Source organism: Nerophis lumbriciformis, linkage group LG04 (genome assembly GCF_033978685.3).
Source record: "Nerophis lumbriciformis linkage group LG04, RoL_Nlum_v2.1, whole genome shotgun sequence".
NCBI classification, from domain to species: Eukaryota; Metazoa; Chordata; class Actinopteri; order Syngnathiformes; family Syngnathidae; genus Nerophis; species Nerophis lumbriciformis.
The window spans coordinates 32,666,572-32,730,000 of NC_084551.2; the positions used below are offsets into that span (position 1 = coordinate 32,666,572).

The 63,429-nt window shown below is 40.2% G+C and overlaps 2 protein-coding genes across 10 annotated transcripts; one reads left to right on the forward strand and one right to left on the reverse strand.

Annotated features, from left to right (window-relative positions):
• Positions 1-9,373: 9,373 nt before the first annotated feature.
• LOC133599831 (uncharacterized) lies at positions 9,374-30,403 on the reverse strand. Of its 9 annotated transcripts, none has more exons than XM_061952730.2 (9): positions 30,273-30,339; positions 28,644-28,729; positions 19,440-19,494; positions 19,099-19,134; positions 17,773-17,805; positions 15,885-15,959; positions 15,714-15,782; positions 15,521-15,560; positions 9,374-12,373 (listed from the first exon to the last, which is right to left on the reverse strand). In XM_061952730.2, the coding sequence occupies exons 2-9, from the start codon at positions 28,677-28,679 to the stop codon at positions 12,328-12,330; spliced, it is 390 nt and encodes a 129-aa protein (XP_061808714.1). In that variant the 5' UTR covers positions 28,680-28,729; positions 30,273-30,339; the 3' UTR covers positions 9,374-12,327. The 9 variants fall into 9 exon arrangements, with proteins under 9 accessions (XP_061808714.1, XP_061808698.1, XP_061808743.1 ...); XM_061952714.1 differs by having other exon boundaries at positions 19,440-19,497; positions 30,273-30,335; XM_061952759.1 differs by lacking the exon at positions 28,644-28,729 and adding an exon at positions 26,894-26,958 and having other exon boundaries at positions 30,273-30,328.
• Positions 29,201-60,083, forward strand: LOC133599821 (IgGFc-binding protein). The gene is made up of 41 exons (XM_061952695.1): positions 29,201-29,375; positions 31,800-32,945; positions 33,023-33,357; positions 33,443-34,031; positions 34,338-34,933; positions 35,003-35,549; positions 36,579-37,120; positions 37,183-37,717; positions 37,837-38,033; positions 39,057-39,195; positions 39,463-40,040; positions 40,128-40,692; positions 40,909-41,480; positions 41,564-42,125; positions 42,195-42,394; positions 42,472-42,888; positions 42,979-43,540; positions 43,623-43,822; positions 43,912-44,331; positions 44,416-44,974; positions 45,044-45,243; positions 45,330-45,746; positions 45,830-46,391; positions 46,472-46,671; positions 49,759-50,178; positions 50,271-50,832; positions 50,922-51,121; positions 52,180-52,596; positions 52,666-53,227; positions 53,297-53,496; positions 53,580-53,715; positions 53,813-54,132; positions 54,200-54,782; positions 54,852-55,435; positions 55,511-56,078; positions 56,403-56,980; positions 57,081-57,624; positions 57,699-57,898; positions 59,215-59,592; positions 59,657-59,928; positions 60,004-60,083. Exons 1-41 carry the CDS (start codon positions 29,330-29,332, stop codon positions 60,011-60,013), a joined length of 17,220 nt encoding a protein of 5,739 aa, XP_061808679.1. The 5' UTR covers positions 29,201-29,329; the 3' UTR covers positions 60,014-60,083.
• Positions 60,084-63,429: the final 3,346 nt, after the last annotated feature.

Here is a 63,429-nt window from a genome sequence, read left to right on the forward strand (position 1 = left end):
TCATAGTTTTACTTTCTATTTGATCCACCGAGCAAATAACTAAAAATAGCCTCAAATTAGGTAACAAAAAAAAACCATTGGCATTAACGGCTGTGGCTGTAGGCACCCTGATGTGGATAACGCCACAAGATGGCAGTAGCTGCATTTGAAGTATGAGTTGTCAGCATTTATCTACCTCTGCATGTACTTGAAATCAGTGATTCTCAAACTGGGGTACACTGACCCCATCTAGTGGTATCACTTGATTAAAGTACAGTGTTTTATTTCCCTATATTCAAACACAGTGCTACTGTGTGAAATGTTACAGAGTCAAAAATATTCAACTTAGTTAAGTTAAAGTTAACAGTTAAAGTACCAATAATTGTCTCACACACACACTTGGTGTGGTGAAATTTGTCCTCTGCATTTGACCCATCCCCTTGTTCACCCCTTGGGAGGTGAGGGGAGCAGTGGGCAGCAGCAGTGGGCAGCAGCAGTGCCGCGCCCGGGAATGATTTTTGGTAGGAATGTCCGATAATGGCTTTTTGCCGATATTTGATATTCCGATATTGTCCAACTCTTAATTACTGATACCGATATCAACCGATATATACAGTGGTGGAATTAACACATTATTATGCCTAATTTGGACAACCGGGTATGGTGATGATAAGGTCCTTTTTTTAAAAAATTAATAAAACAAAATAAGATAAATAAATTAAAAACATTTTCTTGAATAAAAAAGAAAGTAAAACAATATAAAAACAGTTGCATAGAAACTAGTAATTAATGAAAATGTGTAAAATTAACTGTTAAAGGTTAGTACTATTAGTGGACCAGCAGCACGCACAATCATGTGTGCTTACGGACTGTATCCCTTGCAGACTGTATTGATATATATTGATATATAATGTAGGAACCAGAATATTAATAACAGAAAGAAACAACCCTTTTGTGTGAATGGGGAAAAGAGGTTTTTTGGGTTGGTGTACTAATTGTAAGTGAATCTTGTGTTTTTTATGTTGATTTAATAAAAAAACCAAAAAAAAAACATACCGATAATAAAATAAACGATACCGATAATGCATTTTAAAGCATTTATCGGCCGGCCGATATTATCGGACATCTCTAATTTTTGGTGATTTAACCCCCAATTCCAACCCTTGATGCTGAGTGCCAAGCAGGGAGGTAATGGGTCCCATTTTTATAGTCTTTGGTATGACTCGGCCGGTGTTTGAACTCACAACCTACCGATCTCAGGGCGGACACTCTAACCACAAGGCCACTGAGCAGGTTACTTGTTACTTAAAACATATGCCTTGTTTTAATGAATCCTTAGGCCTACTGTAATTTAAAGTTGGTCATTATGGTGGTACTTGGAGAAAGGTGTTTATTGAGGTGGTACTTGGTGAAAAAAGTTTGAGAACCACTGCTTTAAATTATTGAAAGTTATAAATTGGAGGAGGGCAGCACGGTGGAAGAAGGGTTAGTGTGTCTACCTCACAATACGAAGGTCCTGAGTAGTCCTGGGTTCAATCCCGGGCTTGGGATCTTTCTGTGTGGAGTTTGCATGTTCTCCCCGTGACTGCGTGGGTTCCCTCCGGGTACTCCGGCCTCCTCCGACCTCCAAAGACATGCACCTGGGGATAAGTTGATTGGCAACGCTAAATTGGCCCGAGTGTGTGAATGTGAGTGTGAATGTTGTCTGTCTATCTGTGTTGGCCCTGTGATGAGGTGGCGACTTGTCCAGGGTGTACCCCGCCTTCTGCCCGATTGTAGCTGAGATAGGCTCCAGCGCCCCCCGCGACCCCGAAGGGAATAAGCGGTAGAAAATGGATAAATTGGAGGAAGTTATTTATAACGGCGATATGGCTGAAAACTGTAAAAATGATATGAGTGTTTTATGTCAGTCGATGTCAATAACTACATTATTTATGACCTATCGAAAATAAGAACCAGGAGAAAAATAAATATAAAATGTAAAAAGGTTTATATGAAATGTAACCTTCCTCGGATTATAATCCCCTCAGCACAGAGGCAGAAATGAAATGAAATGTCAAAAGAACCATGGAAAACACTCAAACCATCAATGTAAACACAATTCTAAAATCACATTGAACACTTAACAAAAACCTCTTAAAATGAAGATGCAAAAATAAGGAATATGTAAGAAATGCTTAATTAAAGTGTAACAAAATAGTGCAAAGTGTGAAAATGTAAACATAGAGAGACCTAGAGAGAAATATTTCTGCACGTTGAGTGCCGGGGAGTTACGGCTGTGTGTAGTGGTTTTACTGGTCCTGCTGGGGACGAGCACCTGACATATTATACCGACCACATTGGTCTGACTACGGTCCTATTTAGAAAATCCAAAAAATTGCCACACTGTCAAGGTTTTCCCGTTTAATTGACAATGTATTCGCCCTGTGCAGCACTCTTCTTTTAGGTTCTTTTCTCACTACATGCAAAGATAAACCATCAATCCATCTTCTTCCGCTTATCCGAGGTCGTGTCGCGGGGGCAGCAGCCTAAGCAGGAAAGCCCAGTCTTCCCTCTCCCCAGTCACTTCGTCCAGCTCTTCCCGGGGGATCCCGAGGAGATATAGTCTTCCCAGCGTGTCCTGGGTCCTCCCCTTGGCCTCCTACCGGTTGGACGTGCCCTAAACACCTCCCTAAGGAGGCGTTCAGGTGGCATCCTGACCAGATGCCCGAACCACCTCATCTGGCTCCTCTCGATGTGGAGGAGCAGCAGCTTTACTTTGAGCTCCTCCCGGATGACAGAGCATCTCACCCTATCTCTAAGGGAGAGCCCCGCCATCCTATCGGTCATAACCCAAAGCTCATGACCTTGGGTGAGGATGCAAAATGGTGCAACCGAACGTGATAGTTGATACTGTTACCTGATTGGCTGTTAGCGTGTGACTCCCACTGATCAGCGATCACTTCCTGCATTGCTCAATTACCAGAGTGCAAGTGCATTTGTTCATGCAACCAACGTTTCTTTGCAACTTACGGTTTCTTCTGATAAATACTGAGAAGAAGAAAAAACACATTTTATCGAACGCATTTTTAATTAATATCGGTTACGTGTCTGTTGAGATTTACATATGTTGATATTGTTTTATCTCCCGGCCCTAAAAAAACAAAACATAAAATTACGAGATAAAACGCCAACATGTATCATCATTGCAGAATACTCGAGAAATATGATTTACACTCTTGGGAAAACGTGATAAAGTATGTTGATTAATTATTGTAAACACAATTCTTAATGACCTACACTACTGCTAGCTTCTCTCTTAAAGGGGAACTTCACTTTTTTGGAATTTTGTCTATTGTTCACAATCTTTATGAGAGACAAGAAGACAAAAGGTTTTTGTTTTTTTGCATTCTTTGATTGATTGATTGAGACTTTTATTAGTAGATTGCAGAGTGCAGTACATATTCCTTACAATTGACCACTAAATGGTAACACCCGAATAAGTTTTTCAACTTGTTTAAGTCGGGGTCCACGTAACATGTACAAATCAGCTTGTGCTAGGTGGCTAGCAATGCATCTCATGGGAGCAATCAATTCCACCTCTAAATCACTTTAACATCCATCCATCCATTTTCTACCGCTTGTCCCTTTTGAGGTCGCGGGGGGTGCTGGAGCCTATCTCAGCTGCATTCGGGCGGAAGGCGTGGTACACCCTGGACAAGTCGCCACCTCATCGCAGGGCCAACACAGATAGACAGACAACATTCACACTCACATTCACACACTAGGGACCATTTAGTGTTGCCAATCAACCTATCCCCAGGTGCATGTCTTTGGAGGTGGGAGGAAGCTGGAGTACCAAGTGGGAACCTACGCAGTCATGGGGAGAACATGCAAACTCCACACAGAAAATGTACATTCTGTAACCTGTATAATAACCAAACTGGAACGACCTTGTTATTGTGAGAGCGAACACTGAGGAACTATTTTCTATCGTAGCAACACATCGACATGCTTCGGTATTTGCCGTAAAAGCTAACTACAGCAAAAGATAAGCCAGCTTCTACGTCAGCACAAAACGCGTTTGACAACACTAAATGATAAGATACCAATCTGTACTGACTGAAAAACATGAACAATCATATTACAGTATCTGTAAAGTATTATTCCACATTTCATGTTTGGTTTGTACACAGCGAGCTTGACAGCATATGCTGTCTGTTATGATGCACGCATGACGTGCTGCGCGCATTTTTATTAGGGATGTCCGATAATGGCTTTTTGCCGATATCCGATATTCCGATATTGACCAAACCCTTAATTACCGATACCGATATCAACCGATATATACAGTCGTGGAATTAACACATTATTATGCCTAATTTGGACAACCAGGTATGGTGAAGATAAGGTATTTTTAAAAAAATAAAAAAATAAGATAAATAAATTTAAAAAAAATTCTTGAATAAAAAAGAAAGTAAAACAATGTAAAAACAGTTACATAGAAACTAGTAATTAATGAAAATTAGTAAAATTAACTGTCAAAGGTTAGTACTATTAGTGGACCAGCAGCACGCACAATCATGTGTGCTTACGGACTGTATCCCTTGCAGACTGTATTGATATATATTGATGTATAATGTAGGAATCAGAACATTAATAACACAAAGAAACAACCCTTTTGTGTGAATAGGTGTGAATGAGTGTAAATGGGGGAGGAAGGTTTTTTTTGGGTTGGTGTATTAATTGTAAATGTATCTTGTGGTTTTTATGTTGATTTAGTACAACAACAAAAAAAAGTATTTTTTAAATTTAAAAAAACCCAATACCGATAATAAAAAAAAACAATACCGATAATTTCCGATATTACATTTTAAAGCATTTATCGGCCGATAATATCGGCAGGCCGATATTATCGGACATCTCTCATTTTTTTGCATTCTAAATATCAAATCAACGTGAATAAAAGTCAGCTCACAGCGAAGCCAATTGAAGGTTCTCTATTCCGCCCATAAACGTCAATAAATAACAATCCAAAAAGCGCCAACAATACTCTATTTACATTTTGTTACTTGAATATTAACCAAGTATAAGTGATATTTCTAATATAAGTGCTAACGCAGACAAACTATTAATAGAGAATATGTGATCACCAGTATATGCTGCTATGTTTACATCATCGAGTGGTCTGCGGTTTCCTCGCTTCTTGGTCGTGGACGTTTAATCTATATCATAAATCATGCATCTCACCTGGATAGAAGATGGCTGAGGACGCATTCGGACAAGTTGGTGCACTTAGACATCCAATTTAGACTTAGAAATAGCAAGAACGACAAGAAAAGAGCGCTTAGCTCCACCCGCCTTTTCTTTGCGAGTCATTCTTCATCTAAACGGTAATATAACAATATTCTAGCAGCCAGCATCCCAATGATAGCAGACATTGTACAGTAAGTGGTTTTATTATGTTTATTGGCTCTCATGAAGTCTAAAGTGAGTAATAATCTGTTACTGCATTACATTACATTAATTTTATGAAACCTTAATGGAGGTGTTTGGTTGTTTCTATGGGTTCATAGCCGGAATAGAGTGACTCACATAGGTTCCTCCATTGTAGGCGGACTTGTGATTGCATTTATTTAATAATTAGTATGCATTAAAAATCCATTTGTTGTCATGTCTTCCATAATGATTGTGAATGATAGGCAAAATTCCAAAAAAGTACACCTCCCCTTTAACAAACTCCATCTTTACATGAATGGAAATCAATAAAACTGAACATACTTAAAGGAAACATATTTTCCTGACTGTGGAACAGAGTCAAAGAAAATGTAATTCTTCCCCAACTTCTACATTTTAAGTTCTTGTATAGGTAATAATGTTATTGTAACCGAAAGTCTACATACATATGGAACCGAATGGCCTCAATAAGGGACCATTAGTATTAACTGTCATTTAGCAGGGGACACCCTACAACTGTATGCATTTATTTTAGTGTGCCTTTTTTGACCCTCCCCTACAATGTTATTCTTTTTCTCTGCTTATAGTAAATAAAAACAGCACACATCTATAATATTGACATACAATGTGTGTTGTTTGGGAATAGTTGATAATAATTATGTGCAGTAAAACGTTGAACTCAACTCACATTAATGTGTGTTCTTGAATGTGTGTTCCACGTCTTCCATGTCGAGCAGTTTTGATTTGGGTTTACAAGATAAATGATAAATAAATAAACAACTACAATCAATATTTTGGGCATTGTTTCATCCAAACGCATACATTTGTCCAAATGCGGCAAAGGAGACGTATTGTGGGTTCCTGGACGTCATCCTCATCACTAAAAGAACAATCTAAGGAAGAGAATCTCTCTGCCATCTTCCATTAGTTTTGTTTTTTTAAATCACCCGCTTGAATATTCCCTCTTTTTTTCTCCGACTCCCTCGTCTTCATGTGATATGTGCATGGCTGTTGTGATATCTCTTCCTTGTTCGATGACACGCCCTATCTTGCCTCTGATTGGCCTGTCCCTACTGTTTTGCCCTAACCTTAACCAATCGTGACTCGTCATACTAAACCAACCAATTATCATCCCTTTTTTTCAGACCCTGCCCCTTGCATCTGCGCAGTCCATTTCTCTTTCTTTTCTCTTCTCCCGCTCTCTTCTTTTGTAGCGTGTAGCTTTGTAGCTAAGCTCCCCGCTACATGGGTCTAAAAATAGCTAACCTACGGAAATCGCTACTCATTTAAAAAGTAGCGAAGCTACTGGTAAATGTAGGTTAAGCTATGTAGCGAGCTACTGCCCAACACTGTCAATACTACAATAGTATTGGCCACTAGAGGAGACCAAAACAATCAGAGCATGGTGTTCAGTATCGTGGCGACTGATTGGCTGAGCCTCAGGCAGCATTACTATATTGGATTGAAAGAGTGTAAAGGTGACTAAATTGGGTTATTTCCTGTCTAGAGGGCTCTCATAATGTTGGAAAATGTATTTAGAAAGTAGTAAACAGGTTTCATATATAGCAGCTATAAAATATATATAACAATTAATAATACCTACAAACCCCGTTTCCATATGAGTTGGGAAATTGTGTTGGATGTAAATATAAACGGAATACAATGATTTGCAAATCCTTTTCAACCCATATTCAATTGAATGCACTACAAAGACAAGATATTTGATGTTCAAACTCATAAACTTTAATTTTTTTTTGCAAATAATAATTAACTTAGAATTTCATGGCTGCAACACATGCCAAAGTAGTTGGGAAAGGGCATGTTCACCACTGTGTTACATGGCCTTTCCTTTTAACAACACTCAGTAAACGTTTGGGAACTGAGGAGACACATTTTTTAAGCTTCTCCGGTGGAATTCTTTCCCATTCTTGCTTGATGTACAACTTAAGTTGTTCAACAGTCCGGCGGTCTCTGTTGTGGTATTTTAGGCGTCATAATGCGCCACACATTTTCAATGGGAGACAGGTCTGGACTACAGGCAGGCCAGTGTAGTACCCGCACTCTTTTACTATGAAGCCACGTTGATGTAACACGTGGCTTGGCATTGTCTTGCTGAAATAAGCAGGGGCGTCCATGGTAACGTTGCTTGGATGGCCACATATGTTGCTCCAAAACCTGTATGTACCTATCAGCATTAATGGCGCCTTCACAGATGTGTAAGTTGCCCATGTCTTGGGCACTAATACACCCCCATTTTAAAAAGGGGAACTGCACTTTTTTGGGAATTTTGCCTATCGTTCACAATTTTTTATGCATTCTAACTCGGAAATAAACAGAAATAAAAGTCAGCTTACAGTGGAGCCAATGGCAGTCCTCTATTCCGCCCATAAAACCCAATAAAAAACATCCAAAAAGCGCCAACAGTATTACATTTACATGTCATGATTTAAATATTTAAACTATTTATAGCGGCGCTGTGGTCACAAGCTCGTGTGCCAATATTGACATGATCGACCGATTTTCCAAGTTTTAATCTGATTTTTTGTGTAGAATGACGTCTGGCACACCAGATAGTTCCACATGTCTGGGAACCTGGCTGACAGTTAATACTTCAGATCACTCGACAAATCTTATTTTGGTAAAGGATAGGGATAGATTCTATTGCATAGTTTGCATCTTTTGCTTGTATTTGCTTTTAGTGGTAAGATCTAGGCCCCTTGCGTACTCAGATAGGTCACATTCTGTTAGCTACAGAGTAGCCATGTTGGTTTAGTGGCTCATGACTTCGTTCACATTTGTTGATAAATCACATGTCTGAATACAACCTATCCGCAGACAAATTGGTGATGGAAATTCACAGTTGGCTTTAATCTCACATATTTACAGGCAACATTTTAACTATTGTCTCTTTTTAGATAAAGTAAATCTGTAAAAGCTACACAGTTGTTTACTATGAACTCAGCACTGCGGCTGTTGCTATTACAGCATTGGTTCTGGTGCTGCCGTCTTATGCAATCAACTTATTATTGAAAGACTACTTGGTCTTTTTATTTTTTGTTCCTTCAGATCACGCAACTTTGCGAAAGGCTGGCCTGTCCGTTGCAGCGGTTATCTTCCTGATTGGCATCTTCATCCTCGGCTGTAAGATAATTTGACGACTAAGTTTGTGATTAACGTTCACATTTTTCTCGTCAACTCTTGCACTCAATCTGCTCCGTGTAGGTGATAAAGTCTGTCGGCTGCCCAAGTGCTGCAAGAGGTCATCAAAGTAAGAACTACAATTTGTTTTACAGACTCTTCTGATTGTGCTAAATTACTGCTGACCGGGTGATTTTTGGAGTAAAATAGAGTTCAAGTATGCATGAAAGCTATCTGCTTATATGACGCACGGGTGGAGTAATTCATATCACAGCACTGAATGACGTATGACGCATAATCCATCACTTGAAGCAACTGCATGAACAGAATGCTGACGAGCATGTTTTCTGTGACTAAATGATCCAAATCGTGACAGTCTAATTGCTACAAAAAAGGGGTTTGTTTTGCTTTCATACTTAGTGATTGATTGCATTTTGTTAAGATAATGTTTAATATTTAGTGATTGATTGCATATTGTTAAAATAATGTTGATGTGTCTACATTCCAGGTCATACTGACAGGAGCAAAGAAGAGATACTGTCATAAAAATGCTGGAAAGGATGTGTTGAAAAATGACAAATAGAACTGAATTTGTCTATTCAGAACCAGACAGAAAAGTGTAATACTGGCAATAAAGTGACATTTATTCACTTTTTGTCATGTTATTTCATTTTAGGATGGAAAATTAGAACCTGGTCATTTTATTGTGTTTAGGAAAATCGAAGTGGTTCTACGCTAATGAAAAAAGTACCCGAGTGACGGACATGTTACTTTTACCATGGCAATAAACATGAGGCAAAAAAGAAAAAGGGGGAAAACATTTTTAAAAACATTTAATGGCATAATCAATTCCATACAGTACATTTTCCAACTGATTTGAGCTCTTTGCTTCCAAATCTGCTATGAAATGTTTGTTTTTGTTGTTGGTTTGGTCTACTAGTTACTAAAAATGTTGGCACAAATGAACTGATACCAAAGTACAAATACTTAAAAATTTAAACAAGTATTTTACAATCTTTTTGCTAAACTGACAAACACTAAGTAAGCAGTAGAAGGCATCACAATTTCATAGACACAAGCATACACAGTATAAAATAAAGGTCATAATGTAAATATATTGCTTTGTGAATTTGTACAGACATTTAAAGCTACAATATGTTGAGAAAGTGTTAAGACAGTTTACTTAAAAAACTAGCTTGGCTAAGATATGTTAGATATATGCACAAGCTGGTTTTTACCTGCCACAAATATTGAATACAAAGTAACTATGCACGTGTGCAGGTATAAATGTGAAATGGTTTATATTGCAATTGGTTGTATTGACTTTTTGTTAAATGTGGAATAACACTGGTCAAAAGTTTAGACATTTTCTCATTCAAAAGCATGAGAACCCGTCTTCAAACCTTTGAACAGTACGTGTGGGGAATACTCAAGCATGCTCACTTTTGCTTGAAAAAAAAAACAGAGACTTACTGTAATCGTGAAAATGTATTGGCTTATACGGTGTTTTGTTGCAGTATTTGATCATTGTATTTCACATAGATCTACTTTTAGCCTCATCTACACCTAATACCTTAGTGACTACTGTAAATGCTCCAATTATTGCCTAGAAAAGCAAATGACGGTATTTCATTATCGCCTGGTCAAAAACATTGCCATTAACAGCTGTGGCTGTAGGTAACCTTCGGATGTAGCCTGTGATAACTCCACAAGATGACAGTAACAGCATCTGTAGTATAAGTGATCAGAATTCAACAGTGATCAGCACTATTAATGCTGGCTGAACAGTTACTGGTATAACAACATTGGTTCTGTTGGACTACATAGCCTTGTCACATCAGACCACTCACAGTGAACCAATGAAGCTGCTCACATTAAATCAAATGTACTCACACAATCATTCAGTCCGCCATTTATCAAGTTATGGACTTACCGTCGTAATGAAGAAGAAAAGACACAATACACACAGCACAGCCAAAGATGATAAACCCGTCACTCGAAAAAGGAACGGAAATCTACCATCACTAACAGGGCTCGAAAGGCCAAACCACCGATGAACACGACTTTCGCAACAAAGGAGGACAACGATGAGTAGGCTCCGGTAGGCTACTGTATGCCGTCTTACAGGCAATGTCCTTTGTTAAATTTGAAAATTAACACAAGCACTTGTGTAAATATTTAATGTTTTAATGTGTACACATGCGGCTTATAGACTTGTCAGCCAATACTTGTACAACATAAAATTTAGGTGGGTGCGCAATATAGCTGTGAAATTATGGTACTTGTTAATAAATGACCATGTAGTAAAAAACAGCCATGTTTTCCCTTTTGACTTTCTCATGCACTACAAATCATACCGTCTGGGGATTACTTAATTTAATGGCAATTGAGTAGCATTCAGGATGAAAAAGGCCTCAGAGAGTTAAGCGTGTATAAAACACGTTTGGATTGATATTCTCTTTCTGCTTTTTTCCCCTCAGACCTCTCAATCACCTTCAGTCCTAAATAAAAATAGCAAACATGTAATTGTTTCTTTTTATTTTAACCCTTTGAATTGCCATTAATTATGTCAGCTTTTTTTTTTAAGATTTTGCATAAAATGAGCTATCCTCAACACAGTTAAAGGGTTAATGTGGGAACTAACACCCACCCTCTTACAGTTTGTCAATAACCAGCAGACTATAATTCAAGCATTTACAGAAATACAACAATGTTCTAATCTTGTTAGTATTTGCTGCATGAGAGGCGAGCTCTTTTTTGTGTCCATTGAAGTCCATTCTCTGTGTTATTGATATAATTCAAAGGAACCGCTCATTACACTCTGTTTGACAACTTAAAAGTGTTACAAAAAACACCTTCCCCGTCACCTTCTGTATGGGAACAAACACGCATATGAAATGAAAGCTTTTACTCTTCCGGCAAAGATTGATTTGGCCTAAGACGACGGCAGGGAAACATCACGCTCTGTACAGCGAGAACCCAGCTATTGTTGGTATTTTCCCCAATCATCCATTAGATTTGATTTCATTTTACCACATTTTCAAACCACCACCACCGTGGGCCATTAGCCTGCCTCCTCAGAAGTCACACAGCTATTTACAACATGCACCACTTTGAAAGGAGAACTTTCCAAAACAAAGAGGAAAAAAAAAGAGGAAAGTAAACATCCACATTCATGGTGGTCGATTAATTTGCCACATTGCAAGCGGGTGTTTACCCTGACAGTTGTTGGAGTGGCTGAGAAGGAGAAGAAGACTTGGGTGGTTGGCACTTTTTATCATCTAATCCACAGCCTGCTGTCAGCCGAAATGGCTCGGGAAGAGAAAATATCAGACAGCGAACAGGAGACTCAAGTGTGGACCTCTTGTCGGTGTCTTACTTTGGATTAGCATGTTTAGTCTCAGTCAACGACCACTTTACACGAATAGGTTTGCTTCACGTATACCAAACAAAACATTGTTGTTTATGCTGATAAAACGAGAGTATTTCCAACAGTGCAAACAAAAGACGCATTGAGCCTTATTTGCTTAGATTCCGTAAATAGAATCCAATTAGAAGGTTTGAATACGTTCCAAATGTCCTAAATTGTGTTACAAACAGTAGAGACGGAGGCAAGAATGGAATATATTATGGGATTGCTTATGGATTGATAGTTTCTTTTGTATGAGCAATAAACAGAGCTGTTGAAGGAGTCTAATCCTCTGATGAGATCATAGAACCTTGTGAGACGCTCTTTCTTGCATGCATGTTCCAGAGTTGCTGCTTTGCCAGGAACTAGACTGCCCCTTTCTGGTCCTGCTCTGTAGGTACAGAATAGACCCTAAAGCAGAAAGAAGGACGGGGCAAAACAGACAGATTAGTTGAGACAGAGCAAACGCAAACATGTCATTTTCTAGTTATTTTTAGGCCGTTTCTCCATTTAGTGACACAAGGACACATCTGTGTGTCGGAATTTGGGAAACACATGTCTGTCTCAAACGACGGGGCTGTGACAGGTGCACAGAGGCTGCATCGTCTCTAAACACAGCTCACCCCGGGTGAGACTTAAAAACCTGGCAAGCCACTGTTGATCCAACAAGCCAAAGGTTGCTGTGTGATTAAGCGTCTTTTCAGCAGAGCAATCAGCAGCAAACACAAACACACAAGCGCGCACACACACACACACACACTGCAGACCAGGAGGCAGGCAATAATCCTGCAGAGAAATGTAACCCTTCAAACTTGACTTGGGACACGGCTCAGTAAATGTTCTAAGATCCCCCCGTCTACTCAGAAATGTGTAACCCCGTCGACACAACTTGCGAATCATGGATTACACCAGCCACCAGAGCTTCATTCAATTGAATAAGCAAAGTTTGGGTGTAAAAAGCCCTATCTTACAATTATGACTACCTCGTACTTGTCCTACTAAACATGTACAGTAAAGCAATTATTGGTTTAAGTGTGTTGCCCTGCCCTTGTCACTACCCCCCCCTTTACCTATTTGGCTGTGTCTAAATTCATGCACTTGCTTAGCATTTTGAGTGCACAAGTGGGTTCACGTAGACAAGTACGCCAAAACGTAGTGCGCCGACATTGCCCAGATGTTGCACTCAACACACCTCAAATAGTGAGTGTACAGCGATGGATCCTACCCACAGACGTACTGTATAGACCCCAGTGACGCCTGTGCCCGCCCACTGCTTTGCTACGTCAACACGGGCGCCATTTTGGGGCAGTCAAACCCCCCCCCCCATCAACAAGTACAAGTCAATGTGAGAGCAATGTGTTTTATGATGAAATTGCACTAACTTTCACATTCATGTGGCTGTCAAGAATCAAAATATTCATAGATTTGTAGTTAATGATGCAGCATATGTATAGTAGTAAGCAGAGCTGCCCCCCGCTAAATTGGGGCCCTAATTTTTCCACACTTATATCTAGGAAACAATTGTTTTACTTTTTTTTTAACCAGATCTAAGTACTATGTGATTCATTTTGTATTAAAATGTATTAATGAAAATGAAATTAATAATTTTTGTGCGAAATAAAGTTGATATTATTGAAACATGAATTTGCAATTCTTACTGACATCTCCAACCGAGATTCGAACCCCGTACAACTGTTTACAAGACCAGCACCAACACTGACGCAGCAGGAAGAGGCTAGGAATATGATGGCGGTAACATTTCATGAGAAGCTCTCTGTAATTCATTAATTTTCAATTTACATGCGCTTCTTCCCCCACGGATTGCAAGGCTCGACACACAATGTGCGATCTGCGTATTGGGAGTGGCAGCAGCCCTGGTAGCAATCGTGGAGGGGAAATAGGGAAAACATATTTTAAATGAAATGATAACATTGTAGAATACAGTTTTCTTTTAAGTTGAAATTGAGAACCATCACATGATGTAGTTCATGTCAAAAATATGAAGAACTATTCAGTTACATAGGTTATGTACCGTATTGCTGCTGTAGTCTTGACAAATGACTGCCGCAAGATGGCGTATGAACTGGCCAATCCGTGAGTCTCTATTGTATATGTCTATGATCCAAATCACCTTCAATCATCACCATCTTGGCTATGTGGCGTAAGGGAAAGAGAGGGACTAATTTGAGTGGTTTGAATTCAAAATTTTAAAAAAGAGAAAAAAAGAAGAGGAAGCAGCTCAATACTACGATGGTCATGTAATGGATTTGGTACAGAACTACACAATTTAAAATGTCAGGCCTCAGGAACTAAGAAGCCAGTGTATATAATAAACATAATGTAAGTACAGACATATTCGATTTGAGACACAGCATTGGTAATTTACTTTTTGTATTTTTAGTGTAATTCTACAAAATGTGCGATTAAATAAAATTATTAATACAAAAAAACTGGTAAAAAATAATAATACTTTTAATATTGATTACATTGTTGCGAATGTAATATTTTTTTAGGATGTAGAAGTGGCAGGTAAAGCAAGCTGTATATCCAGCAAAAACACAGGCAAAAAACAGAAGAGGCTAAGAAATGGGACAGTTTTAAAGTAGCATTAGTTACTTTCACACAAAAAAATCCCAAATTATTTTTAGGCGTACTGCTGCTCCCTTTCTGTTTATTTAAATACTGCATGTCCACTATTTAAATTACTGTATCTGGGTTTTTCAAGTCGCATTGTTTGAAGAGTCCGTTAATAACAGCCTACTTTTAGATCAAAATATGGTGCACTAAAATGTGCAGATAGTGTGAAATAGGCAAACTGCAATTATTTTGAAAGGACTTCAGTTTGTTGTGTGATTTGGGGCATTCCCAGTTAAATGAGCAGACACAATCAGACGCATTATTCAGTCAACTGATACAATTTCATTCTGACATCTGCAAGTGACCTGACCAATGTTTCAAGATTATCAGCATAAAAATGTTTGTCACTTTATCGAAACAACAAATAAAACACTTCAGGCTGTGGTGTGGTGACTGCTGATAGGAAACATTATCATTAGAACACGGTCGATGTATTTGGAAAAACAAAACGTGTTTAAGGTCCATCATGAGGTTAGCTGTAGAACAAGTTAGATCTTGTCCGATTTGGTCACGTGAGACCAGTGGTGCTAACCGTTTAAGATGGGGAAGATGCAGGGTGTGCTCCAGGGTGACGCATGAAGACCTCAGGCTGAGATAGTAATTGCTTAGCAAGTCCAAGCAGGCTTGGAAAGGTGAAAGCTGGTTTCAATTTGCCACCTAGGTGTTTTTTTCTGGTTTCGAGGCTGCTGTGTTGGGTAATGTGGGCCAAATGGGCAAAGGCAGCAGGGTGACTGTTAGCCACCAGACTGGTTCGGTCACCTGCAGGCTAACTTCACATAAAAGTGGGTCAGCCATTGTGTCTGACACACACTAAAATAGTCTGCATAGCAGAGCCATTCAACAGCTACAATAAAAAAATATATATATATAACAAATAGAAAATAAAAATGCAAGCTTGACAGTGAAGAAATGCGACCTTACCCTTGCTGTTTGTGCATGCGGCGTCTGACTAATATTACAGCTGCAAGACAGAAAGGGAACATGTCACATACATAGCATACATTTATTCAGTTCTTCACAATATTACATGGCACGCAGGGATTTCAGCCACACATTGAAGAGCTTGTCACCAGTGGACTTGAAACACCCGCTTCCTCTCAAGTACAACACTTACCAACTATAGCTGCAACAGAGAGAGCCAACATGCTCACAGCTACAACGATGACGATCAGAGTGAACTGATCTAAAAGACAAAAACACCAGGAAGCTGTGTCAGCTCATATGACGTCTGATGCTCAAATACATATTTGCCCGGAGAGTTATATTCTTCTGCTGATTTAATCACCTGTTGGGTCTTCTTCCCCTTTGGTTTTGTCAACAAATGTGCCAGAACCTCCTCTGTCATGGAACTCTATAATCTCTGCAGGACAAGATGACAACACAAAATGAAAAAATAAAAACGCCAATAAACAAACACCCCAAAAAATTTATTGAATTTATTTTAAATCAGCCCCTTAAGTCATCCAGCAGATGTAACATTATAAAATGGCTATTTACATTTCTGACAGATATGTTGACACACACTCATTCTCTCCTTCACATAGTCATTTGTGCGTAACTGTGCCAGTTTGTCCGTACCTTCCAAACATACTAAATAAAGCCATGAAAACAGCGGCCGCAAACAATTTCAGGTTTGATAAATCACATTGTGAGCGCTAAATGAGCATATGTGCATCTCTCAATATTGTGGCTGTTCTGGATAACAGCATATACTGTACATGAAGGCAAACATGCTAAATGGATCGCTTTTGTTACATTGTTCATTTAAAGTATGTAATCCTCAACGAACAAGCTTAGTAGATCAGCTTTATGTGCGCTATCAAGTTTGCATGTTTTAGTAGACGTAAATCCTTTGATTTTTCTAAAACTTGTTGACAGAAAGTGGTAACACTTGTTAATTCAGGCAATATCTATAAAACGCCACCAGGTGACAGTGTCCTCTGTCATGTGTTTTCAGTATATATTACATTTTTATTATGTATAACAAATGATAAAAATATTTATTCCAGCACATACATATATATTACATTTGTTTAATATTCATATTATAAATATCATTTGTATTATTTATTTTTATGTATTTTATTTTTCTAAAAAGTTTTGGACCGAAAGTCGTAACACTTATTAATTCCAGCATACCTATAAAACGCCACCAGGTGACCGTATTGCTTCATCCTGTTCATCCTCTGTCATGCGTCTTTAAAAGATGAGTAATTTTGCTTTGTTTTATTTTCATTATTTTGTGGGTATATTGTGGCACTTTAAAATGTTAACCAAGACATTGTATGTACAGTTACCAAAGGCTTCATGATGGCAACAGTTTGAATTTAGATTAAGTTAATTCCCGTTAATTCCTCATATGCAACATTAAAAAAAAAATCTACAGCGATTTAGAACAACTTGGCAATTGTGTTTGACATTAGTGGTTGCACTGTATGCTCATTTTTGTTTTGAAGATTGTGTTCCTGTTTGGACTAGTCTATATAGGTAGGTTACTATTTAGGGAGGGTCCAACTAATATCTAGCACCATACTCATGACCATAATATCTTATTTACAAAATAAACATAATAGTGTTATTACTTTTGCAATAACAGGGAGAAGGTTTCTCAAGCTTAAGTTATTTCAAAAGGAAATGGAGAAAAATGTGTGCCATAGCAAGATAGTGGCAGCTTTGTGAGTGCATACAAGGAAATTGTATTTTTTTTCCAAAGAGTCTTCTGTACGAATCAAGTGGCATCAGGCCCGGGTGTGAACAGATCTGTAATTCCATCAAATGTCTATCAGCGCCAAGATAAGGAGTGACACAGAGTGGCGTAAAGAGGGAATGAAAATGCCAATGTTGATTAGCTGAGCGGCGGGAGAAATGGCTGGGATGTCGAAATGTTCGTTGGCCTTTTGGCACAATCCTCAGGGCTCCTATAGGGAGCTAATTGATTTCATTCAGGGTGTAATGGGGGATGGGATGAGACTACGGAAAGTCATCTGGGACCAAAGCTGTTCGCACAACCCTGTTGGTCGAGAACGACCTGTACACACAGATTAATGACAACAACTGCGGGGGCCACAACCTTCCAGTACTCTCCCTTGGACGCCTGCCATTACAGTGTCTGCATGAGTGACGCAAACACAAAGACCTTCTCACACTACTGGGAACTGAGGTAATCAACTCACCATTTTCCTCAAATGAATCCTCATCATCCAGACCTGTGAATGCAGGAAAAACACTTTAAAGACAGGCCTTTAGCAAAGTGCTCAGAATGTAGATAAACATTGGGCGTAGCATAGGTACATGTTCACAATCAAAAGACAAACAATACAGTATTGTAGTCTGCAGTGGTGTAAGCTGCATCATGGTGACAGGTGCGTCCAGTATTCTATTTCACACCAATGCTACCACAATAATACTGTTAATGCTATAATTAAGTCCTATAATTAATTAACTGGTGAGTTTCTTATAGTCACCGACTGTGTGGTTATCAAAAGAAAGGGTCTCTATTAGTGCCATTAGTATTAACAGCTGTGGCTGTAGTCAATATACTGTACTAGTGTGTTTTTTAAATTTGTTCCACACGATGGAAGTAGCTGCATTGGAAGTATCATAAGTGGTCAGTGCCCAACAACATTATTTACCTCTGCACATACTTTAAAATGTTGGTTGCGCAACTCCGCTATTGGCGTGAAACTCCCACATATTACACTTTCAGTATTGCTGTTTAAAATGAACTCATCAGGGGTGTTACGACATTGGTTCTGTTGCTGTTGTGTTTTACACACACACTTGGTCAATTTTAAGACAAAGATAAAGTTGAATATCAACCATTTCAATGATTTGCTTCTATTTAATGGCCTGTCATTTTTAAGGTTTAAATAAATATTATTGGAACATTTACAGCATGTTCCAATAACATATAGCAATATACGTATATGAAGGCAGAATTGTGGATTCTGCTCTTGCCTTGGAACTCATTAGACTGTGTAGGTGTGGGTGCAAGAGAAAATACACGAGAAAACTGAAAATACAGGAGAGAGATAGTGGAAATGAGAAAACCTCATATGTGATCTTTTGCAACACATCATACATAAAGTGTCAGTGGTCTGCAGATGCAAACTTTTAAGTATATTTTTCTAACCAGTCGTCACTGAAGCACAAGTCTCTATTTGACAACAACTGCACATGTCGATGTTAAACATGCCTGTTGTGACCTTGTTAACTACTTGTCACATGACCCAAGGGACACATAACAGCCCCAGAGAGAAACATTGGAACTGACAATAGCGAGACAAAGGACGAGAAGAAACATGGGAAGCTAATATGTCAGCTGGATCCTCTAAAAGGAAGTATATATTGAAAACAAACAAGTTCTGCATCAATAATGAACGACAGAAACATATACTGTAGCAATAGAAACATAGTTATTTATCATTTAATGATCTGCAGTTTTCCTGGCAGTTCCTGATACTATCATGACAACAGAATGATGCAGATGCAATACATACCATCACCGGCTGATCCTTCAAACTCATCTGAAAAAACTGTAAATAATAGAAGGCATTAGTTCACATTGTTCAACTTTGTCCATTTGGCTCAAGATGAGTAAATCACTGATATGATCTGCATTATATATGGAGACCTTGAGCTGGGCCTCAGTGGTACATTACCTGTGCATACAGGGCTTTTAAAGTTACTATTATTTGTGACTGAATGTGGTGTGTACTGTACATGTGGCCGATTTACATACAGTACTGTTGAGTATGTGGGCAGATGAGAAAAACATGTTGGCGGCACACAGAGCCTGATTAGATGTTTATCAGCAAGCGGCACAGAGATGAGAACTCACCAGTAGTGGTAGGCAGCAGCAGACACAGGAGCAACAATCGCATCATCTTCAAATACTGCTGGGGAGAGAAAGGCCAAGTTAAAAATATCTGTTTTCATATGTGTGAAACCCTGCTGTTTCTGGTTTGGAACAGTAGTGTGATGGAAAGCTTCAATGATCCCTATTATTGGTCTTGTTTGGGGCGGTAAGTCTCAGGATCACGTAACCAGTCAGTGGAAAATTAAAAAATCCCACTCACACTGTTTATACTAGTCTCGGGGACTGCACGCAAGGCTACGTTGCAACTTCAGGTGCGTGCGAGGGTCAGAGAAGGAGAGCCTTATTTCCCACACTGCTCAGCAAAAAACAGACAAATTCCGTCACAGTCAGCTGTCAACAAGTAGCTATTTGACATTGTCCTCTCCTTTGCACAATCAAGTGTTCTGTGAGCGACGTTTAAACAATTTCCCTCATAAAAAGAAACAAGTGATACTATTCCTTTTTAATGTAATTTGTACGAGGGAAGACAAAGTAGCTTTCAGGTGAACAAACATTTACCAGTCAAACTGACACACACTGGCAGCAATTCTTAAGGGAGCACTTCCTGGTGGAAAAGGGTCCTTAACTAACTGTACCTTTGCACCACAAAGATGTAAAACGCAGCTGTTTTGCATGTCACCAAACAATGCCTGCAGCTGTACCCAACACAATACGAGCGGCTGATATTTAAAAAAAAGGAAAGCATGGGAATGACCTCTCTTCCAGTGGAAATCCCAGATGAAGCCTCGCTGGTGGTATCGGGTCATTGAGGTTTGCATGGGATCAGGAACTAATAGTCACTTGTGTAAGTAATACAGAAGGAACTTCGCCGATGACCTTTGTGCCCAGTGTTCATTGTTAGCTATACCCATTGTGTTTGGTTTCCCCGGCTCTTAATGACCGTGCGGAAAGAACTAATGTAACCCACATTACATCTATCGCACATCTGCAGACGGCAGCTACAGTCCCTTGCTCATTTTATAGGAATTACATTCTAATGACTACTTGGTGAATTGAAGTGAAAACATAAGAGACGAACAGAACAATCCTTAAAACACATTCTGTTGAAAATGTATTCTGCTGCCATGGATGCTGGCGTCTGCAAAAATTCAATTTGTCTCCCCTGCAGGGCCACACAGTAATGAGTGCAGACCACATCAAGATTATGTGCTAAATTAGAACAGTATCGCAAACTATTAGTTTGGCCATACTGGAAAATAAAGACGTTAATCACACAACAGATGTCGATCGGGGAGGGTGTGTAGAGGGGGCTGTTGCGGCCTCAGAATGGCTGCGGGAGCTCTCCAAATACAAACAACCTAAGACACTGCAAATAAAAACTACCTCCAAATTACTTTTCTGAGTCGCTTTGCCTGAAATAATAAACTGGTTCAATTTAAAGAGTTTTTATCAAGGCAGACCACTGCCTCTGTATCAAAATGGCTTGTGATGCCTGCAGCGTTTTCAAACTGGTTAATACATTCTTGTACATTTGAATGGCGAATGAATTTCCTCTCTGATACAGGACCTAATTTACAAACCAATTTACTGCGAATGTCTTGGTTATAATAAAGGAACACCAGCTGCCTTCCGGACACAGACTCAAAGATCATCGTGGATAAATCTACACATCATAAAACTAGGGAGCAGTGCTGAAAAAAAAAGAAAGCTGCACTTTTCCCATACATACATTTGGTTTGTATTCATTTACATAAGGAGCTACCAAACTTGGGTTTAAAGTCAGGCTGTCAAATTCAATGCATTAAAGTTTAAGTAGCCTAGAGGAAGCTAACTTTCCAGAGAGTTGACAGCCTAAAATGCAGACTTTTTCCGACTTTTGGCACGTGCATGACGTAAACCACGCCCGTACGAAACACATAAGCACAGCATTAGCTTTGTGTGTGGTCAGCTAATGATAGCCATTTAGCAAAGTTTATTTACCAACGTTAGCCATCATTGAATGTATAGCCTACCCTATTCAACTGATGGTCTGGGGGCCAAATCCCGTTCCCGAATTCAGTTCAAAATTTCTAAAAACACTTGAGCGCTTCTGTTATATAGAGGAACTTGGACCACTGTAAACACCTTGACAGATCCTTGCATTGACATTTTAACATTGCTAGCAAACAGAACACTGGGGTCCAAACTTGTGATTTACAAAACTGAGGCGTTCCTCTAGGCTTTCCTTCAAGTCCTCTTCTTTTTGGCAGTTACACATTTTTTGTTAATGTGATTAATGTAACTATGGTGTTTTGTAGCTTGTTCACTTCAGATGCAGTCAAGAGTCATCTGTTCAACTTAGTTAGTTATACTATTGGGAATACTAAAAGATTCCATTTTATGTCCTCACTTTCTCATCATTTGGGCTATTCATCTAGTGGCCTATGAGTTTAGTTTAAAGAAAATTCCCATTTTTACAGCAGATTCATTAAAAACAATTGAGTGCTGTTATAAAGATTATCTTTAACTAGCTTTTTTGATTAAGTCCTTTAGAACAGCAAAACACTTCTGAAACTTTGACAACATAAATGGACCAAAATCAAATTGTGTACTGTAGAGGGCGCTGGTTATCCGGAATATGCAAAATAAGACTATGGTGAAGGAAAAAGTCTGGCACCCCAGTCCTTAGCTTCATGTGGCACCCAAAACTATTTATTCTAATATTCCTAGTCTCGCTTATCGTAACAACAAAACGACTGCAAAATGAGATTACAATGAGGTACAATTTGGACAGCAGTGAGTGACAATCATGAACGCCAGCCAAATTCCCCAGACCGACCAGCAATTTGTATTCAATATAATTTGCAATTATAGACACTTGGGATGTAACGGTATCCAAATCTCATGAAAATTATCACAGTATTAAGGCCATGGTGCGAAATTATTGTGGTATACAGTATGTCAAAAAAAAAAAGATGCCATAGTGCGTAAAATGAAGCGGCAGGAATGTTTAGGATAAACACACTTACTGTAATTGAAAATCACAAATACAATGCTCAAATGTTCTAATCATTTTCAAAACTACAACATGTTTTATTAAGTGCTAATAATTGTGCAAGAACATCTACTGTTTCAAGAAATATTTAAAAATAACTTACAGTTGATGTGTATAAAGTGGCAATGTAAACACTCAGTATAGCAAGTGTAAAACAATAATGTTCAGTTGAGAAGCAGTGTCCTCTCCGTGGGAAATTATGCAACTTCACCTAATTGGTCCCAAAAATATTTTTTTCAAATCAATAATTATAATCTGCAAATAATGTGCCGTTGCTTAGTGTTTGTGCTGTTTAGAACTCGGCAGGCTAAACCACGTAATACTCCATGTCAGTAGGTGGCAGCTGGTAATTGCTTTGTAAAAGTCGAAATGTGTCGGGTGAGACGAGGATGGTTTGTTGTGATCACAATATGCAGGTAAAAACGTATATTTCGCTTAAACCAAAAATTAACATAAGGAAAAGGAAATGAAGCATACGAATGGCTATGCAAAAACACAAGTAAAACTGAACTGGCTACCAAGTAAACAGAAACAGAATGCTGGACGACAGCAAAAACTTACGGCGTCCACAAAGTACATCCATACATGACATGACAATCAACAATGTCCACACAAAGAAGGATAGCATCAACTTAAATAGCCTTGCTTGCTAACACAAAGCAGGTGTGGGGAATATCGCTCAAAGGAAGACATGAAACTGCTACAGGAAAACACCAACAAAACAGGAAGGGCCACCAAAATAACAGCGCAAGACAAAAACTAAAGCACTACACAGGAAAACACCAACAAACTCAAAATGAGGCACGACGACCTGGTGGAGTTTCATTTTTTCACGTTTTCTGCTGGTGGTGTGCCGCCGGAATTTTTCATGAAAAAAACGTGCCTTGCCTCAAAAAAGGTTGAAAAACACTGCTCTACAGCAGACATGTTTTTATTTCAGTTTGGGAAATGCTGTTTCTCGGAAAAGTTAACTAACCATTTAAATAATGTAAATACCTCACAAATAGATGTTTAGCTTCTCTGGCTTAAAATATATTTTCTAAGTGACTACAGTCAAGTAGTTTTTTTACTTTTAATTCCCCCGATGTACAGTTTTGTTTTTTTGTGAATTCCCTGACTGGCGGTGTCGTCTTGGAAATGCTCAAAACGAAAACAAAACTTTCTTACCTCCACCAAAGAGTTTATATTTTTGCCATGTCTGGTTTGTTAGCAACATAACTCAAACAATTATAGACAGATTTTGATGACATTTTCAGGAAATGTCCAAAAAAAAACAATTCCCCTTATCTACTACGACACTTCACTTCCTGCTTATGGCATAGCATGGCGGTCCCAGGCTGCGCACAGAATTCTGGGAGAGGTAGTTTATTTCAGACCTGGCCAGTGCTAAAACGCCATAAAAAAACTACACTCACCAAGCTTTCGTTTGATACAGTCACACGTCACGGCATTGGTGTGAAGACTTTGAAACGGCAATACAACGGTATTTACAATAACGTTACATCCAGACTATAAAAATGGGACCCGTTACCTCCCTGCTTGACACTCAGCATCAAGGGTTGGAATTGGGGGTTAAATCACCAAAAATGATTCCCGGGCGCGGCCACCGCTGCTGCTCACTACTCCCTTCACCTCCCAGGGGGTGATCAAGGGTGATGGGTCAAATGCAGAGAATAATTTCGCCAGACCTAGTGTTTGTGTGACAATTATTGGTACTTTAACTTAACGCATACAGTAAAATATAGACATTTTAAGAAAATATATGTTGTCTTCTTTTCCGCTTTACTATTTAGCTCGTTGACCAGAGTTACGCATTTAATATTCTCTTCAGTGCAGCTATTAGTTAAAAAAATAAATAAACACAAACAATTGTATTTACTAATTATTAATTGTAGTTGCAGATCAATTGCAGTGACTTTTTAACCCAGTAGATGGCGGATGGCCATTATGAAACACTAACACAGTGTCAGTGCAGTGTCAATACAGCTGCTGAGTGTACCACACACTCTCTAAGACGTAATTTTACCCATCATTACAATACGTTCAGTGATCAGATCAATGTTTACAGTATACACCAGTGCAAAGATGAGTGACGAGACTACGAGTTGTGTGGTCTGTGACAAATGTCACTTCAAAATACACCCAGCTGGGACAGGATAATATGTTTACCAAGTTTTGAAGTTGATGTAAATTATGCAAGCAAGTAATTTAGTGTGATTAATCATAATTCAAAAGTGAGATTTATCTGATTAAAAGATTTATCAAACACTAGGAGCTATTTTATAGATTAACAAACTGGCAAACCATTTATGTAAAGGCAATAAGTTAAATTGTCCCTTTTTGTAGAAGCAGCTTTGTCAAGCCCTGCCTTTTTGTCCATAAACGTTTGGTCGTTGCAGACGACATTGCAGATATGATGCACAGTTGCATATCCTCAAATGTGCTGTCTGATTAAAATGTTGTATTAATAGAGCAATAAACTGTCTAATGACAAAATATTTCATGAAACAACACTTCAAATTAAATATTTTCAAAGTCATTGTATATGGACTTGTTTGAGCGCTGTTTGACAACATGTATCTTGTCATTTATGGCTTTCTCGAGCACTTACCTTTTATGGTTCTTGTGGGTTTTTTTATTCATCTAAATGTATATATCAATGTAATGGAAAAAAAATATGCATTTTAGCAAGTTTAGTCTCCAAAAATAATTTTAATTTGGATCTTCAGTTAAAACAAAAAAAGTTTGTAAAACCCTGTGCTAAATAATCTGACAAATTTAGGTAAAAGTTTTATCTCAATACACGATCCAGTGTGGAAAAACATAAAAGTGACGAAAAATAAAATGAGACAAAGGTTTTTCTTTGTTATCTACTCACGCTTGTAACAGTGCTGCACTCTATTGTTTGTCAACACCAGTGATAAGAACTCCTAATGAGGGTACATATCGGAATGACTCGACAACAGAGTTTGGAAAACTAGTGCAAGTGCTGAGAAAATATAAAATGCACAAACGAATGCAAAAGATTAATTGGCATTGCTTTAAAACACTTAATAGTAAATAAAATATGCATGCATGAAAAAAAGCTTATAATTCACCCTTGGCATCTGGGATTGCAACCAGTTTGATGCATAACCATAACATTAAGGACTATAAGCAATATCTAATGAGATAGAACCAAAATGTTAAAAACAGATTTCAGTAAGATTCCATACAGTTCTTCATCAACTGCAATAATAAACATATTGTTACATTACTACTACTTTGACAGAGCATCATTATACTTAGGCAGAATTTTTAATACAGATGTTACATTGAAACATTAGATTGTGTCTGATAAGTGGGAAAACACTCACATGTCTTCAGTTGATGCCATGCATGTCAGTGAACCTTCCTTCATCAAGGAACTGAGCCCTACTCATAGGAGTAGTTGAGCCACTAAGAGGATCTGGTGTTTTGGACAATGACAGCCTTATACACGTACATCCTGTATTGCCTCCTTCACATCCTCCGTACAGTGTGTGTGTGCAGATGTACTTTCAACACACACCAGGATGCATGAAAACAAATCATACAATAGGTGTACCATAAAGGCTGCATTTCAGACAAAAACATCACCAACTGGGACATGAAGGTCTCAGCTTCAATTTACTTTTACATTATCAGATGGAGACGGAGCTCCAGTGCTGTGTTTTGTTGACAACAATAACACAAGGGCTCGAGCAAGATTTTTGAAAATCAAGTTCTATCTAAAATCTTAACGGCTGCCTCGTCATGTACCTGACAACAAGGAGCATCATGTTTAAGGTAGACAAAACTCAAGCCGACCGAAATGTCAAAGATACAATTAGGGATGTTCTCATAAATATTTTTGGCCTGCGATCCCGGTGCGATATTTTGGCCTCAGACCCCGATCCGATTGCGAGCCGTGATCCAATACTTTAACAATAGATAACAGAACTGAAAATATTTTATACTGTAGCAAGTAACTCAATTAAACACAATAACACATTTTTATAGTGTATCTTATTGAATTTAGAATGTGCCAGAATTGTTGTATATCAGATGGTGTATTCAATTTGTAATAAATGCCACATACATATTTTTAACAAAATAAAGCGTTTAGTGCACAATATCTAAACAAAAGCAAAAACTACGATCCCATTTAAATCATTTGGGATTTGCTCTCAAAGCCTTCCTGTATACAGAGACCTACTCCCCGAGTTTTAAACAAAAAACGACAAAAAATATTTTGTAATAATAAAAAGAAAAAGAAAAAGATCAATCGAATCAGGACAAGTGGTAAAAAATGGATGGATCACTTTAGTATAATTTGTATACTGATACAATACTAGGTATCGATAGTGTTGACATCCGGATTGATCACCGTTACATTACCTCTTTTGGCTTCTAATATGTAATGACGTAATTATGTACGTACCACGTGCACGTTTATTAGCTTCCGCCCGAATGCAGCTGAGATAGGCTCCAGCACCCCCCGCGACCCTGAAAGGGACAAGCGGTGGAAAATGGATGGATTGATGGATGTTTTTAGCTAATAATAGCCATTTGGAAAACTAGCGTTGAATGTATATTCTATCATAACAACAACATGACTGCTAATTGTTCATTGCTCCTCTTGGACTGCATTTGTAAGTGTGCACGCACTATCTCCGCGTACATTGATGAGACTGAGTGAGTGACTGATGTAAACACCAATCATTTTATTTGGGCCATTAAAATGTTTTATTATATAAACTTTGTAACTGTTAAAAAATATAGACAATAGTCAAACAAATGTGTATTCTTAAACCACTAATGGTAACATAACCTGGTCGGTAACGTTCTTGTTAAGATTGTTGCTTTGAAAAATTATACTGTGAGGAAGTTGAAAACAGCACCTTTAACTAGCCGATCACAACATTATGTTACTTGAAAAATGATCTCTACGTTTTTCATTTTGTCTCTGGAACAGATTATTTATATTTCTATTGGTCCCATCTTGAAATCAGAACAAATCATATGAAGGATCCACTGTAGTCTTCTGGAACAGATCAAAGTTTGTGTGCTCTAGATTTTATAAAGCAATTTTATCAGGCTTAATAAATGATAAAATAATAAAATCTTTAATAAATAAAGATTTTATTAAGCCAACCGCGTGGCGCGGTTGGTAGAGTGGCCGTGCCAGCAACATGAGGGTTTCTGGTTTAAACCCCACCTTACGGCGTGGCGAAGTTGGTAGAGTGGCCGTGCCAGCAATCGGAGGGTTGCTGGTTACTGGGGTTCAATCCCCACCTTCTACCATCCTAGTCACTGCCGTTGTGTCCTTGGGCAAGACACTTCACCCCTTGCTCCTGATGGCTGCTGGTTAGCGCCTTGCATGGAAGCTCCCGCCATCAGTGTGTGAATGTGTGTGTGAATGAGTGAATGTGGAAATACTGTCAAAGCGCTTTGAGTACCTTGAAGGTAGAAAAGCGCTGTACAAGTATAACCCATCTATTTATCATTCTACCAACCTTGTCACTTTTGTTGTGTCCTTGAGCAAGACCCTTCACCCTTGCTCCTGATGGGTCGTGGTTAGGGCCTTGCATGGCAGCTCCCGCCATTAGTGTGTGAATGGGTGAATGTGGAAATAGTGTCAAAGCGCTTTGACTACCTTGAAGGTAGAAACGCGCTATACAAGTATAACCTATTTACCATTTACCATGTTCTATAATGGAAACACTTTTAAATAATCCATGGCTATGGATTTTGATAATAGATCTACACTGAATGTAACTTTGTTCACATCTGCTCACTTTCAATTCTATCAAAATCAGCTCACAGTATATTCTACAATCCTGCAAGTAGACAAATAAAACAACAACAAAAATATCCTCCATAGTGTCTGAGGTAGAGAAAAGAAAATCAATTCTACAGAGATGAAGTGGCCCTGTATGACCTCTGACACCAACAGTGAAGCTGCTTTAGCTACTGCAGCTCAAGTGAGGCACAAAAAAAACATTTTTCTGCACTAAATCATTACAGTACTGCAGTGTAATAAATGTATTACACTGAACAACTTGAAAATGTCAAATTGCAACAAATAATGGGTTTTTTTAAAAAAAAAAATACGTTTACCGCATGAAAGCATGAAAAATGCACTGCAAAATACTATGGTAAAGCATTAGTAAGAGTTGTGTTGTACATACCAACAGAGCTTGCGAGGTGAACTGGATGAAGTGCATCGTAGCGCTGCCATTAAAGCGACGCACTGCCCACAGCTGGAGCCCGTTTCCTGACAAAAATCCGCTGCTTCATGACTGAGTCAAGCATGGGTCAAAGTTTTCGTTCACCTACCAGGGGAATGTACACAGCCACCATAATGGGCGCTGGCGTAACATCTCTACGTAACTCTTCCTGCAATGTGGACCATTCTGAATCTGCACCACTCAGCTTCAACTGTTTCCTGTTTTTACTGCGAGTACTTCGCCACAATTTCCGGTGGAGTTGACTTTAACTTCAAACATTAGTGATTTTCCTTTCATTTCATTTCATTTTGAAACAAATTTGTTGTGAGAGGAATTACAGGGTACTTTTTTTATATATTAAAAAAAACACATCTTTAGTATCATGATGATACATATCCGGTTATTTAACGGGATTTATGATTAATCCGAACTACCTCCAGCTGGTGTCGTGACTTCTCGCGATAATTGGAGCAATATATATGGCTTGTTTGTGCCGGGTGCATTAATTGCCATTTCTAGTGCCGTGCTGGCCGCGTGTTGTTCACGGTTTTTTGTTTGTTTGTTGTTGTCCCCCCCAACAATGGCGCTAGTATAAATCCCCCTTGAAGACAAATCGATATACTGTAGTGTCCTTGCTCCAGTGCAAGATGATGCAGTTTGTCCTCCTGCTTCAGGTGTGCCTGGTGGGCATCAGTAAGTATTTGTAAGCTTTTAATTTTAGTCTTGGGGCTATAATTAACCCAAACTTAATTAACCTGTCGGTCTGATTTAGCACAAAGTGTATGTTAAGTAGCTTGGGTTATTTAATACATGTATAGCTCATTGACTTTTATGGAAATGTCCCAATATTCCTCATTTAAATGATAAATGGGTTACACTTGTATAGCGCTTTTTTACCTTTTAAGGTGCTCAAAGCGCTTTGACACTATTTCCACATTCACCCATTCACACACTGATGGCGGGAGCTGCCATGCAAGGTGCCAACCACTGCCCATCATGACCAAGGGTGAAGTGTCTTGCTCAAGGACACAACGGACGTGACTAGGATGGTAGAAGCTGGGGATTGAACCAGGAATCCTCAGGTTACTCTCCCAACCACGCTACGCCGTCTGGTGACCTACAACGCTGAATATGTCATGGAACATTTGCCTTTTTTTTCATCCCCTTACCTAAAACATTCAAATCTGGACCATTCTTAAGCACCCTCACAACTTGCAATTGTACACTTTTGCTTGGGGTGTGCCTGTGTATCCAAACCTTAGAAGCTACCAAAGCCAATGTGTATATATATTTTTAGTGTTATAGTAACTGCCCTCATGTCCTATAAATGTTACTAATCATGAAAAAGTGAAGCATACCTCACCATCTGGGATTATAATCCCAGATGGTGAGGTAATTTTATTTCACCCTTATTTTAACATATGCTTCTGCTGCCAGCAATGAAACCAGACACCCATGCTCTCACTTACCATATGTAAAATGTGCATGTCTTGTTTTTGCAGCTATCGGCTCAACCATACGGTATATTGTAAGCAGTTTCTTTGCCACTATCCCAGGCTAGCAAGCTCCATGTCCCATCAGAGTACTTACATTTGAGTTTGCAGTATGTCAGGATTGTCGCCTACGCACTGCTCCTATGTTGCTCCCCACACCAAGATCCTTGTTATCATGGAAACTACTGGAGTTGTTCTGCACGTTAATACAGGTGTACCCAGTCAGGAACAAGGAACGTGTACAGGTACTTCATTGGCTGCTGAGCTTGTTGAAACTTGACACCCCGCCTTATCTCAGCTAGCATGCTGGGAAACCTGTATAGCTCTGCACACAAGATGTTATCAGCCTTCTGCAAGTGTGTAGTTTACAGTTGTAAATCAAGCTACTGTCACAAATGTCTCATCTGTTAATCTTTTGTGCACACCCTTTCAGTTTTTATTAGTGACGCAAGATACTGGAAATTTTAACCGATAACCGATAATTTCCAGACCTTTCAAACTTTTATGTATATATGTACACTTGATTTGGAGAATACATTAATTTAAAAGTTCATACTTTAGCCCAAAATGTAGACACTACTGAATAATGTACAAATATATTGTAAGTTTAAGATAACTTCAACTATTTGTCTACCTAATGGACTAATTTAAGTACACACATCCTAATATAACTCTGACCCATGCAAACTATTACAATGTTTGCATAAAGCAGAAATAGTTGGATTTGTTTTATATTTTAACTTTTCAATTTTGTGGATAATCAAGCAGCTCAAACATTTTGAATGATTTTATAAAATGAAATAAACATACATATAAATGAGTCCAGTTGACATCAGTCAATAAAATTCTGCATTGCAGTTAGCAGCAGCACCTTAACAAGTGGAGTAACATCTTTTGTTTGACAAAAATGGAATTATATTTTTCCTTTACAGTAATAAAATGGTGCCCATTAGAAAGGCAACTGTTAATTGTAGAACTGAAAGTGCATTTTTTTTTGCTCTAAAATCATAAAAGAACCTGGGCCTTCAGAGGAACCATGAAGTTGAACATAAACGACTAATTTTGTCAAGTTCTTTCCCTCAAAGGTATTTTCTTTCAAACTATTGCCTTTTAAATACTTTCTCATTAGTCCTGTGGTTTTGCGTTTACTGCAGTCGCCGCTATTAACGCTAGGTCTCGGTTTAACCGCACAGACTGCTACGTACCCCTTCCATAAATCTTCATGATGTTGAATTTTAAAGTGACTCATCCGATTCGTATTGTTGACACTCGTCCTTCTCCCTCCCGGTGGTATTTCTGAAGAACACGGTTGTTAACAGAGTGAAATGTCGTCTTCTGACACTGTAAAGAAAGCCCACATTTGTGATTGCTGTGCCATGGTGCTTTTTACTGTGCGCGCAGTATCATGACATCACAAATATGCGACCATACCGTAGGGGACATTAAGGGCTAAGGAACCAGGCAGAAGCCACAACAGAGTAACTAACAACAAACACTGATGATAAGCTCATTTTATCAGCTGATTTTTCATTATCAAAATTATTAATGTGTTGGCATAATTGCGTCCCTTGTTTTTATTGTACGTATATATATTCAGGACACTGAATTTTCTTTTCCCTTTCAGGTTTCTCTGTGGCCAGTCCAGGTTGGAATTTTTTCATGAGGTTTCCGCCTCATAATGACCCCACAGCAAATGCAAGCCACCAAGTAACTATCACAGCTACTGGTATTTGGACTTCAGTCACTGTGAAAGTTCTACAAAGTAACTTCAAGCAGCATATAGTTCTCTCTGCCAGCCAATCGGAGATCATTCACTTGCCATTATCTGTGGGCGGGGCTAGTGCCCGTTCCTCCTCGCTCCTCAGCGTGACATCTTTACAACCTGTCAGAGTTTTAGCCACATTCTGCACCCACACTGGATGTGAGCATAGCCTTCTCCATGATGTGTCATCCTGGGGCACCCTCTACTATCCAGTTACACCAAACTTTCCCAATCAGACAGGTGTCAGTGAGGTGGTGGTCACCAACTCTGGTAGAGAGACCTCAGTCGACATCTTCCTCTCAGGAGAAGTCATCTTTAATGGAGATTCATATGCTAAGGGAAGTGTCCTTCAGTTGCATTTAGGGGTGTTTGAGAGCATCTACCTCCAAAGTAATGTCAGCCTTTCAGGCTCAAAGCTTTACTCACAAGAACCTGTTGGGTGCATAGTTGGTTTTACCTGCTTTGAACATACAGTAGGGAATTGCTTGTATGGATTTGCTGAACTTAAACCAGTCTCTCGTTGGAGTTTTGAATATTTTCTTCCCGGTGTGGTAAACGCTGGACTTAACTCCAGCCTCCTCTTGGCTATGACTAAAATTAATGCTGATCTGGATGTCATCACTACAAGTGGGAAGAATAACTTTTCTTTAAGTGGCGGTGTTATGAAGACTATCCCGGTTGTTACATCAGATCATGTTTATGTAGAGAGCAATGTCCCACTTCAGCTTATTTACTTCAGGCATGACAATAAGCAGCATGCTTCTACCCTCACAGCACTGCTCTCTGTAGATGATATCTGCCACACTGGGGCCATGTTTGATGCAGAGGACATTAATTCACGTATGGATAACTTTTCTCATACAAATCATATCAAATCTGCTGTTAAGCTTCCTCCTGTGCACACCTTTGCACTGTTACCTAACAATGAGTCCAGCTCTACTTATGTGGACGTGGGACACTTTCTGAACACTCTAAACAAAGAGTCGTATCCATCAGTGTGTGAAAAAAGTGAGTATTTTCATTTTATTGGTTTAAATGTATGGCTGCATTTACGAAGATTACCATTCGTGTTTTCTAATTTACAGATGCATCATCCTGTGAAGACTTGCACTGTGGTCACAAACAAAAGTGCTTCATCAAAAATGGACATGCATCTTGTTATTCCGAAACGAAAATATGCTCGATGTGGGGTGATTCATATTATCGCACCTTTGATGGAACATTTTTTGTTCTCCTCGGAAACTGCAACTACACCTTAGTTCAAACCACCTGTCCAGGATTAAATACTTCACTTACACTACAGATATTAATTGCAAGAGCATATTTAAATGGTGCCACTGTCTCCAGCATCCACAGTGTGGAAATGCAAATCCAAGGATTTAATATATCCATGTTAAAAGGAGAGCAAAATCAAATTAGGGTAAGAGCACAAGGCATATTTAAGATATAAAGTACAGTTCGTGCATCTTTGTTGTATATAATGGTTTTCCTTTTTGATTTCATAGGTAAATGGACATGGACGGTACCTGCCTCTTACTTTAAGTAATGGTTACCTGAAAATCTATCAAAGTGGTGCCGGTGTTGTCCTTGACACATCATTTGGCTTGACTCTGCAGTATGACTGGGTTCATAATGTCCAGGTGGAAGTAGGCCCAGAGCTGTATGGAGCTCTATGTGGGCTTTGTGGAAGCGCCAATGACAACCGTTCGCATGACACTATTTCTTCTAATGGTCTAGCACCGTCCAAAACAATGGATTTTACCTTGCCCTGGGTGTTAGACAGCAATGCAGGCTCATGTCTGGAAGACTGTGGACGTGGCCCGTGTCCAGTGTGTAGCCAAAGCACAAGTCTATTTTACCCTGGCATTAAAGGTGGCTCCCTTGAGAATAAGTGCACTTTACTGAAGAGGGCTGATGGACCTTTTAGTGATTGCCATTCTTTAATTGATCCTGAGCCCTATGTTTTTAGTTGTGTAAATAACCAGTGTCTCAGCGGATTAGCTGGTTCGGCGTGTACGATCTTCAAGGCCTATGCCAAAATCTGCCAAAGGCTTGGGGGCAGGATCCAAGACTGGAGAGCAAGCACGAAATGCTGTAAGTTTGAAAATGTATTGTCATTTGTTAAAAATAACTTAGTATATTCTACTAAGCGGTATGGCTCGGTTGGTAGAGCGGCCGTGCCAGCAACTTGAGGGTTGCAGGTTCGATCCCCGCTTCCGCCATCCTAGTCACTGCTGTTTCCTTGGGCAAGACACTTTACCCACCTACTCCCAGTGCCACCCACACTGTTTTAAATGTAACTTAGATATTGGGTTTCACTATGTAAACCGCTTTGAGTCACTAGAGAAAAGCGCTATATAAATATAATTCACTTAACTACTTGTTTTTGTTTTTTGACAGATCTGGCCTGTCCACTAAATAGCCATTTTGAAGTTTGTGGTTCTGCCTGCCAACCAACATGTGTTAACTCAGAGGCCCAACATACCTGCTCCCTACCATGTGTGGAATCATGCCAGTGCAACAAGGGTTATTTGCTAAGTGATGGCAAGTGTGTCTCGCCTAGCAAATGTGGATGTGTCCACAATGACTCTTACTACCCCCCCACAAAGACCTTCTGGACAGACCGGGAGTGTCAGGAGAAATGTGTCTGTCAGCCTCATTCCAAGACTGTTATGTGCACTGAGTCTCAATGCCAGGCCGGCGAAGTCTGCAGTGTGATACGTGGAATGCCTGGCTGCCACGCAGATGGACCTGGTCTGTGTGTAGCTAAAGGAGATGGTCACTATACCACCTTTGATGGCCGTAAGTTTGACGTTCATGGGAACTGCAGTTACTTACTTGCATCTCACTGTCCCACCTGGGGAGACCTGCAAGACTTCAGCATTGAGGTTCAGAACCATATCAGACCGACCGCCAATGTTTCCTTTCGACGTGTACAAATGTCAGTTGCTGGCTTCTCCATTGAGGTGTCATATGAGTGGAGTAACAAGATCAAGGTAAGTTACATTGTACATTAAATGTTTTTGCAATACTGTATTTACAAATAATTGTTGTACCTGTTCCAGGTGGATGGTCTGCTAGTAAACCTACCGTCTATTTTGGGCCAAGGCCAAGTATTGCTTTATCTGAAAGGGCAATCAAGGTGCATAGAGACAGACTTTGGTGTTGTTGTGACCTATAGCTCAGACATCCTAACTATCACAATGCCCAGGGGCTTCTCTGATAATATATGTGGACTGTGTGGGAACTTCAACGACAATCCTGAGGATGACCTGATGCCAGATGATACATTTGATATAGTTCAAGCTGTCAGTCAATGGAGAACAAGCAATGAACGTGAATGTTTGGATCTCCCTAGAAACACCTCAGGTTGCAGTCAACAAGAGCAAGCTCTTTTTCAGGGCAAGGATTTCTGTGGAATGTTCTTGGATCCTGAGGGGGCATTCCAAAGCTGCCACAAAATGGTGGATCCCCAAGATTTTTATGATAACTGTGTTTATGGTCTTTGCAATGGGAATCTGATGACCCTGTGCCAGATCCTGTCCAGCTATGTCGCAGTGTGTCAAGAAGTGGGAGCTTTAGTAGATGAATGGCGAGAATCCAATTTCTGTTGTAAGTAATTAAATACCGTGTTTCCTGGACTATAAGGTGCACTTAAAATACTTTAATTTTCTCAAATCGACAGTGTGCCTTATAACCCAGTGCACCTAATGTACGGAATAATTCTGCTTGTTCCAACCGACCTCAAAGCTATCTTATTTAGTACATGGTGTAGTAAGTGTGACAAGTAGATAGCAGTCACACGAGATAAGTTTAGACTGCAAGATGACACCAGTAAACACCAAAACTTTAAATGTTCCATTGAGAATATAGAACATTACACGCAGCGTTCAAAAATCCATCAAAATGTTTTTGTTCGACTTTGGTAAGCTAAGAAGCTGCACCGCTTGATAGATTGTTGGAACATTACAGCCACCGTAGTCAGATGTACTGTGATTCAAGATACGGACGTGTGTGTGTTGCAAAATGGCACCTATTGGCAGACATATTACCTGGCGTTTTTGTTCCGCAAAATGAATCAGAAATCAACTTTTCTTACCTTCTGGTACCTGCTGTGTATTTGGGATCTGCAGAAGTCCTGAAAATGTGCGCGCATCTGCCATTGTAGTCTGTGCCAACGCCGTAGTCTATCTTCTTATAGGACATTAATTATCCACTGTTGTCATATAAAGTAGCGTAAAGTTCTAATTAATCTAGCTATGGAAGCGCTGTGTAGTGGGTTTACATAATTCACCCACGGAATTTTAGTTATTAGAGAGTCCGGCAGTTTTTCACGGGACACAAAACGATTTGAAGGTGGTCTGTAAAACATAATCTATGCCACATTTTTACCAAAGAACCACCATTACATGTTATGTAGACCACAAGGAAGTGTTTTGAATTTTAGAAAAAAATAATGTAGACCCCTCTAATGCATATTCCGGTGCGCCTTTTGTAAGAAAATAGACCCGCTCCTCGGCAGTGGGCCTTATAATTCGGTGTGCTCTATGGTCCGGAAAATACGGTACTGTCAACTTTATTCTAAGTATAAATGTTGAGGCGTGATTTCTAAATGATTTGTTTACTGATCTTCTCCTTCAGTGATCACTTGCCCACCCAACAGTGAATACCACCTCTGTTCCAGTCACAAGTCTACCTGTGTACAAAACCCAAGTCCTCTTTCAGAGAGATGCAAAGAGGGCTGTTATTGCAAGCCTGGGTTTTTCCACAGTAGTGGGGAATGTGTTCCAGAATCTGAATGTGGCTGCAGTCATAATGGTGTTTACTACAAAATCCATGAAAACTTCCACCCTGATGAAAACTGTCTTAAGTCCTGTGTTTGCTTGGGCCGCAATGAAGTGCAGTGTACAAACAACACGTGTCCAGCTGAAACTAAGTGTGTCAACAAACATGGCCGGCGTGCATGCCATACTTCTCAATTAAAATGTGTAGTCATGGGCGGGAGACACCTCCAGACCTTTCATGGACAACCCTTTGATTTGAAATTTGGAAATAGTTCTTATCTCCTTTTCCAACATTGTGATGATCCTGGGCTTTATGCTGGTGTCCAACAAGGCCAACTTCACCTCAGAATCCATGGCATGAACCTGACATTGACCTGGAAGAATTTGGCGAAAGTAAAGGTAAATGGCATGGACTTGAAATAATTGTAGATACAAATAATATAATATGTTGTTGCTTGCAGATTGATGGGGTTTTGATGGCCCTTCCTGTTCATAAGAATGGCGTCGCAGTAATGCTCTCCGGCTCGCTGGTCCGTGTCATTTGTCCTGACATTGGAATTGTGGTAATCTATGGAGGACCTAATCTGATACAATTAGCTATTCAAGTGACTCATAAAAGACTTTGTGGCTTGTGTGCAAATGCTGCTGCTATGGCTACAGAGGAGCAAGGAAGTCTGATGACAAATCATTCCATAACGCCACTTTCCTTGTGCCTTTCACCTGGAGCAAATTGCAATGTTGACTGTTATAACTGTTCTCAATGCAACACCACCATGGAATTTGCCTCAGATAGCCTTTGTGGCTTGCTGCTTGCTTCTGAAGGGTCATTTGGTGCTTGCCATTCTACTGTGGACCCAATGCCATTTTTCCAGAACTGTGTGAATGACCTGTGCAGGTCTAATAACGATGACTTGCTTTGTGATAGCTTGAGACTGTACACGTTTGCCTGCCAGGATGCAGGAGCTGAGGTTAAACCATGGAGGGGTGATAAGTGTGGTGAGTGTTATCACTTTTTTCTTTTGAAATCATCCAGATCTGTTGTATACACTGAATTGTACTGGATTAATGCATTTAGAACGGCACACATGAGTCTAATTACTTTCTCCTCCACACAGGACTTTCATGCCCTCAGCACTCCCATTACAAAATATGTGTTAGTGCATGTTCTGTGTCCTGTGGTGTTTTATCTGATGAACCCTGTCCATGGCCCTGCTATGAAGGATGTCAATGTGACGCTGGATACGCGCAAAGTGAAAAAGGCTGTGTCAGAAATGAGAAATGTGGCTGTTTCTTCCGTGGGCAATACCATGAGGCAAGTATACAAATGTTCATTTCAGTGCAGCTAAACATAAAGCATGTGGCTCAATATGATTGTGTTGAAAAAAGGATTGCCCAGTGGCATTGAAGTTGGGAGGGAGGGAAGGAGGAAGGATAAGTGGGGATGTTGGGCTTTTGCAAAGTATTGAATATTTTTTTTCCTGTCATCTAAATATGTAAGTTTAAAAAAAATGTTTTCCTAAATGGTAATATAAAACAATATATCTGAAAGTTACATAAGGTTCCTTTTTAATCAAATTAAGAATGTCTAAGCCCACTTATACCCCTTTGCAAAAATGTTTTTTCCACCTGGATAAAGGCAGACCTATCATTGACACATGTCAGTGTCATCAAAACTCACCTTTTAAGCATTCACACTTAGCAGCATTTTTTAACAAGAATAAGGTGATAGAAAAAAATATATATTTTTGCCTCTGTGGCATCATAGGAGAAAGTTTCACTTTTGCATCTCATTGCACATAACTGTGGTGCGTTTAAAGACCCTTGCTTAAAGTTAAAACAAAGGCATCCCTATATTTTTAAAGACGTAGAGACTTAACCTCCAGGACATGTACTAATCATATAGTCAGTGTTATGGTTTGTATTATCCACTGATGATCATACCTTTGTGTGTGTGTGTGTGGAAACTTGGCATATTTATAATCCTATTTAGATAGGTTAATCCTATCATTAGTTGTTTTTTTTACAAGTTTTAACTAAATCCAGTCCATATAAACAAGTGTGTGTGTATATGGCATGGCAAAGTTTAGGGTGGGATTGGGGCCCAAAATTAGGTGCTATACCCCTGAGTGGCCCACATTTGATATTGCATACACAGGCAACATGTTGGTCAAAGTTGCATCATAATCCCCACCTTTTGAACAAATTCGGATTTTATCACAGAAATCTGAAGCCTTTATCTTGATGTTTGTTGAAAGTTCAGAGAACTATCAGGCGACATGCATCTTCCCCTGCTTACACAAACCCAATTACTCTACTGTATCTCTCCTCCCTGTAGGTTGGAGAGGTCGTGTGGAATGAAGGCTGCTCGAAGCGGTGTAGCTGCTGTTCCACTGCCACCCTGTGTTGCAGACCAGCTTCTTGCCCCAGGGGGCAGAGCTGCGTCCTTAATCAAACCTGGCACTGTGCAGAGAAAAGTACGATTAGCCACATCTTCTACTTTCTTGGTGGACATTCCATCACAACTCTTCCGTCAGCATTTCCATGCAAACAGTCTTCTCTTGTGCACTGTGAAATACCATCTTACTAGTCAGTCTCACGACTGTATTTTTCTGTGATGTTACTTTATGTACAAAAGCTCGCCTGTCTGAAGCTTCAGCATGATTAATCTGTTAGTCAATACAATATCAGGCTAAATATGGAATATTTTATAATTTTTTTACACAATGTTTTCCCTCTTTTAGCCTTGTCATGCCCAGTGAATAGCCATTATAAGTCCTGTGGAACTGCCTGTCCTGCCACATGTGAAGCTCCGTTTATTTCATCCTGCAACCTGGCTTGTGTGGAGGGATGCCTGTGTGACCCTGGATTCATTCTGGATGGTGACACTTGTGTCCACCCATCTCAGTGTGGCTGTAATTACGATGGACGTCGTTACCGTAGCAATGAGACCTTTTGGGCCGATGATTCATGCACTCGACAATGTATATGTGACCCCAACTCGCACAAAGTGTTTTGCCGTGTGGCTTATTGCGGCGCTGAAGAATATTGTGATCTTCAGGATGGACTCAGAAGTTGTGTAAATCATGACTATCAGATGTGCGCCTACACTGGAAATCACATACGCACCTTTGACCAGTGCAACTATGATTTTCATGGCACCTGCCAGTATCAGTTACTTGGCATTTGCGAACAAAAGAAAGGTCTAGATGTCAAAGTGCATGTTCAGACAGATGAGCATCTTCAGTCAGCACGAAAGGTCTTAGTCGCCATAAATGGACAGCTTATGAAGATTGACAGTAAAAATACAGACACCATAAAGGTAAGACGTTTTTTGTGCAGTGCGTTTCCCACCACATTTAAGTGAAAAAATGTTGACCATAACATGCACTTTTGGCACCCCCTGCAGGTTAATGGCATAAAGCGAAACATGCCATTTTACCCCAGCAATACTGCGTTGGTGTTTTCACTAGGCCTTCACACTTACATCTACACAGAGGGCTTTGGATTGAGTATTAGCAAAGAAGGGACTGTAATCATTGGCCTCTCTAGTAAATATGCTAATGCTACTTGTGGTCTATGTGGTAACTTCAACTCTGATCCTGCTGATGATCTCACAGTAAATGGCACACAAGAGCAACTCAATCCCGAGCAATTTGGGAAAGCTTGGAGAAGTGGACAGAACCACTGGTGTGTTGAAGGCTGTGTAGCTAGAAGCTGTCCAAATTGTTCATCTGAGGCTTTGGACCACTTCTCTGACCCAGGGGCTTGTGGAAAGATTCTGGAAGTTAATGGACCATTCAGAGACTGTCATAGCAAAGTGGACCCCTCCAGCTTTTATAAGAACTGTGTCCGTGACCTGTGTCTTTATGGAGATGTGCAGCCCACAGTGTGTCGCTCCCTGGCAGAGTATGCTGATGTCTGCCTTTATCGCAAGGCTCTAGTTTATGCCTGGAGGAGCCCTGAGTTTTGCTGTAAGTAGTTTCTGCTCAGCACTTGTGTTGCAACAGTATGTAATTCTAATGTTGACAGAAAAGTTAGTTACTTCACGGTCAAAATGTTATCCATTGTTTTAATCTTTTGATTTTATTTTATAAAAGGCAAAATTATTTCCTGCCCATTAAATGTCACTGATGTTCCATCCATCTCAAAAATTGACTTCTTGTCTTCTCGTCACTGTATCTCCACAGATGAATCCTGTCCCTCCAATACCATCTACAATATGAGTACTGCCCCAATTCACATTTGCATTGGTTGGTACAACTACACATTTGAGCTCCTTCCAAACATAGGAGAAAACTGCCTATGTGACGCAGGTTTAGTCCACAGTGGAAATGGCTGTGTGCAACCGAACAACTGCGGCTGCTTGCACAATGGGGAATATTTCACACCAGGGGAGGTGGTGTCTACATGTGACCAAAAGTGTTTATGTCATCCTGGGGGAAACTTGACGTGTGTTGATGTGCCATGTAGTGAGCAGGAAGAGTGTAAACTTATCGAAGGCATTCGAGGTTGCCACCCCAAAGCTAAAATGACCCACTGCTCTATTAATGGATCCCAGTATACCACATTTGACGGATGGGTGTTTGAATTTCAAGGTTCATGCAACTACACTTTGGTACAAACTTGCTCTCCTAAGGACCTTGATGTAGAGCCCCTTTTTATAAGTGTGCTTGGTAACAATAGTGAAAGGAAACAGATCTATCTGCATGTCAATAACATGACTTTTAAGATGTCAACTGCCTATGCTGGCAAAATCCAGGTAAGTTAATATTCTGGTCATCAACTAATTTGTTTGAAAGCAGACCAATACACCTTAACAGATTCCAATTAATCTTCTTTTAGGTTAATGGACTTTACCAGAACCTCACATTCTCTCAGAACAATGTCACAGTGCAACAGAAAAATAAGTTGATGACATTCAAGACTGCAAATTCTGTTGAGATTATTACCGACCTGCATGACCACATAGAGGTCAAGCTTCCAAAAAATTACCGCCAGACAACATGTGGCCTCTGTGGGAACTACAATGGTGACCCCTCAGATGACATGCAGCTACCCAACGGCACTGCCGTCTCTAATCCCGACGTATTTGGTAGTGGATGGAAGTTGTCTGACTCTGAATCCTCATGCAGCGACACATGTGACAGCACTTGCCAACGGTGTCTATCCCCCATATCAGAGTATGCATCAGACCTGTACTGTGGTCTTGTCAAAACGCCAAAAGGACCCTTTTCTTTGTGTCACCCTCAAGTATTCCCACAGAAGTACTACTCTCTCTGCATGAAAAACGTTTGTGCTACAGACGGCCAAAAGCAGGCTTTATGTGATGCACTGGCATTATATGAGGCAGCGTGCAAAGTGGCTGGCGTCAGTGTTGACCAATGGAGGAACAGCACGGGCTGTGGTAAGGCTACCCAAAGTGCAATTGTTTTAGGTGTTTTAATATGTAAACTCAGACTTTGTTTTTGTCTAGCTCCAAAATGTCCTCAATTCAGCCATTACAGTCAGTGTGCAAATGTTTGCTCCTCCTTGTGTCCTGGGATAAATCTTGCCATGCAGTGTCCCAGGCAGTGTGAGGAAGGATGCCAGTGTGACAATCAGCATCTTTATGATGGCCATGCATGTGTGCCAGCTGATCAATGTGGCTGCATGTACAATGGAAGGAGATTTAACGTCAGTTACAGACTAATTTAAATGTGTTCCATTAACAAAATTCCGTCCAAACCAAATGTCATTTTATCCAATTACAGATCTCTGAAAGCCAACTTCTACAAAATTGCACTGTTAACTGCACCTGTGGACCTCCTCTTGTTTGTGAGGAGCACAAGTGTCCCCCACCACACGGTTGTATGGATTTAGATGGCAATTTTATTTGCCACAAAGAGGAAGAGTGTGAGCCTTTCGGAGGCGTTAAAGATTGCCACCCCAAAGCTAAAATGGCCCACTGCTCCATTAATGGATCCCAGTTTACCACGTTTGATGGACTGGCGTTTGAATTTCATGATTCCTGCAACTACACTCTGGTACAAACTTGCTCTCCCAAAGACCTTAATGTGGAGCCACTTGTGATAAGTGTGCATAGTAACTACAGTGAAGGCAAAAACATACATCTCCGTGTCAATAACGTGACTTTTGAGATGTCAACTGCCTATCCTGGCAAAATAAAGGTAAGTAGATGGTCTGGTTACCGACATTTTTTTTTGTTTAGAATGTTTTAATGAGTTGAATATTTCTGCTTACAATTACATTTCTTTTAGGTTAATGGACTTTACCAAAGCCTCACGTTCTCTGAGAACAATGTGACTGTGCAACAAAAAAATAAATGGACGGCATTAAAGACTGCACATTCTGTAGAGATTATTACCGACCTGCACAACCACATAGAGGTCAAGCTCCCAATAAATTACCGCCAGTTAACATGTGGCCTCTGTGGGAACTACAATGGTGACCCCTCAGATGACATGCAGCTGCCCAATGGCACTGCTGTCTCTAATCCTGATGTATTTAGTAGTGGATGGAAGTTGTCTCACTCTGAATCATCATGCAACGACACATGTGACAGCACTTGCCAACGGTGTCTATCCCCCGTGTCAGAGTATGCATCAAACCTATACTGTGGTCTTGTCAACCAGCCAAGTGGACCCTTTTCTTTGTGTCACCCTCAAATATTCCCACAGAAGTACTACTCACTTTGCATGAAAAACCTTTGTGCTGCAGACGGCCAAAAGCAGGCTTTGTGTGGTGCACTAGAGGTATATGAGGCAGCGTGCAATGTTGCTGGAGTCAGTGTTGACCAATGGAGGAACCGCACAGGCTGTGGTAAGTTTAACAGCTCAATTACTCTCCATAGAAAAAAATGTTGTAATATGTGAACTCATACTTATGTTTTCCTTTTGTCTAGCTCCAAAATGTCCTCAATTCAGCCATTACAGTCAGTGTGCAAATGTCTGCTCCTCCTTGTGTCCTGGGATAAATCTTGCTAGGCAGTGTTCCAGACTGTGTGAGGAAGGATGCCAATGTGACACCCAGCACCTTTATGATGGCCATGCATGTGTGCCAGCTGATCAATGTGGCTGCATGCACGATGGGAGGAGAATTAAGGTCAGTAACACGGGCTGAGAAAATTATTTTTGTGAATATTTTTCCAGAACGGTTTTGCCACAACTGTTTTGTCATGTTATCAATTGCAGGTCTCTGAAAGCCAACTTTTACAAAATTGCACTGTTAACTGCACCTGTGGACCTCCCCTCGTTTGTGAGTTGCACAAGTGTCCCCCACTGCACAGATGTATGGTTTTAAATGAAACAGCCAGTTGCCACAAAGAGAAGGAAAAGTGTAAACTTCTTGGAGACATTGAAGGTTGCCACCCCAAAGCTAAAATGACCCACTGCTCCATTAATGGATCCCAGTATACCACGTTTGATGGACTGGTGTTTGAATTTCATGGTTCCTGCAATTACAGTCTGGTGCAAACTTGCTCTCCCAAGGGCCTTGGTGTAGAGACACTTTTGATAAGTGTGCGTGGCAAGCACAGTGAAAGCAAAGAGATCTCTCTGCATGTCAATAACATGACTTTTAAGATGTCAACTTTTTATCCTGGCAAAATTAAGGTAAGCAAATATTCTGGTCAACAAGCCACTTGATCATCTGTTGAAATGATCGTATTGGTCTGCTTACAATGACATTCTTTTTAGGTTAATGGACTTTACCAGAACCTTACATTCTCTCAGAACAATGTGACTGTCCAACAGAAAAATAAGTGGATGACCTTTAAAATTGCACATTCGGCAGAAATTATTACCGACCTACACAACTACATAAAGGTCAACCTTCCAAATAATTACAGCCAGACATGTGGCCTCTGTGGGAACTACAATGGTGACCCCTCAGATGACATGCAGCTACCCAATGGCACTGCTGTCTCTAATCCCGATGTATTTGGTAGTGGATGGAAGTTGTCTGACTCTGAATCCTCATGCAGCGACACATGTGACAGCACTTGCCAACGATGTCTATCCCCCGTGTCAGAGTATGCATCAGACCTGTACTGTGGCCTTGTCAACCAGCCAAGTGGACCCTTTTCCTTGTGTCACCCTCAAATATTCCCACAGAAGTACTACTCACTTTGCATGAAAAACCTTTGTGCCGCAGACGGCCAAAAGCAGGCTTTATGTGATGCACTAGCATTATATGAAGCAGCGTGCAAAGTAGCTGGCGTCAGTGTTGACCCCTGGAGCAACAGCACGGGCTGTGGTAAGGCTAACCAAAGCGCAATTGTTTTAGGTGTTTTAATATGTAAACTCAGACTTTGTTTTTGTCTAGCTCCAAAATGTCCTCAATTCAGCCATTACAGTCAGTGTGCAAATGTTTGCTCCTCCTTGTGTCCTGGGATAAATCTTGCCATGCAGTGTCCCAGGCAGTGTGAGGAAGGATGCCAGTGTGACGATCAGCATCTTTATGATGGCCGTGCATGTGTGCCAGCTGATCAATGTGGCTGCATGTACAATGGAAGGAGATTTAACGTCAGTTACACATTACAGACTAATCTTGTGTTCCGTTACTTAACAAAATTCTGCCATAACCAAATGTAACTTTTATCCAATTACAGATCTCTGAAAGACAACTTCTGCAAAATTGCACTGTTAACTGCACCTGTGGTCCTCCCCTTGTTTGTGAGGAGCACAAGTGTCCCCCACCACACGGTTGTATGGTTTTAGATGGAAATTTTATTTGCCACAAAGAGGAAGAGTGTGAGCCTTTCAGAGGCGTTAAAGATTGCCACCCCAAAGCTAAAAGGGCCCACTGCTTCATTAATGGATCCCAGTATACCACGTTTGATGGACTGGTGTTTGAATTTCATGATTCCTGCAACTACACTCTGGTACAAACTTGCTCTCCCAAAAACCTTAATGTGGAGCCACTTCTGATAAGTGTGCGGGGCAACCACAGTGAAGGCAAACAGATACATCTGCAGGTACATAACATGACTTTTGAGATGTCAACTGCCTATCCTGGCAAAATAAAGGTAAGTAAATATTCTGGTCTCCACCAATTTTTTTGTTAATGTTTTAATGAGTTGTATTCTGCTTATAATTACATTTATTTTAGGTTAATGGACTTTACCAGAACCTCACGTTCTCGGAGAACAATGTGACTGTGCAACAGAAAAACAAGTTGATGACATTCAAGGCTGTACATTCTGTTGAGATTATTTCTAACCTGCACAACCACATAGAGGTCAAGCTTCCAAAAAATTACCGCCAGTTAACATGTGGCCTCTGTGGGAACTACAATGGTGACCCCTCAGATGACATGCAGCTGCCCGACGGCACTGCAGTCTCTAATCCTGACGTATTTGGTAGTGGATGGAAGTTGTCTGACTCTCAATCATCATGCAACGACACATGTGACAGCACTTGCCAACGGTGTCTATCCCCCGTGTCAGAGTATGCATCCGACCTATACTGTGGCCTTGTCAACCAGCCAAGTGGACCATTTTCCTTGTGTCACACTCAAATATTCCCACAGAAGTACTACTCACTTTGCATGAAAAACCTTTGTGCTGCAGACGGCCAAAAGCAGGCTTTGTGTGGTGCACTAGAGGTATATGAGGCAGCGTGCAAAGTGGCTGGAGTCAGTGTTGACCCCTGGAGGAACAGCACAGACTGTGGTAAGTAACAGCTCAATCACTTAAAAATGACAGGTGTTTATAATGTGAACTCATACTTGCATTGTCTTATTTTTGTCTAGCTTCAAAATGTCCTCAATTCAGCCATTACAGTCAATGTGCAAATGTTTGCTCCTCCTTGTGTCCTGGGATGAGTCTTGCCATGCAATGTCCCAGACAGTGTGAGGAAGGATGCAGGTGTGACTCTAGACACCTTTATGATGGCCATGCATGTGTGCCAGCCGATCAATGTGGCTGCATGTACAATGGGAAGAGAATTAAGGTCAGTAACACTTCCAGCGTATCATCAGGGTCTTAAAGTTTGAAATCTATCAATTTTGATTTAAGGCCTGAAATTTCGCAAAAACCATGAAATGTCTGAAAATACATTGAAATGTTTTTTTAAAACAAATGCGTAAGCTTCAGTCCCTCTTTTAAATGTTAAGATTTTTGAGGTCACTATTCTTAACTACAAAGTAAAATTAAGTACCTGTGCAGCATGTCAGAATTTATCAAGCACAACTAGCGAATGTGCAGTGCTCTGCACACCACGGTATGTTACAACAGAAATTAGCTACCAACACAGCTTACAAAAGCCATCAGCAAAGCAGTTAAGGTGTTCAACTATTTGTGGCTGCAGAAGAATCAAGTCAATGCATGATTGAAGCCGGTGAATGAAAACTCATGGTGTTTTCACCGATGTAACGTCTCTGGTCAGGGCCCAGATGTGAAGCAATCATGAAAGGCAGCGATTGTAGACATTGTGGTAAAAGTAAATTGAATCATATTGTAAAAGTAGAAAACCTTGGACAAGTTTGTGTAAAAAGATGCCAAAACGCCACAAACTTGCACAGCTGTTATGTTGGTAAAGTGGCACAAATTGCCCAAGATCCATGAGATTCTAACTATTGAAATCATACATACATCGTGTGTGTGCATGCCCATGTAAATGATCTGTGGTGTAATGACTTGGTGTAATCACAGCAGGTTAGCGTTGTCTTGTCATGCTAAAGCAGCGCTTTTCAAATATTTTCTGTTACTCGCCCCTAAGAAAACATTTTGCGCTCCATCGCCGCGACTATGAATAGTATCGTTTGTCTATAAAATTGTTCATTGTATCCTTAAAAATATACCTGTAGAACACAGAAAAATAAATATCACCTTTCAACAAAAAATAACTAAACATTTTTTAGTCTGTAACAGAAAATATTTAAAGTGCCTTTTAAAATAAATGATATCCTTATTTGTACTAGAAACATTTTTTGACCGACTTGAACTATTTGATACTGAAAAATAAACTTAAATATAATTAATGAAGAATAAAAATTTAAAAATCAGCAGCATTGACTAAGGAGCACAACATATAAAACACTTTAACCTACAAAACCGAAACGATTTGTGCCATTTTTATGGATTTTTTAATCAAAATGAAGTCTGGTTAATTGCTACAATAAGCATGTTCTGTAGTGCACAGCTTTTTTGAAGCATGATGCTGTATACTACATGTTCATAGGGGACCACCCCACTATTTGAAAACTGCGCTAAAGTAATGACTTAATATTTTTGTAAACTATTCACTGAAAGCAAATGAAAATGTAGTCATGAGCTGAGCAAATTTGAATCTTAACTACATTTTTTCCTGTCAAAATTCTGTCTGAGGTTTGTGATCTATAATCGCCTTTCATTTTAGACAATTGTTCTGTCTGTGCTCACTTTTTCACAACTTTGGGCCAACCCTAGTACTGTAAATTGTTTTTCTCTGTTCACTGAATTCTGACAGCCCAAAACGCAAAAGTTAACTAGCTTTTGCAGAGGTGGTAACAGTCTCTTTCATATGATAAATTGTGCTTTCCTCAAACATTGCTGACTTTTTGGTTATCACATGAAACCAGGGCCGTAACCAGGATTTGACAAATACCTAGGTGGAAAATTGGTTGTCCAAAAGGAGCTTTTGAAAGGCTGAAATTATATATATGTATGTATGTATGTGTGTGTGTGTGTGTGTGTGTGTGTGTGTGTGTGTGTACATATATATATATATATATATATATGTATATGTATATGTATATGTATATGTATATGTATATGTATATATGTATATATGTGTGTGTACTGTATATATCTATATCTATCCGAGCAAACAATGAATTTTTAGAACAAAGGCTTTTATTGAGGTATAAATATCACGTGTTAACATATTCAACAATCAGCATGGTTTTGTAACTGTGCACTTTTATTAATATGCTGAAGTTAAGTGTATTAAACAATTTTAACATTAAAAAGTACCAAAAGTTCGATCACGACCAGAATTCAAACCTAGGACCTTCTGTTTCACACAGCAAGTACTAATGACGCCTGCAACGAAGCTACCAGAAGTAAATGAGGAAAATCTGTTCTCGTATTCCAATCCGTGACAGAGCATGATGTGGCCAAGAATGTGTTAGGGGTAAAACATTTTATTTAAAGCGCCTCGTCATTCAACAATTTAAAATTTTAATGTGTTTCTTCACGCATAACAGGCCCCACCCCCCACTTATACGCAGAGCGAGTGTTCTGCATTTTGGGGGGGGCGGCACCTTACTGACACGACAGGAAAAACGTTTTTCCTGAAGGAATCAATTTCAAGACAGCGCATCACATCAATTGTATTCAGGTGAAACCAACATTAGTTACGTCAGTATAATTTAATGTTATTGTTATGCTGACGGCACATTTCTGCTCGGATAATGTTTAAAGTAAAAGTGGACTTCATTGCGTTACGTTTGAGTTGTAGCGGGCGTGTTTATGAATAAAGATCATATATTGTGAGAATGATCTACTGCATGGTATTGCACAGCACACAATGTGCTACACAAAGTACATTTACAGTCAGTCATATCTTCTTTTTGTCATTTACAAAAATACCAAAGACAAGACCTGTGTCCTCCAATGGTAGTTGCGTGAAAACACTCGAAATTAAGTACACTGCACTTTATCCAAGAAAACATGGAACATTCGGCATTAATGCACTAGAATTCCATGTTGAATGAGAAAAATGGCTGGTGTTTGCCAATATTGATTTCAGAGTTCCAAATAGTTTGCAATGGAAAGGCTTCTGGTGTTTTTTTTAGTTGAGTTAAACATGTTTTACCAATGTAAATAGCAGTGAACTAATTTGTATACTTAGAATTCATTCTGGGTTTTTGATTATCCTTTGTTAGTATACTTTTTTTGTTAGTATGGATGTAAAATGGTCTTAATTTTATTCGTTATGGTCCTGAATTGAACTTGTTAAAGCATGCAAAGACCCTGATTACATAAAACTATTGTCTCAGTCTGTAATTGATTCCAAAAAAGTTTTACAACAATTTGTCATTTTATCTAATTACAGGTCTCTGAAAGCCAACTTCTACAAAATTGCACTGTTAACTGCACGTGTGGACCTCCCCTTGTCTGTGAGGAGCACAGGTGTCCCCCACTGCACAGTTGTATGGTTTTAAATGGAACTGTTGTCTGCCACAAAGAGGAGGAAGAGTGTAAGTTTCTCGGAGGCGTTCAAGGTTGCCATCCCAAGGCTAAAATGTCCCACTGCTTCGTTAATGGATCCCAGTATACCACATTTGATGGACTAGCATATGAATTTCATGGATCATGCAACTACACTCTGGTCCAAACTTGCTCTCTAAAGGACCTTGATGTGGAGCCACTTTTGATAAGTGTGCGTGGTAACCACAGTGAAGGCAAAGAGATATATCTGCATGTCAATAACATGACTTTTAAGATGTCAACTTCCTATCCTGGCAAAATCCAGGTAAGTATTCTGGTCACCAACTATTGTTTTGTTTTGAATTTGTTTTTAAGGAGTTGTTTTGGTTTGCTTACTATTTTTATTTTATTTTTTAGGTTAACGGAGTTTACCAGAACCTCACATTCTTGCAGTACAATGTGACTGTGCAACAGAAAAATAAATGGACGACATTCAAGACTGCACATTCTGTAAAGATTATTACCGACCTGCACAACCACATAGAGGTCAAGCTTCCAAAGAATTATCACTTGACAACCTGTGGCCTCTGTGGGAACTACAATGGTGACCCCTCAGATGACATGCAGCTACCCAATGGCAGTGCGGTCTCTAATCCCGACATATTTGGTAGTGGATGGAAGTTGTCTGACTCTGAATCCTCATGCAGCGACACATGTGACAGCACTTGCCAACGGTGTCTATCCCCCGTGTCAGAGTATGCATCGGACCTGTACTGTGGCCTTGTCAACCAGCCAAGTGGACCCTTTTCCTTGTGTCACCCTCAAATATTCCCACAGAAGTACTACTTGCTTTGTATGAAAAACCTTTGTGCTGCTGATGGCCAAAAGCAGGCTTTGTGTGATGCACTTGAAGAATATGAGGCAGTGTGTAAATTTGCTGGAGTCCGTGTTGACCAATGGCGGAACAGCACAGACTGTGGTAAGTCTAACAGCAGCTCAATCATTCTCATAGAAAAGTGTTTTTAATATGTCAACTCAGACTTACCTTGTCTTTATATTTTCGTCTAGCTCAAAAATGCCCTCAATTCAGTCATTACAGTCAGTGTGCAAATGTCTGCTCCTCCTTGTGTCCTGGGATGAGTCTTGCCTTGCAGTGTCCCAGACAATGTGAGGAAGGATGCCAATGTAACACTCAGCACCTTTATGATGGCCATGCATGTGTGCCAGCTGATCAATGTGGCTGCATGTACGATGGGAGGAAAATTAAGGTCAGTAATATTACAGACTGAGATATTAGTGATGCCACTGACATTTTTGCCACCCAGTTTTGGGCCAAATACAGCCCTAATTTGGCATATTTGGCTTTCGATCGAAAGACTCACTGAAACAGCACTGCCGAAACAAGATGTGATGACATAAGCAAGAAGCATGGGATAGTCTGGAGTAGAGGCAACAAGTCCGCAGTGTGGACATATTTCAATATATACGAGCATCACCTGCGGAAAACTGCGAAACATGTAATGTGAAAATCAAGACAGCAGTGGTGGCTGCTGGTCTTTCAAGGTGGGGAATCGCTAGCTGGTGCTGTAGCCCAAGGCTACTGATTGCTTGTGAGTGCTTTGCGTCTGATAGAGGCTTGTAGCAGCACTGTTTATCGGGGACATTGCAGAGTGACAGAAGTCAAGTCTCCAACCATAAGACCAGTCCCCAATAACACCATAAAAAGATGCCACGTTTGTCGCTAGTCAGTTTTTAATAAGGAGAATGTCACTAAAGGAGTGGAAATGTCTCCAGATCAACTCGGAACCAAATTAAACTTGAAAAATGCTCCAGTGGTGTTCCACAGCAGCCAAACTAGACATTGAATAATTGCCTGGCTTTGTCCCGCCCGTTGGACATTCAGCGTCTCTGGGAGGCTATGGACCATTTGCTGGCCAGGATGATGATTTGATGGTCTGAGGATTAATCCATTGACAGCAAAATGAGAGAACCCATTCAATTCTTCCCTTTTTGACTTATTTTGAGCATGTCGACACCGCGTTGTCAGAATTTGGCCTATTTCGTTACTTTTAAATATTTTGTATTGGAATACCAGTGGTATTTTTTTTCATAATTTAGATTTTTATTCCTTAAAGGATGAATATTAATTTGTAATTGCTTTGCTTTTATTTTAGTGAGGTTGGTTGTAAGCATGAATGCAAAGGTAATTGGCATGCTTTTTCAGTGTTTCGGTTTTGGCCAAGAATTTTAGTATCGATGCATACCTAGAAAATATTTTTGGATTTGTGAGTTTCTGCCGCAACAATTTGTCATTTTATGATTCCAGGTATCTGAAAGCCAACTTCTACAGAATTGCACAGTTAACTGCACCTGTGGACCTCCCCTCGTTTGTGAGGAACACAAGTGTCCCCCACTGCAAAGTTGTATGGTTTTAGATGGAAATTTTAGTTGCCACAAAGAGGAAGAGTGTGAGCCTTTCGGAGGTGTTAAAGGTTGCCACCCCAAAGCTAAAATGGTCCATTGCTCTGTTAATGGATCCCAGTATACCACGTTTGATGGACGGATGTTTGAATTTCATGGTTCATGCAACTACACTTTGGTACAAATTTGCTCTCTCAAGGGCCCCGATGTGAAGCCACTTTTGATAAGTGTGCATGGTAACCACAGTGAAGGCAAAGAGATCTATCTGCATGTCAATAACATGACTTTTAAAATATCATCTGCCTTTCCTGGCAAAATCCAGGTAAGTAAAGTAATTTGTTGATTTGTTGAATTAATTGTAATGGTTTACTTACAATGGCAATTATTTTAGGTAAATGGACTTTATCAAAACCTTACAATTTCCCAAAACAATGTGACTGTGCAACAGAAAAATAAATGGATGACATTCAAGACTGCACATTCTGTGGAGATTATTACTGACCTGCACAACCACATAGAGGTCAAGCTCCCAAAGAATTATCGCCAGACAACCTGTGGCCTCTGTGGGAATTACAATGATGACCCCTCAGATGACATGCAGCTGCCCAATGGCACTGCTGTCTCTAATCCTGATGTATTTGGTAGTGGATGGAAGTTGTCTCACTCTGAATCCTCATGCAGCGACACATGTGACAGCACTTGCCAACGGTGTCTATCCCCCGTGTCAGAGTATGCATCGGATCTGTACTGTGGCCTTGTCAACCAGCCAAGTGGACCCTTTTCCTTGTGTCACCCTCAAATATTTCCACAAAAGTACTACTCACTTTGCATGAAAAACCTTTGTGCTGCAGACGGCCAAAAGCAGGCTTTGTGTGATGCACTAGAGGTATATGAGGCAGCGTGCAAAGTGGCTGGAGTCAGTGTTGACCAATGGAGGAACCACACAGGCTGTGGTAAGTCTAACAGCAGCACAATCATTAAGTGTGTTGTAACGAGTCAACTCAGACTGTTTTTCTGTCTAGCTCCAAAGTGTCCCGATTTCAGCCATTACAGTCAGTGTGCAAATGTTTGCTCCTCCTTGTGTCCTGGGATGAGTCTTGCCATGCAGTGTTCCAGACTGTGTGAGGAAGGATGCCAATGTGATGCGCTGCACCTTTATGATGGCCACGCATGTGTGCCAGCCGATCAATGTGGCTGCATGCAGGATGGGAGGAGATTTAACGTCAGTTACACATTGCAGACTGAAAAAAAATGTGTTATTTATTCCAGAGGTTCTGCCACAGCAATTATTTAATCTAATTGCAGGTATCTGAAAATCAACTTCTACAAAATTGCACTGTTAACTGTACCTGTGGACCTCCCCTAGTTTGTGAGGAGCACAAGTGTCCCCCACTGCACAGTTGTATGGCTTTAGATGGAATGGACTGGTGCCGCAAAGATGGTGAGCCATTACCACTACTGCAATGTGCAGTAGTGCTTTTGAACCACTCTGTGTGTATGTCACTCTAGTGTGTTTAAAACCTTTTTGTGTTGTTCAGAGCAAACCCTAGATGATCCCTCTGAGGGGAAATGTGACCCCTCTGAGAGTTACTACCTGAGCAATGGTGAACCTGTTTGTGAGAGCCGCCCGGGTCGGTGCTGGACGTGGGGAAGCCAGCATTACCGCTCCTTTGATGGGGTCAACTATGATGTGGATGGTACCTGCACATATCTGCTTTCAGGTAGCAAAGGTGCCACCTGTGGTGCTCCATCTTTCAGCGTGTCCAAGAAGAACAATTGCAAAGAGTCCCTCGTGCAGTTGGTGACAATACAGGTGTATGGGTTCATCATCAAGCTTGGTCACAAGGACAGTATATATGTAAGTTTCTGAACTGTAAACCAATGCTGGCTCATTATGTTAATGACTAATGTCCCCCTTTTTCCAGGTTAATGAAGAAGTCAAATATATTCCTTTTACTCTTTTTCACGGTAAGATTGAAATGTCAAACAAGGACAACAAGGCTCTACTAAAGACAGACTTTGGGCTGCATGTTTTGTTTGACTGGAATACTACGATTTTCATCACACTAAAGCCGCATTACAAAGGCATTGTCTATGGTCTTTGTGGCAATTTTAACGATGATCCTCAAGATGAATATACAGTTAATGGACCTGGTTCCCCTCCGGTTAAAACAAGTGTAGAGTTAGCTCAGGCTTATCGCCTTTTTGATGGCGAGCAGAAGTGTTGTAGCGGTTGTTGTATAAAGAAGAAACTGGATGTTGCTACATTGCTGGAAGATGTGGCTTATGGAGAACCTTCCAGTGGAAAAAGTTCCTGTGCTGATTTTGTATATCCAGCTGGTCAATATGCACAGTGCCACAGTCTTGTCAACCCAGACTCCTTTTTTCAAAGTTGTGTATCAGACCTCGCATTTAAAGGTGTAAAAGCTGCTGTTGACCAGACTACATCAACGTATTCCTTGGTTTGTAAAGAACTCAATGAAGACTTCCTCTTTGGAGTGACAGCTCGTAAGTATACGCGAGTGTAAAATGCAATTACTTTACTTTATAAAAACCTGGTCTACCAATGTTTTTCAGCTATTCGCTGTCCACCGAACAGCCACTATAAGACTTGTGGCTCAGCCTGTCCAACAACGTGTGGCCTTAAAAACAGAATCTGCATTAAAACTTGTGTCAAAGGCTGCTTCTGTAACCCGGGTTTCGTCGTGAGTCCAGAGGGTTGTGTGCCGCCTGAAGAGTGTGGTTGTAAAGACTTCAGAGGCAAATACCACAGCCTAAACTCTGCTTTCTGGATCCCAGATGATTGTGGACAACTCTGCACTTGTAAGTCAGGAGAGATGAGCTGCAGCCCATCTCATTGCCCAAAAGGAATGTCTTGCAACAAACTACTGCACAAGATGGTGTGTCAATATGACAAACCACAGAACTGTAGCATTGTCACTGGGATGCACTTCACGTCGTTTGATGGACATCGTTTTGACCTTAGGGACAGTTGTGCATATATTTTTGTTCAAACAAATGCCAATATCAATGGACTTGTACCATTCAATATCACCATCGCTGATGCCACTTGCAAGAAGTTTTTTCATAGTCTCACTTTAAAGCTCTCTGCCTATGGATTGGAAGTAGTAATTGGCAAAGAAGACCCTGGAAAACTTCTGGTAAATACCCGATTTTCAAAAATATATGTATATAGTAAATGTTAATGATTTTTTTTAACTTTTTTTTTCCCTTAGATTGATGGCCTGCATAAACACCTACCATACTCTCACCACACAGGACATGTCAGTGCCTACCGCACACCTTTATCCCTCGTTATTCACCTTGATATGGGATTGCAGGTGATAGTCTATAAAACTGGCACAGTGGTGGTTGTGCTTCCTACCAGTTATGCTTCTTCTGTTCATGGACTTTGTGGGAATGCTAACTCTGACCCCCATGATGACCAAAATATGCCTGATGAAGAAAAGGCCCAAAATGTGCTCGAGTTTGCTCACAGCTGGCGATTGGGGGGATCGATGGCTTGTAGGCCAAGCTGTACTTCCAGAGTAAAGAACTGCCTTGCAGATGCTCAGAAACTCTTTGAAGGCAGTGATTTTTGTGGGGTACTTGTAGATGGACTTGGGCCTTTTGCGGAGTGTGCTTTGATTTTGGATCCAAAGCCATACTTTTACAACTGTGTAGCAGATACCTGTTCTTATGGGGGACATAACCTGGCTCTCTGCAGTTCCATTGCATCATATACTGCTGCCTGTCAAGCAGCTCAGTTGCCTGTCAGGCAGTGGAGAAGTGACACTTTCTGCGGTGAGTAAAATGTATTTGTTTACTTTTAATCAATGCCAAAAGTTAGAATCCAAATAAGTAAAAAAAAGAAGTAACTTCATGTTCTGTACTGATTGGTTTTACTTGCTTGCTCTGCTGCTGGAGAACATAACTTTTGGGTCGGTTCCTGACTTGAACATTTAGGGAGTTTTTGAGTTGACGCTGACAACTTTTTCATCATTTGCAGCTATGTGCAGTCTCACTTAAACAAACATTTTTGACAGAAATTAAGATCTAATTAAGTCAGTTTTGTTTACCACATTTTGTAAACCCCAATGCTCTTATCTTCTCAACCCTGCTCCATAGGTATGACATGCCCTCAGAATAGCCACTATGAACTGTGTGGCCCTCGATGTCCTGATGTGTGCGCTGGACTTGCCTCTGCCACAAACTGCACTGGTGCTTGTGTGGAGGGTTGCCAGTGTGACCCTGGCTACATCTTGAGTGATGGTGATTGTGTACTGGTGGTCGACTGCGGTTGCTTAAACGAGGGACAATACCATCCTGCTGGTTACTTTTACGACGGGAAAATCTGTCAAATGTGTCACTGTTATGAAGGTAAATTGTCTTGCAGCCAGTCCCCTTGCAGGCCCACAAAAGCCCTCTTGTCACGTGTTAACATGGTCTATCAGAGACACTGGCAATATGGAGTATGTGAAGTGTTTGCAGGCTTGGGCTATGTGACATTTGATGGTTTGTTCATACCTCACTATGGAGCTTGCACCTATTTAATTTCTGAACGCTCTCCTAAAGCTATACATGGTCACACTGTGCTGCTGAGCTTTGAGAAAGACATTAATAACTTTGTTATTGCAAGCAAGCTGGCATTTATGTTTAATTACATGGAAGTGACCATCAATCCAAAGACACCATGGATAATACAAGTAAGTTCCGCACTCTGAATTATGGATGTAAAGAAATTTGTGAAACTAAGTTGGTTTTACTCTCTCGCTCACCCACTCCTCCCCCACCCCTTTTTCTAAGGTGAATGGTGAAGACTTCAGTGTGCCTTACAACAGTGGCATACTTCAAGCTTATGAAGATGGCAATACGTTAACGGTCATCACTGTGACAGGGGTGAGACTCGAGCTGTCATCCACTAAGTATCTCAGACTCAGCATACCACCGAATTTTGATTCGGCTTCAGGACTTTGTGGGAATTTCAATGGAGACAACTCTGATGACATGGAACTAAGAACGGGTAATCTTACCCGGGGTGTTGCAGAGTTTTTGCATAGCTGGTCTGTTGGACAAACATGTGGTGACACTTGCAAAGAAGACTGTGGTCTGTGCAAACTGTCTTCGAATGCCACAGTAATGTGTGATATCCTCTTGACCACAAGCATTGAGTTCAACCACTGTTGGAGCAAGGGTGTTGAAGCCCATCTTTACAGAGATGTGTGCCTCAGAGCCATTTGTGGCGGGTCAGTCTATATGGAGGCTGTATGTCTGGCCCTTGAAGCATATACTGCAACCTGCCAGGCCAATGGAGTAACTGTAAAGTCCTGGAGGAAGAACACCCCCTGCTGTGAGTAAACATTTTTCGTGTTTTGAGTCGCGGTTATATGGTCCACGTTAAATTGTGTTCATGTCTACCCCCAGCTTACAAGTGTCCACGCAGCAGCAGCCCAAGTCAGTGTGTTGACTCTGGTTCCAACTCGTGTCCTGCCCTGCTGCAGCCCGGGTCCTCAGCAACTGGCTGTTCAGGAGGCTGCCAGTGCCTGAACGGAAATGTGTTTGATGGAGGCGAATGTGTAGCAGTCAGCAAGTGTGGGTGTATTGTCCATGGTCAATATGTCAAGGTAATGTATAAACACATTGGCATGTCGTAGTATTTTTTTTTTTTCAGTGTGCAGCAGACTCCCTCTTAGAACCTGGGACTTATTTTACACCCCAAAAAATATTTTCAGGAGTATATTGTGGTGATTTCTGCTCACCTCAGGCTCTTTAACTAAGAGTCAGAGTTTTGTCTTTAAACATAACTGAAGTTAGCTTAGCAGGTTTGAAATACTTTTTTTGTCAAGCTGCTGCACTCCTCTTGAAGTCTATTGAATCCTCCCCGAGGAGGCTCGCCTCACACTTTGGAAACTGCTGGCAAATGTGAACGATAACCTTTTGTAATAATTACTGTGCAGTAGGACTCCATTTCTAGAAAGCTAGGAACCGGTGAGCCGGACTTTTTCCTTCACTATTATTCCTATTTTGAGAACCAAAACTCTCTAGTGAACATTTTTTTGTCTTGTCAGTTACACATTTCTGAAAAAAATAGCTCTGTTATGTAAAATGTGTCCACTTTAGTGGACGCTGGGCTTTAGAGGCTAAAATGGATCTGCCCGTGTTTACACTGGTCTGTGTTCCTCCTTACAACGGGAACACGATTTAAATTGCATTTCATTTGCTACAAAAATGTTAGTCTTTCCCAACTGAACTTGTGGAGCCAGTCTGGTGTCATTCCGGAGCCAGAATTGGCCCTCAGGCCGCCAGTTGAATAGTGAGCTGTACCGTATATGTATCCTCTGCTCTAATAGACTTGATAATGTAGTGATCAGTTTGTTCTACTTGTGCTGCGGAACTACTACCCGTCATTGTAATATGAAAATAACCACTAAAACATGCAGCGCACAAAGTTCTTTTGGCTGTTTGTTCAAAAATACTTGGGTCTCTCTGCAGTTGAGTAAAAAGTCTTATGCCATTTGTTTTAAATGGCTTAATCAGTTTAATCACACTTGAATTTGGATTCATTACTTGCTTGCATATTTAAATTAACTTAAGACGGGAACATTTTTATTGTTTTACTTTAATGTATTTGCTCAAAACATGGTAACAGTTTTATCTGAAGTTCTTAGGGTGTCTTTTGAAGTAAAAACTTTGCAGCGAGCCTAACAGTCAGCGTCCTTTTCACTCATCTTTGCACTGACGTGTGCATTGACCTGATCACTGATCGTATAACACTCGCTGCCTTTCAGGTGAAGGAGCATGTGGGGTCAAAATAAATTGTGATTGATTTGCGTATATACATGATTGATGTGAATTTTGATTAAACATGAGTTAAATTATTTTTGACAGCTCTAGTAAAAGTACAGTATTTACTGATTTCATCTTTTTTCCCCCTCCAAAGCTGGAGGAGCAGTTGTACACTGAGAATTGCACCGAGAGATGCTGGTGCCACACCCTAGGTGGCGCCCTGTGTGAGAAGGCGTTCTGCAGCCCCTGGCAGATGTGTGCTCTGAGGAACGGTTCCTGGGGCTGTCATGTTAAACAGGAAGTTTGTCAACTCAAAGACAGCCTGCAGGTCTCCACTTTCACTGGGCAGCAGCTAATCTTGGCACCCAGAACGCCCTACAGGCTGATGGGCCTTTGCAATGAGGATGCTGAAAATTGGTTCAGCTTGATCTCTTACAACGGACTCTGTGATGGCAGCGGCACCAGGCTTGTTACGGTCTTCCAGATCCTTTTCTTGGGATTCTCATTAACTATCAAAGATGGCATAGTGAAGGTGACAATTCTTTAGACACTATGAGCGCATACATCTTCATAATTATTTTCCTAATTCTTTACAGGTGAATGGACACATTGTGCCCCTCCCACACAGTTTACCTACAGGGGTGTCCCTGTCACATGGTGTGACCCAGGACAAGTCAGAAGTGGTGGTGATCCTGAAGAGAGATTTTGGGTTAGAATCGGAGTTGGAAATGGAATTTGGTGTTGCTATGTTCACACTCAAAGCAGCATCATGGTATACTGGGAAATTATGTGGCGTCTGTGGAAACTTCCATGACACCAACTCTCAAACGCCACTCAAATCTTGGATTCTTTCAGATTTCCAAGGCTGGTATGTTGAAATCTCCCCAAAAATATATATATTCATAGAAGTTTGTTTTTTATAAATGTTTCTGTTTTTCCACAGCTCCACTTAAGCAGTTTGACATCTGCGTAACAATGTATTATAATGTTGGACTGCATAATAAAACACGTTTGCATGTTTAATTGTTCTGTTCATTTGAGGGCCACATTTCATAAAGCACTTACTAAAATAACTGAGGAAAGCACATCAAAGTTTATTTATAAAGCCTCAGGGATTATCCATAGCCATCAGATAACCTCCTTGCAGGAAAGCGAAGCAGCATGTATCAATTTATCAATTTTTAAAATATAAATGATGTACTGAAAAGTAAAAATTGTTGGATAATCTTTAATCATGACCTCACCAAAATGAGTTTACACACAGTGGCAGTACTTGAGATTTAGATTTAGTAATTTATCAGTTTGAAGGGTTATAATTCTTCAAACCTAATTGTATATAGGGACCGAATATGAAAATGTAACTTCAGTTATTGTGACCAGAACATCCCAGTTGGCATTATCGCAGTATTGTTGAACGTGCTCAAGTACATATACACACAGCGGAATCTTGATTTTTTTTTTAAACGTATAAAATAGACCGATAGACTACTACTTTGCATGGTTTGTGTCTTATGCTTTACTGATAAGTGTTCTCGCAGATGTGGTGTCCTCTGTTCAGCGGTCCTTGAATGCACCATAAAAACACTGAGTATACCTGTATATCAAAATCAAATGTATTGGCTAAGTTTAAAGGGGAACATTATCACCAGACCTATGTAAGCGTCAATATATACCTTGATGTTGCAGAAAAAAGACCTTTTTTTTTTTTAACCGATTTCAGAACTCTAAATGGGTGAATTTTGGCGAATTAAACGCCTTTCTAATATTCGCTCTCGGAGCGATGACGTCACATCGGGAAGCAATCCGCCATTTTCTCAAACACAGAGTCAAATCAGCTCTGTTATTTTACGTTTTTTTCGACTGTTTTCCGTACCTTGGAGACATCATGCCTCGTCGGTTTGTTGTCGGAGGGTGCAACAACGAACAGGGACGGGTTCAAGTTGCACCAGTGGCCCAAAGATGCGAAAGTGGCAAGAAATTGGACGTTTGTTCCGCACACTTTACCGACGAAAGCTATGCTACGACAGAGATGGCAAGAATGTGTGGATATCCTGCGACACTCAAAGCAGACTCATTTCCAACGATAAAGTCAAAGAAATCTGCCGCCAGACCCCCATTGAATCTGCCGGAGTGTGTGAGCAATTCAGGGACAAAGGACCTCGGTAGCACGGCAAGCAATGGCGGCAGTTTGTTCCCGCAGACAAGCGAGCTAAACCCCCTGGATGTCTTGGCTCACACCGTCCCTTATGCCACCGAAGATGATCAAGAGAAGAATATCGACCCTAGCTTCCCTGGCCTGATGACATGAGGGTATGTCTACAGAATATATTAATTGATGAAAATTGGGCTGTCTGCACTCTCAAAGTGCATGTTGCCAAATGTATTTCATATGCTGTAAACCTAGTTCATAGTTGTTAGTTTCCTTTAATGCCAAACAAACACATACCAATCGTTGGTTAGAAGGCCATCGCCGAATTCGTCCTCGCTTTCTCCCGTGTCGCTGGCTGTCGTGTCGTTTTCGTCGGTTTCGCTTGCGTACGGTTCAAACCGATATGGCTCAATAGCTTCAGTTTCTTCTTCAATTTCGTTTTCGCCACCTGCCTCCACACTACAACCATCCGTTTCAATACATTCATAATCTGTTGAATCGCTTAAGCCGCTGAAATCCGAGTCTGAATCCGAGCTAATGTCGCTATATCTTGCTGTTCTTTCCGCCATGTTTGTTTGTATTCACTATGACGTCACAGGAAAATGGACGGGTGTTTATAATGATGGTTAAAATCAGGCACTTTGAAGCTTTTTTTAGGGATATTGCGTGATGGGTAAAATTTTGAAAAAAACTTCGAAAAATATAATAAGCCACTGGGAACTGATTTTTAATTGTTTTAACCATTCTGAAATTGTGATAATGTTCCCCTTTAACAGACATGTAGTTTGACTTGGTAGACTGTGCTCTTTGATCAACGCAAGACACAAAAAAAAACGTAACTATTACAAGAGCACAGTATCGAAGAACTGTGGATCATGTATGTGCTGCATACAGGTATATGATCACGCTGTAGAAGTTAATGTATTGTATTCATGTCAGCATTTTTAGCTAGCGCCAGTCAGTCTGTGAGTTTATCAATGCCAATGTCCCACAGGAACATTTTGTATGTGTTCCTAGAATGCGCTACATTTATTTGCTCAAAAGAGTGTTAACTTAAGTCCTGTGTAGATGTCTTTTGAAGTGAAATTTGCGCACAAAAGGCAAACAAGTCCAACTCTCCTCACTGACTTATGCATTGACCTGATCTTTGAATGTATAACAACCTGTGCCTTTTCGATAACAGTCCACGATTAGGGTAAAAACACATCCAGTAAAAATAAATTGCGTGATTGTATACATGATTGATGCAATCATCTTTTGTGATGAATCACAAAAGTGAACTCATTTTTGACAGCCTTAATTTATATATAAATATTTAATTTGGAAAACATCCTCCAAAAACATGCACCTGGGGATACGTTGATTGGCAACACTAAATTGGCCCTAGTGTGTGAATGTGAGTGTGAATGTTGTCTATCTGTGTTGGCCCTGATGATGTGTTGACTTGTCCAGGGTGTACACCGCCTTCTGCCCGAATGCAGCTGAAATAGGCTCCAGCACCCCCCACGACCCTGAAAGGGACAAGCGGTAGAAGATGGATGGATGTCATACTATTTTGCGTTTACTACGTCACACTTAAAAGCCCTAGAGTAGCTGATACTTTGAACAATATTCTGAGAAATCTGTCCGAGGCCCTGACAAATCATCCTTGTTAGCTATTTAGCATGACAAAATGTGGCTTAATCCAGGTAATCAATCACAGGGACTCCTCTGACTTCATCTAACAAGACGCATTTCCAAATGATGGCTTTGTTCAAAGTAATTCATCATGTTGTCAGTGCTCTCTCATCCTCTGTGCTCGACTGAAGGAAGCCAAATGTTTGCATGAAGAATTCAAAAGAGTGCAGCACATAATGGATCGCCATCTAAATGGAACTATGTTTATTGGAAATTGCATTTACCTTCTAGCCCTTATTGAGTTGGGACCATTATGTTGAATGGGTGAAGCAGGCTTGTAGTATAAATCCCCCGGGCTTTCACTGAGCCCAGAAGAATGTTTTTTTGTTTGTTTTTTTGCAACAAAGTCATAGCTATTGATATATTTTCCTCCGGCAATTTATATTGTCTGCAAGCAGAAGCAAGAAGCAAGCAACCAAGTGACTTTTAGTCTATTATTAAAAATGACAGCAATCCCTCTATTATGCTTGAAATTATTCCAGTTGGGTAGTTTTTAATTTCCCATTGAATGTATATTTATTTGTTCTGTGTGTACAATGGAAG

Excerpts from the sequence above, each read along its gene's own strand:
- LOC133599831 (XM_061952714.1), bottom strand. The coding sequence starts at position 28,679 with ATGCACTTCATCCAGTTCACCTCGCAAGCTCTGTTG. Across the intron at positions 15,783-15,884 it reads AGGGGAAGAAGACCCAACAG|ATCAGTTCACTCTGATCGTC; the intron begins GTGATTAAATCA and ends TTTGTCTTTTAG. Across the intron at positions 12,374-15,520 it reads CGCATGCACAAACAGCAAGG|GGTCTATTCTGTACCTACAG; the intron begins GTAAGGTCGCAT and ends TTTCTGCTTTAG.
- LOC133599821 (XM_061952695.1), top strand. The coding sequence starts at position 29,330 with ATGATGCAGTTTGTCCTCCTGCTTCAGGTGTGCCTGGTGGGCATCA. Across the intron at positions 37,121-37,182 it reads AGAATTTGGCGAAAGTAAAG|ATTGATGGGGTTTTGATGGC; the intron begins GTAAATGGCATG and ends TGTTGCTTGCAG. Across the intron at positions 44,975-45,043 it reads GAGCAACAGCACGGGCTGTG|CTCCAAAATGTCCTCAATTC; the intron begins GTAAGGCTAACC and ends GTTTTTGTCTAG.